We start from the raw sequence: 72,089 nt of genomic DNA, 5'->3' as shown, positions 1-72,089 counted from the left end.
TCAACAAGCAAACTAACTAATCTTACAACCAAGAGCAAGAAATGAAGGAGGGTTATGGTAGGCATGAGCATAATATTTTTTTGAGAATAAAATAAGAAAACATTTAGCACAAGAATTTCAATTTTCAATGCAGAGTTTCCTGGCACATATCAGGATGGTTAGGATATTTCACAAACAATAAAAAGCAGTAAGCTTAAATTAGTCACACCCCACATTAGTCAATAACTTAAACAGTGTTGATGTCTTAGACATTCCAAACCTGACAACTAAGATACCAGAAACAGGGTTCTTCACAGAAATTTGTATTGGCGCAGACATGTTTCGGGAACAGAAGAAAATAAACAGCTCAACAAGGCTTGGCCACATTTCCATGCAGACATGTTATTCACAACTCTGTCCTGGAATCTGTCCTGACTCTATCTTAGATCCCAAACATTCTCAAGAGATGAGGAGATTAGACAAACTCCAGGAGTAAGAAGCATGTTGCATGGCGTTACAAACAATAGTGCCTATAGTTACAGAACTAGAGAAGTAACGTAATTATATATTTTTAGCATATAAAATACTAACCAATAGATTGGATATATATGAATTCATCTGTATTTCTCAGAATAACTGCACAAAAATATTTCATAATTTTGGGAATTTTCCCATTTCTTTTTTGTATCAGTGTGTCTGTATTTTTAATAATTATTCAGAAAGTTTAAAATAAAGCAGCACATATTATACACACACACACACATATATATATTTATAGTATAAAATATGTTTTATTACTACCACGCAATAAAATATTCTTCAAATATATTGCTAATATATAGAACATACACAGACATATTGCCTTTTTAAAAGTCTTATACTGATACCTGGCTCTGTTATTTAACTTTCCTTAAATATTTTCACAGGCCTCCAAAATGTGAAAGTGAAACATTTTAAGATATTTGGAATTGTATAGCACCAAAAAAACTAAGCACACAGTGAACTCTTGATAAATATTAGCTGAATGAGCAAACATGGTCAGCTGGTAGAGGAAATTCCATGCCATGCACAGGGATATGGATTTTAGTCCATAAGAAAAACCCAAGGGCATTTTGTATAGAGAAAAGCACAATGAAAACAATTTTCTAGTCATGTTTCCCTGATGTTGGAATCAGAAATAATGAGAGAGGAAGTTTTGAGATGAAAACTAATCAAGGAAATATTATAGGAATTCAATATAGGCATGTCTGCCTTGATAGTGACAGGGGCAAGCAATTGAGGAACAAATGCTGAGGGCTTTTAAAATAAAAAAAAATGCTAAATTACAAGATGTTAACCATATACTGTAAAGGAAGAAACACTCAAGGTTAAGGCGTAGACTACAATTGGGGGAAGGAATACAAGGGCACCGTTGTAGAGGGCCTTGCAAACACTTGCAAATCTCTCTGACATACCTATGTTACCATTTGGCTGCTTTTTTTTCTCTTTGTAGATAAAGAATACATTCCCATTAGTGCTTTGAATCAGATTAATTTTACTTTAAATAATCTTCACTTAATATCTGCTAAACATTATTTTGGAGGATTGGAAAAACAGGTTTCATATTAATTTATGCTACAAGCCTACAAAGCACTGTGCCTGAAACAGCTTCCTTCAAGAGAACAATTAGCATTGTCACATGTAAATATTTAATAATTAAATTAGAAGAAAAATGTGTTCAGTAAGTATATTATAAGATACAACACAGAGATTTGGTCATAAATCGACTTAAAAAGAAAATCATGCAAAGCTTTATTTCTTCCTGAAGCTTAAGATAATAATTCTGTGGTTTGACTTTATTGATACTGATAACATATAAGCTGGCATTTTCCAAATGAACTGTATTTCAATATGGTATTTTTCAAATTGTCTTTGTAAACAAGTTTCGGTATAAAATATAGTTTACCCAGTAAAGTATTTCATTGTGTTTTCTCAATTTAAATAAAATCTCATGATATATAGAACCAACTATAGTAAGTCCAAATGGCTTTTTATAATTATATGAACTTTGCAAGGTGCTCATGTGAACCCAGAGGGTTCCCATCTCCCATGACTGGTAGATGTATCAAACAAGGAATAGAGGCTGTAAATAAATCATTAGAGAACTCACACTGTCCCTAACCTGAGATTGGTCTTTTCCTTGAGTTTGTATAGAAGCTTTATTTTCCATGAGGTGTGGTAGAAATCCCTGAAGATACTTCTGAAGACTTTCTAAGTATCTAATGTCTCAGCATTTTCTACATGTTGAGGTATCTATATTTTAATAAAAAAGGTGACCATAATTGAAACTATCTGTAATCTTTTCTCTGAGGAATATAGGAAAATAGCAGCATAAACATTTGCTTAGAAGGCCTTCACTGCTCAGAGGATCACATTAAATCCCTGATCTCTGTCAAATTTGGCGCAATTCTACTGACACCATATTTATACTAAATGATTGGTGGAGTTTTCAGCGAGAAGAAAACAAAGCTTAGGTATTCCAAAAAATTTAAATGAGACCTAGTTAAAGAGGATCATTTACGAATTTATCTGTCAGCAACTCAGAGGAAAGGGTTGAACTTTGCTAACAAGCATATCTATATCAAAAGTTATAGATGTGATCACTGGTGGATAGGGCATCATGCCATTTTTCCTTACCTGTTGAACTACATTAACACACATGACCTGTATCATATCTGTGAGGGCTCCAGAAATCAACTGACTACTGTACTTAGACTTCTGAAACTCAGGAGAGGGCCTACTCTAAAAGCAGGAATTTCAGGTTTGGCACAACTATGTGTGCCCTGTGACTTATGCAGGAGTCAGTGAAATTAAAAGTGAAGTCTGTGGAGCTTGCCTACGGATGGAAATAAAGGAGAACATGTGACAAGCTAGTCCAACAGAAGAGTAGAGCATGTCACTGATGTAGGAGAGGGACATATCAGAGCAGAGACAGAATGACTGACAGAGTTTAGAGCAGCAGTTCTTAACACATATAATGCTAAAACCCTTTAACATAATTCTACAACCATAAAATTATTTCATTACTAACTTTGGAGCTGTACTTTTACTACTTTTATGAATTGTGATGCAAATATCTGTTGTTTCCAATGGTCTTAGGCAACCCCCATGAAAGGGTCATTCAATTGCAAAAGTGTCATTACACATGAGATGACATCACAGTGAGACTGCACTTTAGTAGGCAGGTGGCAAGTACAACAAATACTCAGAAAATGATTGATTAGGCATTCTGCTGAGAATGAACTTGCCTGCCTGAAGATTGTATGTAAAAACTGGTACTGGTGGTTGTCAAATGCCCCAGTCCAAGAAGGGAGAGAGGGAGGGAAGAAGAAATGAACAGGATCAAAATTTTTTGTAAAACAAAGCATCAAGAGGCTGTCATACTGGCTCAAACAGAAGACCACTGTTCCATTTGAATCAAATAGAATAAAGAACATAGGAGGATATCTTTGTGTAAATGATGAGAGGATTTTCAAAAAACAATACATGGTTGCCCAGTGTCACTGGGAAAGTTGACAGAAAATTGAATATCTATACCTGAAAAAAAATAAGTGCATAACCTGGGATACTTCTTTGTGTGTCCAGTTCACTAAGTAACCTGTAAGCAAAGTAAATGGGATTTCTTGATGGAATAAGATTTGAACTGGTGGCCCCATTAAAGGAGATTAATTTTCCTAATATTATGAATATCAGTTCACTGAAGCAGTTGAATGATACAGAAAGATGAGGAAGGGACAGATCATGCATGCCTTTTCTGTGTGGGTCAGCTAGACATGGATCTCTTCAACTGGTTTGTTGTTAAATTATAAATTTACCCTGCCATTGTGAAAATATCTCCCAATGTTTGTCCTAACCATGATTAGACCTATGAGTGTACAGGTAAGGTGCAGGCCCTGGGATTCCCTTCTGTTTGGTTGTGTCAGATTTGCTGACTAGAAGATCAGAAACTGAGTGTATACAAACCACCAGAATGAGTCTTCTATGCACGAATGCTGGTGAGCTATTGCTGTAGATTTTCCTAATTTAGTCAGTCTTCTTAGACGAGTTTTAATTATCTTGACAATATTTATGTACATTGTATTAGTTTTCTATGGCTGCTGTAACAAATTACCATAAGCTCTGTGCCTTAGAGCAATGAACATTTATTTTTCTTACGGCTTCAGAAATCTGGGGCAACCCCATTGAAGCTGAAACCGAAATGGGAGAATTGATATGTTGTCCTTTCTGCTTCCATGACTGGATCTTTGGATCCCCAGCCCTTTCTTCCATCGGCAAAGCCAGCAATGCAGTCATTCTAATCAGCATCTCTGCTAAGTTTAGATTCTTATTGTGATAGAATCTCTGTCACAGCAAGCAGCCTGTCCCTCTAGTCTCTGCAAAAATTAATGACTATGGTTGTATTGATATGCCACCATGAAAACACTTTTCTCTATCTTCCTATCTCAATATTGATAAACCACAAAGGGTGGTTTTGCCTTATAATGTTAAGATGCATAAGATTCATTGATTAGGAACTAGATGCTTTGTGTATCCATCATCAATCACTGGTCATCATCAAAAAATGACCATAGTTTATACAGGGATCATTTTATCTATCTATCTATCTATCTATCTATCTATCTATCTATCTATCTATCTATCTATCTATTTATCTACCTGTCTGTCTGTCTGTCTGTCTATCTACATATCTATCTACTCAAGTTATATATTTTTCCATCTATCTATGAATGCTAATATATTTATAGTAACCTAAATGCATTCATTGTGATTTTTTTCTCTTAAAACATGTGTACTACACAAGTGTTTTAGTTAGGTTTTAATTACTGTGAAGAGACACCACAATTACAGCAACACTTATAAAAGAAAACATTTCATTGAAGCTGGCTTTATAGTTTCAAAACTTTTCTATTATCACCATGGTCGGAAGCACAGAGGCACAAAGGCAAGCATGGTGTTGAAAAGATAATTGAGAGTTTTACTTAATTGATCTGAAGGCAGCAGAGGGAGACTGTGTGTCACACTGAATGTAGCTTTAACATAGGAGACCTCAGGGCCTACACCCACAGTGACACATTTCCTCCAACAAGACCACAGATACTCCAACAAGGCCATATTTTTTAATAGTGCCACTCTATATGCCAAGCATTCAAACACAAGAGTCTATGGGGCAATTCCTCTTCAAAGCACCACAAGAAATGAAATATTCAATGACAAACTCTTCCTTTCCCAACACTTTTTATTGCTTACTTTTGCTGAAAAGTCATACACATGCAATGAATATCTATTTTCAAGGTTTGGTTGAGCATGTGAACAGTTTGAGAGGATTGCATGCAATACCTGTCTAAGCATCTAAATATGTGCTATCCCTGCAACTTCATAATACTTTAAATCAAATTGGATTCAGAAAATAGCCATGGTAGTCTAACAACAGTTCTTGGCTTCACTTTACTGAATTGTTGGAAATCACATAATTCCTGAATTTTGCAATTCCTCTAAGAAAGCAATTAAATATACTCTTTGCTTGTTTTTATTATTTGTTTTATTTTTTTTTCTTTTCAGTTTACTGAGAATGACTGTGAAAACATATTCTAACTTCTACTCTATGAATCTTGGAGGCATACTTGATTCCTTAAAAGTATTGTCAATTTGTATCATTTTGTTAAAACAGCACTGAGAAGACCAGTCAGAGAGCACAGCAGAAAGAGGCAGAGATGACTTTTGAGTTACTCATCAAAGTAGCAGAACTACTGCTGCAGTATTTGTCTAGGTTTTCACTGCCTGCAAATACTAAGGACATTGTTTCTGCAGTCTCTTCAGAGGGTGCAGCTTCTCCACAGGCTTCCATGGATCTTTGCAGCAACACACAAGTCAATCCAGAACTCACCTGTGTCCACTAGCAGCATTTCCTTCTACAGTTTGCTCCCTGGTAGGTTTCTATGTGCTCCACTTTTATTTTATATATAATCTGCTTAAAATAACTGCTTCTTTTTTTGGAAAAAATTTATTATATATTTTCTTTATTTACATTTCAAATGGTGTCCCCTTTCCTGTTTTCCCCTCTGAAAACTCCCTATCTCATGCCCTATCCCCCTGCATCTATGAGGGTGCTCCCCCTGCTTCTATGAGGGTGCTCCATATGTACTCTTTGGTTGATGGTTTAGTTCATGGAAGCCCTGGGGGGAGGGTCTAGTTGGTTCATACTGTTGTTCCTCCTATGGGGCTGCAAACCCCTTCAGTTCCTTCAGACCCTTCTCTAACTCCTCCATTGAGGGCGCTGTGCTCAGCTCAATGGTTGTCTGTAAGCATCCACCTTTGTATTTGTCAGGATCTACCTGAGCCTCTCAGGAGAAAGTCGTATCAGGCTTCTGTCAGCAAGCACTTTCCGGCATCCACTATAGTGTCTGGTTTTGGTAGCTATATATGGCACAATCTTTGGATGACCTTTCCTTCAGTCTCTGACCCACACTTTGTCTCCATATTTTCTCCTGAGAATATTTTGTTCCCCCTTCTAAGAATTATCTGCACTTTGGTCTTCCTACTTCTTGAGCTTCGTGTGGTCTATGAATTGGATCTTTGGGTATTCCAAACTTTTAGGCTAATATCCACTTATCAGTGACTGCATACCATCTGTGTTCTTTCATGTTTAGTTTACCTTACTCAGGATGATATTTTCTACTTCCATCCATTTGTCTAAGAATTTCATGAATTCATTGTTTTAATAGCTTAGTAGTATTCCACTGTGTAAATGTTCTACATTTTCTGTGTCCATTCTTCTATTGAATGAATGACATTTGGGTTCTTTCTACCTTCTGGATATTATAAATAAGGCTGCTATGAACACAGTGGAAAATATGTCCTTGTTATATGTTAGAGCATCTTTTGGGTATATGCCCAGGAGTGTTATAGCCAGGGACTCAGGTAATACTCTGTTCAATTTTCTGAGGGACCACCAGGCTGATTTCCAGAGTGGTTGTACCAGCTTGCAATCCCACTAACAATGGAGGAGTGTTCCTCTTTCTCCACATGCTCGCCAGCATCTACTATCACATGACTTGTTGATCTTTGCCATTTTGAATGTTGGGAAGTGGAATCTCAGGGTTGTTTTGATTTTCATTTCCCTCATGACTAAGGATGTTGAACATCTCTTTAGGTGCTTGTCAGTCATTCAATATTCCTCACTTGAGAATTCTTCATTTAGCTCTGTACCCCATTTTAATATGGTTCTTTCATTCTATGGAGTTTATCTACTTGAGTTCTTTGTATATATTGGATATTAGCCCTCTTCTGGATATAGGGTTATAAAGATCTTTTCCCATGATGTTGGCTGGTATTTTGTCCCATTGACAGTGTCCTTTACCTTACAGAGTTTTGCAATTTTATGAGGTCACATTTGTCAATTCTTGATCTTAGAGTATCAGCTACTGGTGTTTTGTTCAGGAAATTTCCCCCTAGGCCCATGTGCTTAAGGCTCTACCCCACTTTATTTCTAGTAGTTTAATGTATTTGGTTTTATGTACAGGTCATGGATCCACTTGGTCTTGAACTTTGTACAAGGAAAGAAGAATGGATCAATTTGCATTCTTCTACATGCTGACTTCCAGTTGAACCAGAACCATATATTGAAAATGCTGTGACTTTTTATCCACTGGGTGGATTTATCTCCTATTGTGAAAGATCAAGTCACCATAGATTTGTAGGTTTATTTCTGGGTCTTCAATTCTGTTCCATTGATCTACCTGCCTGTCTCTGCACCCATACCATGCAGTTTTTATCACTATTTCTTTGTTTATAATCTACTTTGTGGTTGTATGCTCTTCTTTTGGTTGTATTCAGGCCTTGAAAATATTCTGTTAGCTATTTTTTCCATAATTACTTGCCTTTTACTTTCATGTTTCTAAGCTCTGTGATCATACATACACAGAAAACTAAATTATCTGGCATTTTTGAGGTGAAAAAATTAATTTAAAATATATCTTAGTAGTTCTAAAGGGTATAAAGTAAGATGGCATACTAATACAAGAATAATATTTCTATCATATCAATATGAAATATATATTTCATACTATGAATTTCCATGTGAAATGTGAAGGAGAGAAATAAATATGGTGGATGCCAAACAGAAACTGAGTCAGAAGTAATGTAATATAAAATGAGATGTTGAAGATTTCACAAACATCGGCTATGTGACACTGAGGTTTTGTTTGCTGAACCAGAAAACCATGTACTTCAATACTGCAGCTGCAAAACATTAATACTACTATATGTAATAATATTTACTTCTATATGTAATAGTTTTATATGTATATGTATACTTCTATATGTAAAAGTTGTTAGATTAAATCATATCATATAATGTCATATATAAATGTATGTAATTATTCATTCAACTTAATAGGAGCCTTTTATGACCCCTGGGTATCCGACCTGTCTGTCTCAGTGACTGTTAACAGTGACTATAGTGTAAGAAGTAAGACTACTTTTAATTCTCATTGCCTATGATATGAGACATAAACTTCTATCAATAATTTAGACATTAATCTATGGAAAGAAATTGAAAGAAAAATTTTGTGTGTATTAAATGCAGACACCATGTTTTCTATAATGAATAATTTCCTCCTCTCAACTATAACTATTTATAGCATTATCTGGCACTTTTGAAAACACCCTAATAACTGTTGCTCTGCAAATCCTATTACACACTCAATCTGTTAGGAAGCACCCATATCACATGCACCCAAGATGCTGTCTACACAAGTTCCAGCAAACACTCTAAAACCCTGTACAAATTTACATTTATCCAAGAGAGTCATTAACACATCCAGAAGGTACTCCAGGATAGTGAAATGGCCAATTCTGCCTTTCTCCTTTCCAGATGATGCTAAATAAGTTTACCCACTATTAATTCCAAATACTTACATACACAGAATAGGATTTTGAGTTATCTTCATCAATAATCTCCCTCTATTTCTACCCACAAATAAAAAACACGTGGTAAGTGACTTATATTGATCTTTGCTGCGAACAAAATGGTGACCTAAAGACATTTTTGAAAATTAGCAGAGTTGTGAAATATAGATAACTTCATATTGTGTCTTCAAAAACTTTGCAATTATTTAGATATACTCACAAATGTGCAAATCCAAATACACACATACACACTGAGAACACAAAAACACAATCTGCTTAATAGAGCTTGATATTGGGTTGAAAGGGTTTTTACGTAGATTCATATAATATGTCCATTGCATGCAATGCATTTTATCGTAGTAGTCTAATGGCTAACTCTTGTCATATCCAGTGTTTTATAAACACTTAAAGCAATTTCAATGCTGTAGTGCAATGTAGATGATAAAATGGAGTTCCATTCACATATCACATGATGATGTCATTTGTTATGCTCTTTGTTAATAGGCATAGCATAGCATATCTTAGCATAGCATCTTGCCCCATCTGTAATCCCAGCTCATGGGAAACAGAAACAGAATTGCCTGAGTAACATGGCTGCCCAGAGGTTTTAAACCAGTGAGTCCTGAGTTAGCCAGAAACAGTGCCTCAATACACTAGAAAGTGATTGAGGAAGACTGAATTTAATCTCTATGCCTCTAACACACTAGCACATATCTGAATTTGCATTTACATGCAGATATACACACACATGTGCAAATCCAACCACATACATACACACCAAGTACACAAAAACACAATCTGATCAAATATCTAACAATTGCTTTAATTCACATAGATTTAGCTAGCCATAATAACACAAAACCTACCAGAAGAGTAAGATTTAAAGAACTCAATTTCTGATCCCTCTGTCCGGTTTCAGCATTCAGATCTGTTAGTACCACTGTACAGTCCGACTAAGTAAGTGAAAATTCTGTTTGTGTGTTTAAACATGGAAAATTAAGATATTCAGCTGTTCTCATAGCATAACAATGGGAATTGTGCATTAATTTAAAACTTTGAAAGATTATTACTGTTTAAACTACAGATACAACTGGTCTCTGTGCAATGGAATTTGTGCCATGTGGAAGTAATTCTCTCTCTCTGTCTCTCTCTGTCTCTCTGTCTCTCTCTCTCTCTCTTTCTCTGTCACTCTCTCTTTCCCTCCCTCCCTCTTACATTTTATTGATTCACTGTGAGTTGCGCTTCATACATCCCAATTCTACTCACCTCCTCTTTCCTCCAGTCTCTCCATATCTGTTCTCCATCCTTGCAACCTCTGCCAAACACACACACACAAAAGAATACACACAATCAAACAAATAAACAAACAAAAAATTTCACCTAGAAGCTGCTGTGTGTTATGGTCACATAGTAACTCCTTTTGCCCAGACAGACTTTCTTGCAAATAATATTTATTGTGAGTCATTGGTTTGCTTTTGCTTCAAATCTTCTGGCTTCTTCTACAGTATCAGTACTGAGATCCTTATTTGTACCCTATCAGATATCCTGTTGTTGCTCTGTGCAACTTTAAATCTGCAGGATAAACCCTTTCAAATACACAGTATTTTATAGATGTAGTAGATGATGGGATGGGCCAAATCAAAGACCTAGATCTGTGCCTGGATGGTGTCTGAGTTGATCAGCCAGATAGCTTTCCCATGCTTACACCATTGGGGCCAGGTCATCAGCACTGCCCAGATGAGGGGTGGAATGAACTCATCTGCATTCATGCTCTCATTTATGGAATAACAGAATCTGATTTACAGTGAGTTTGGTACATGAGAATTTTAGTGCAGACACCGGATACTGAAAACATATCACATCCTATCATCATTCAGAAGTAAAAGATTGAGTAAGGAGAAAATTATCCCTTTAACACTTACCTAACTATAGCCTACAAAGAGAGTGTTCAGGAGAGTGTTCAAAGAGAGTGTACAGGAGTCTATATCCAGCCACATGGCTGTGATCATAGCAAAGACTTTCTAGGTCTGTATGATATGCTGCAATACAGAACTCTCTTAGTATACATCTTTAATTCCTCTAGCTGGACTCTTTTAGTACAGACTTTTAACATTAGATGATGTCCTTAATTGAGTAGTCAGTCAACGTGCAGAATCAAAGAAAGATTTAACAGTTGAGTTTATCTATGAGTTCCTTCTGTTGCAGCTGAAGTCAGAGAATAAGAGGGAGGCAGTAGATTACTACAAACTGTGAGAGTGGGTTTGAGCCCAAACAAGACAATTCAGTAAGAAGCAGAGAGAAGTGATATTGAATTAATCAGCTTGGAGAGAAGTTTTGAGGCAGCACAGCTGAGTTAAGCCAGGTAGCCAGAGTTCAAAGAGAACTAGGAAAGGTGAGCTTATTCTGCAGTAAGTCTATGCAATAACCACTAAATCTGTTTCTCTTCCAAGAGAGAATTGTTGATACTTGCAAGAGAAAACAGCAGTTTTAAATTCCAATTTCAAAAATTCTTCTATAATACTTTTACTCTTCAGGAAAAAAGAATGCACTTTTAAAATATTTTTTAAAGAATGAATGAAAGATCCTGTCAGATGTGGTAAAGCCTATTTTACCACTGAATTCTGAACATATTCTCAAATTTCATTAGGATATAACATATTTTCACTTTTCAGTGTTGGCCTAAATATTATACCAAGTAATACATTTACCAATTCAGATATAGATTTTATGAGCTATAAACCTCCTTTGTATGTTTTAAGAGTCTGAATCTCTTCTATTTCTACTCAGAATTATTTCCTTATCTTCCACTTCTTTTCCAGTAAAGCAGACTGTCTTTTGACTTGGGCTCTATTTTGAAATGTTCATTTGCTGTTGAATGTCTATCAGTATCTTCCATATATAGCTTCCCCATTCTTTGTGTCTTTCAACTTTCATTTTCCTCAGTGCAAAGTCTTCTACATTTTCACTTTTGTCTTATTCTTTAAGGACCTAAAGGATGACAAAACCACTTTTAAAAAGAGCTGGGTCAGAAATATAAGGTATTTTTTGTAAGATTCTCTATCATGCATAACAGAACGAAATAGGAAACAAGAGGAAGCAAACTGGAGTTGTGTGAAATTGCTCATTTATTCTTCTCAAATAGTTTTGGGTTTTCATGAAAGTGCTGAAAAGTTCACAAATTGTATTCCAATGAGATGAATATTTGTTTTCCAAGTTTTCATCAAAACTTCTGTCTTTCAGTGCATGTTTTATATGCATGAGACATCCTGTTCCCGTGTGTAACTGGTATAGTCTGTTTGTTCACAGGCATGAAAATGGAAATGAGACATGAAATGTGCTCCTGTTGCCTGACTGGATAAGGAAAAATGCAAATTGTGCTGTGTGCCAGGAATCCACACTAATGTGCAGCTGGGCAGGTGCTTTCATTCATTTTTGTAATTCCAATTGGAAATCATAGAATTTAAAGAGTTTTGTAACAGGTGATTTTTATTTTGATTTGCCTCTTCCTGGTTAACTATAACATAAGATGCTAACATAATGACAAACCCTTTTACCTTTAGTCAAAATAAGAAAATATAATAGTACAGGGACAAAAGATTTGGGCCACTCTACAATATTTTCGTTCCATATATACAGTTTTCTCTTGGTGATAATATAATAATTCATTCATTTCCTGCCTCAGATTGCAATTTTCTAAATGAGCAACTGTGAATGCAGTAGTCCCTTAATGGATCAGTAATATGACAACAAGTTTGTTATCTGCTAGCTTGAAATACCATGTAAAGGGTACAGTGAAATTGGTTTTCCTCTGTGTGCTTTAAATGATATTAAAACATTCCTTAATTTGGAGGAGGCAAATTGTTCTATCATAAAGCACTGACAGAGGCATTTGTAAGATAGTAGCTCAAAGTAAAATGCTATTTTGTCCTAGAATTGTTGGAAAGACTTCCCTTCTTCTTTCCTTTCTTCCATCCTTCCATCCTTCCTTTCTTCCTACCTTATTTCCTTTCTTCTTTCTTTGCTTCACTCATTCCTCATTTCCTTTCCTTTCCTCTTTCTATCACTTTTGCCTTTATTCCTTCCTTTCTATTTTGTTTACATGTATTTTATCACTTTTCAAGTTCTCTCTCATATCTGATTTTCATGTTCACTAGGAAGGATAAAATTTTCAGAGAGTAAATATAAGGAGATAGGAAACACATTGTCTGTGGAAGTCTACATCGAGTCAATTGACAGCATTCTCCAAATATGGAATGGGTGCTAGGGTCAGTTAATAATGGTACACCAAATCTCTGAAACTATAAATATTTTATATATCTAACAATAATTAGTGTATATTTTCAGTCATTTCATAATTTCACCTTTTGTAAAGATAAACATGATACATGACATAATCCACAGCCAGGTATATGAGCATACCATACTATTGTACTGACCTGAGCATTCTTAAAACTATTCTAAGTTGTTTTTTCATTACTCACTAAACTTTATTTTTGTTTTGTTGAAAGAAACATGTAACTTTCAGTTTTAATATTGAATTATTCCCTGAGTGTGTACACTCCCACATCCTGTCCCATCGGAATCCACCCTGTTTTTGTCTCTCACAAGAAAACAAATATATGATTCCCCACCGCCATCTTTTCTGCCTGCCGGAGCAGAAAAGCAACACCAAGTACTGAGATCTCTGGGGGCACAAACCGCCAGGGGTCTGCCTGCGCCCAGGACCTTGGCAGATCGGTGGTTCATCTGTGAGCCAAGTGGTCGTGGGTCCAATGCCCTACATGCAGATCAGCACAGGGACTGACTCCCTGCCACCATCTTTGCTCCCTGACAGAGCAGAAGGGAAGCACCAGGTGCTGAGATATCCTGAGTTTAAGATCTTTGGGAGCACAAACAGCCAGGGGTCTGCCTACACCCAGGACATGGGCAGATCAACAGTTTGTCTGTGTGCCAGCTGATCATGGGTCCTGTGCCCTATGGGGTGATCACATTTGGAGGGACTCCCTGCCACCATCTTAGCTTCATGACAGAGCAATCTGGGAGCACCAGGTTCACTGAGACAACCCAAGAATAACATTGCATGGGGCAAGATACAGCAGGGCTCTAACAGCACACAAAAGAAAGGCAGCATATCAGCAATCTGTGCCAGGTGAAAGCCGGTCATCCAGTGTCACAGAAATGGCCTTACATGCTCACAGAAGGTTGAGCACCAGTGACAACAAGACCAACCAAAACCAGTGAACTAGATAGCTAAAGGCAAATGTAGGAACATTACTAGCAGAAACCAAGGCAGCATCTGAACCAATTCTCCAAGAACAGCAAGTCCTGGATACCCCAACACACCAGAAAAACAAGATTTGGATTTAAAGCTACAGTTCATGATGCTGTTAGAGGAACACATGAAAGACATAAATAAATCTCTTAATGAAATTCAGGAGAAAAATGATCAAAAGTTATAAACCCTTACAAGGGAAACACAAAAATCATTTAAAGAAATTCAGGAGAATATGGGTCAAAAGATAGAAGCCAATATGGAGGAAACACAAAAATCACTTAAAGAAATACAGGAGAATTTGGTTAACAGGCTGAGGTCATGAAAGAGGAAACACAAAAATCTCTTAAAGAATTACAGGAAAACACAACCAAGCAAGTTAAGGAACTGAGCAAAACCATCCAGGATCTAAAAACAGAAGTAGAAACAACTAAGAAAGCACAAAGGGAGACACCTTTGGAGATAGAAAACCTTGGGAAGAAATCAGGGGCCATAGATGCAAATATCAACAACAGAATACAAGAGATAGAAGAAAGAATCTCAGATGCTGAAGATACCATAGAGACTATGGACTCAACAGTCAAAGAAAATGCAAAATGCAAAAAGCTTGTAATCCAAAACATCCATGAAATCCAGGACACAATGAGAAGACCAAACCTAAGGATTATAGGCATAGATGAGAGTGAAGATTTACAACTTAAAGGGCCAGCAAATATCTTCAACAAAATTATGGGAGAAAACGTTCCTAACCTAAAGAGAGAGATGCCCATGAATATACAAGAAGCCTAAAGAACTCCAAACAGACTGGACCAGAACAGAAATACCTCCTTTCACATACTAATCAAATCCCAAATGTACTAAACAAAGAAATACTAAAGGCAGTAAGAGAAAAAGGCCAAGTAACACATAAAGAAAGACATATCAGAATTACACCAGACTTCTCACCAGAGACCATGAAAGCTAGAAGATCCTTGGCAGATATCATGCAGATTCTAACATCAATGGACTCAATACCTCAATAAAAAGACATAGAAAAACAGACAGGATACATAAACAGGACCCTACATTTTGCTGTATACAGGAAACACATCTCAGTGTCAATGACGAAAACTACCTTAGAGTAAAAGGCTGGAAGACAATTATACAAGTAAATGGTCTCAGGAAACAAGATGGAGTTACTCTTCTAATATCAGATAAAACAGACTTTCAACTTAAAGTCATCAAAAGAGACATGGAAGGACACTTCTTGCTGGTCAAAGGAAAAATACACCAAGTAGTCTCAATCCTGAACACCTATGCTCCACCCTCAATGCAAGGGCACCCTCACTGATAACCTTTACTAAAGCTCAAAGCACACATTGCACCTAACATAATAATTGTGGGTGACTTCAACACCCCACTCTCCTCAATGGACCTATCAGGAAAACAAAAACTAAACAGGGACACAGTGAAACTAATTGAAGCTTTGGACCAATTGGATTTAACAGATATATAGAGAACATTTCATCCCAAAGCAAAAGAATATATCTTTTTCTCAGCACCTCATAGTACCTTCTCCAAAATCGATCATATAATTAGTCACAAGACAGACCTCAACAAATATAAGATTGAAATAATCCCATGACTCCTATCAGATCACTATGGAGTAAAAGTGGTCTTCAATAGCAACAAAAACAACAGAAAGCCCACATATACATGGAAACTGAAGAATATTCTATTCAATGATACCTTGTTCAAGGAAGAAACAAGAAAGAAATCAAAGACCTTTTTGAATTTAACGAAAATGAAGGCACAACATACCCAAACCTATGGGACACAATAAAAGCAGTGCTAAGAGGAAAACTCATATCCCTGAGTGCCTCCAAAAAGAAAATGGAAAGAGCATACACTAGCAGCTTAATGGCACAACTGAAAGCCCTGGGACAAAAAGAAGCTAATTGACCCAGAAGGCAGGAAATCATCAAACTCAGGGCTGAAATCAATCAAGTAGAAACAAAGAGAACCATACAAAGAATCAACAATCCAGGAGCTGGTTCTTTGAAAAAATCAGCAAGATAGATAAACCCTTAGCCAGACTAACCAAAGGGCCCAAAGACATTATCCAAATTAACAAAATTAGAAATGAAAAGGGAGATAAAACAACAGAAACTGAGGAAATTAAAAAAAATTATCAGATCCTAGTACAAAAGCCCATACTCAACACAACTGGAGAATCTGGAGGAAATGGACAATTTCTTAGACAAATACCAAATACCAAAATTAAATCAGGATCAAATAGATCATCTATATAGTTCCATAATCCCTAAAGAAATAGAAGGGGTCATAGAAAGGTGTCCAACCAAAAGAAGCACAGGACCAGATGGTTTTAGTAGAGAATTCTATTAGATCTTCAAAGAAGACTTAACACCAATACTCTTCAAACTATTCCACAAAATAGAAACAGAAGGAACACTACCCAACTCGTTCTACAAAGCCACAATTACACCTATACCAAAATCACACAAAGATCCAACAAAGAAAGAGAACTTCAGGCCAATTTCCCTTATGAATATTGATGCAAAAATACTCAATAAAATTCTTGCCAACCGAATCCAAGAATACATAAAAATGATTATCCACCATGATCAAATAGGCTTCATCACATGGATGCAGGGATGGTTCAATATACGGAAATCCATCAATGCTATCCACTACATAAACAAACTCAAAGAAAAAAAACACCATGATCATTTCATTAGATGCTGAAAAAGCATTTGACAAAATTCAGCATCCTTTCAGGCTAAAAGTCTTGAAAAGAACAGGAATTCAAGGCTCATATCTAAACATAGTAAAAGCAATATACTGCAAACTGGTCGCCAACATCAATATCGTTCTTGCAGTCCTATCTAGATCAATTAGACAACATAAGGAGGTCAAAGGGATAGAAATTGGAAAGGAAAAAGTCATACTATCACTATTTATAGAAGCTACAATAGTATACTTAAGTGACCCAAAAAACTCTACCAGAGAACTCCTACAGCTGATAAACAACTTCAGCAAAGTGGCTGGTTACAAAATCAACTCAAGCAAATCAGTAGCCTTTCTATACTCAAAGAATAAGCAGACTGAGAAAGAAATTAGGGAAATGATACCCTTCACAATAGCCACAAACAGCATAAAGTATCTTGGGGTGACTCTAACCAAACAAGTGAAAGACCTATACAACAAGAACTTAAGATCTCTGAAGAAGGAAATCGAAGAAGACATCAGAAAATGGAAAAATCTTCCATGCTCGTGGATTGGCAGGAATTATATAGTTAAAATGGCCATCTTGCCAAAAGAAATCTACAGATTCAATGCAATCCCCATCAAAATCCCAACTCAGTTCTTCATAGAGTTAGAAAGAGCAATTCTCAAATTCATCTGGAATAACAACAACAACAACAACAACAAAAACAAACAACAACAAAAAAAACAGGATAGTTAAAACTATTCTCAACAGTAAAAGAATTCCTAGGGGAAGCAGTATTCCAGACCTCAAACATTACTACAGAGCAATAGTGATAAAAACTGCATGGTATTGGTACAATGACAGGCAAGTGGATCAATGGAATAGGCTTGAAGACCCAGAAATGAACCCACACACTTATGTTTACTTGATCATCGACAAAGGTGCTGAAAACATCCAGTGGAAAAAAGATAGCCTTTTCAACAAATAGTGCTCTTTCAATTGGAGGTCAGCATGCAGAAGAATGCAAATTGATCCATTCTTATCTCCTTGTACTAAGCTCAACTCCAAGTGGATGAAAGACTGACACAAAAAACCTGACACACTGAAACTAATAGAAAAGAAACTGGGGAAGATCCTTGAGGACATGGGTTCAGGGGAAATGTTCCTGAACAGAACATCAATAGCTTATGCTCTAAATTCAAGAATTGACAAATGGGACCTAATTAAATTACAAAGTTTCTGTTTTGTCAAAAGGATAAAAAGGCAACCAACAGATTGGGAAAGGTTCTTCACCAACCCTAAATCCGACAGAGGGCTAATATCCAATATATGCAAAGAACTCAAGAAGGTAGACCCCAGAGAACCAAATAATCCTATTAAAAATGGGGTACAGAGCTAAACAAAGAATTTTCACCTGAAGAACTTCAGATGGCTGAGAAACACCTTAAGAAATGTTCAACATCATTAATCGTTAGGGAAATGCAAATCAAAACAACCCTAAGATTTCACCTCACACCAGTCAGAATGGCTAAGGTTAAAAACTCAGGAGACAGCAGGTGTTGGCGAGGATGTGGAGAAAGAGGAACACTCTTCTACTGCTGGTGGGATTGCAAGATGGTAACAACCACTTTGGAAATCAGTCTGGTGGTTCCTCAGAATACTGGACCTGACACTTCCAGAGGACCCTGCTATACCCCTCCTGGGCATATACTCAGAGGATTCCCCGGCATGCAATAAGGACACATGCTCCACTATGTTCACAGCAACCTTATTTATAATAGCCAGAAGCTGGAAAGAACCCAGACGTCCGTCAAAGGAGGAATGGATACAGAAAATGTGGTATATTTGCACAATGAAATACTACTCAGCAATTACAAACAATAAATTCATGAAATTTGTAGGCAAATGGTTGGAACTGGAAAATATCATCCTAAGTGAGGTAACCCAATTACAAAAGAATATACATGGAATGTAATCACTGATAAGTGGATATTAACTAGCTCAGAAGCTATGAATACCCAAGACACAAGTAGCATATCAAATGACTCCCATGAAGAAGTAAGGAGAGGGCCCTGATCCTGGAAAGGCCTGATCCAGCATTGAAGGGGAGTAACAGGACAGGGAAATGGGAGGGGGTTGATTGGGAAGTGGGCAGAGAGAAGAGGGCTTATGAGACCAATGAGGAGAGGGAAACGGGGAAAGGGGAAAGCATTTGAAATGTAAACAAAGAATAGAGAAAATAAAAAGAAAAGAGATTGATTTCTTTGGGATAATAGCAAACAAAGTATAATATCAAAAAATTAAATGTGATGAGATAAACGAAACACCAAAAGAATTGGACAAAGCAAATATACAGAAGGAAAAGGGCCCAAGAAACAAACAGAATGAGTGACCCATTGAGTGAGTTACCTCACTCAAAAATCCAATAAAAACACCAAACTGGAAGCAATAATATGCACACAAAGTACCTGTAAGGTAAAAAGAGAGAAGTAAAAATTAAATTTAAATAACATGAAATAAAAAGTAAAAAATAATAAGATAAAATTTAAAAAAATATTTTTATATATTCTGAGTTATCTGAGAAAATAGGCCTTTTAGTTATTTTCAGTCTTCCATATACTGCTAGATATGAAGGCTACCCTTGGGGTTTTTTTTTTTTTTTTGTTTGTTTGGTTGGTTTTTTTTTTGATTTGGTTTCTTTCCCAAGACAGGGTTTCTCTGTGTAGCCCTGGCTGTCCTGGAACTCACTCTGTAGACCAGGCTGGCTTCGAACTCAGAAATCAGTCTGCCTCTGCCTCTCAGAGAGCTGGGATTAGAGGCGTGCGCCACCATCACCTAGCTAAGGCTACCCTTAAGAGAAGTATTTTTCTCCAATGAGACTCCCTTGAAGGAAACCAAATTTTTATTTGTAAGTGGTTATCGATTGGAGATTGATTCTGGTTTATTGATGGAGACCTGTGTTCTCTTCTATTTTCAGTGCTAGGGCCTCAACTGGTGTAGAGCTGTTTCAGGACCTGTGAGTTCATATGTGCATCAAAGAGCTTGGTTTAGGGGGTCTTGTTTTCTTAGTGTCCTCTGTCTCCTCAGGCTTTTACACTCTTTATGCTTCCTCTTCTTGGGGTTTTCAGAGCCTCTAGAGATGGATTTGACAAAGCCACACCATTTAGGGCTTAAGCGTTTCAAGCTCTCTCACTTCAGCCTAATGTCTATCTGGTTGTTGATCTCTGTATTTGTTTTCACATGTTTCAGGAGGCAAGTTCTCTGAACATGGCTGAATAAGACACTGATCTATGAATAGAGGAGATCGGTCATTAGTGGTAGTTTTGCTGCTATATTTTTGTTTCATTAATATGCCTATTCTTTTCAGAACAGTATTTGGGTTTACCTTACGGCCATAGGCTTTCTAGTCTCAGGTCTTGGTTATGTAGAGTGTCCAGTATATGTTATATTTGTGGAGTGTCTTAAGTCAAGTTAGATATTGGTTGCTTACTTGCTGCCCTATGTCTGCTTCCTCCCCGGGTAGCAAGCCCACTGAATATAAGTTGGACTGGAAAGAACTTAGCAGGGCATGAGTGACTGCAATGCAAGATCTCCATTTGCAAGAGTGAACAGGCAATGAACACACCAGGAACACTTTTGGGGAACAGATTCCATTTATTTTCAGGATGATATTTATGCCACTGCAGAGGTATCCAGGGTATCTGGAATAATTGTGTACCATTATCCAGGACAGGGGTGTGGTAATTTTCCTGATCTGCATACTCAAGGGCTTATAGTGTTGGAGGAAGGGGGAAGTTATAAGGTCAAATAGGGAGTGTAGCCTGATAACTCTCAGGCTAATACATTTTTCCTAGGGTTTATTGTGAGGGATTGGAAGTGGATAGGTAACCAACTCCTGCTGACTTCACATTTGAAATGTCTGGGGTTGAAGCTCTGTAATCCTGGGCCATTAAGCACCCACAGTTGTTGGCACAGATTTTATGCCACCATTGCCCTGCTATGCCTTTCAGGCATGACACCATTTTAGATCAAAGGGCCTGTGGCTAGTTTGGTGATTATGTTTCTCCACTGATAGCATGCAGAGTATCCATCCACATTATTGGTTATATTTCCCTTTCCTAGGTAGCCTCAGGTGATCTATTTGTCTCCCCCACCCCACAATACTAGTTCCTGAAACAGACTAGCACTTAGGATTAAAGACTATGCAATCCTCAGCTTGATCTCTCCATGTTCAGTGCGCTATGTAGGTATTGTCTTCCCCAATGGTGCCTTGCTTTCAGTTGATGGAGAGCAACTATAATCTTGGCAATAGCCTTGGTTGTTTGGAGATTACAATGGAATGAATGAAATATAATGCATTCCTAGTATGGAATGTTCAATTTGGTGGCAATTAATGTCTGACTGGGGTTCTCTTTTCCCTTTTAGTTGGTGATTTTATTTAGATCTCCTTCATATGTGTATATAATTTAGAAAACTTCTATCTATTAGGTTTCCAGAGTAACCCTCAAATGGCCCCTTAATTTTACCTTTCTTTTTCTACATTCTCTCCCTAATCTCCTTTTCCCTATCCCTCTCCAATTGATCCTCAGAACTCACTACCCACATCCATCCACATTATTGGTTATATTTCCCTTTCCTAGGTAGCCTCAGGTGATCTATTTGCCTCCCCCACCCCACAATAACTTATTTAATACATAACCTCTGTAAAGGATCATAGCTTGGTTACCAGTAGGTTAATAACTAATATCTACATATAAGAAAATAAATACCATATTTGCCTAATTGTTCTTATACCCTGAATCTCTATGACTCATCTCATATTTTATTTTATTTTTATTATTTTCTGAGAATGTTCTCTCATTGCACAGACAGTCCTGCACTCACTAAGTATCCAGGGAATGCTTGAAACTCTGATCATCCTTTCTCAGTCTTCAGAGTACTAGGATTATAGGTGAACACTACAACACCTAATTTCATTTATTATTTTAAATGTTTTAGTTGTTATACTTGTGATACTTTAAGAAAGGTTAGCTAAGATCAATAAATGCTGGAAGGAACCCAGTTCCCCTGTATCACAGTAGGAAATTGGGCTCTTGGTTAGTAGCTTTTTAAAGATGGGATGGGCAAAGATAACATATAATCTTTGGTTTATAACCCTGAAAGTTGAGTTATCCTAAATTAATGGCTTATCCAGAATTAACATACAGAAAAACAGAATACATCTGCTTTATGCTCAACATAGATTGTGGGCAGAAAATTCCTAGTGCTAAAGTTATTTTGTGGGTCACCCTGACAAATTTATATGATTAGAATTTTCCACATTTACAGGAGTAGTTACTTCACAACAAATATTGAGTACCCTTAATGAGTACATTAAATGAAAAGTTTATCTTCTCAATGTAGGCAAAACTTCAGATGATACATCAGGTTGCTAAAATGTGTAGGGATTTCTTTCCTTCGTCTAGCAAGTCAGAATCTACAGTTAAGGACTCTGTTCTAAACAATGGTCTCATTTTCGCCTCTACTATGCTATCAATCACAATTGTGATTTACCAGCTATAAAGTAGTTTTTCTGTCATCCCTGCCTTAAGTTAAATTAATTTGATATAACAGCTCATAGGATATAATAAACTTTATTCATACTCATCATTTACAACAAAGTACCCAACAAAGGATAAAGTTGGAAAACCACTCAAAAGAAATTAAAAAAAGATTAAGGGAGTCATATGAGTTCAATGCCCCATCTGAGGATTCTACCTCATGTGTACTTCCATATTTCCAGCACATTGGGAGCTTGTTAGGCCCCATGTCCAACAGATTCAACATCAAGGCTTGACTAGTTACAGGCTCAGTCTTCAGTAACATTTTTATTCCTGGAATGAGAAGACTTCAACGTTACATCCATGTCAAATTCTTCTGGTAACTTCCCCCAATCTAGAAGCCAAGTGTTATGTCTTTAAAACAAATCATAGTCCTATTTCCCACAAATTATCAAGGGGTGAGCAGGATTTCTATGTCATACACTCCAACCAGGACACACAAAGATCTTAGGGGATCTGTTTCAGAACCAAAATGTGCATATTTCACTAGTTCATACCACCATTGCATTATGAAAAGGTTTATATTTTATTAATGATTAGGGAACATACCTTCCTTCCTGAGAAGTTTAAACTTTAATAGAAATGTAGATTAGGCTGCAATTAAGATAAGTGGTCTATACAAGAGATTGTAAGTGGCACCTGAGTCAGCTCAGGGAGATCAGTGCCCACTCAGGATAACAAAATAATTAACATCAGTGGGGAAATGAAGGTAAAGATGAGAGCAAATTTGTGTGTTTCCAATTAAAGAAGCCATCAGAAAGTCTCAGTAGAAAAGTATGGTGTGGCTGATGAAGACAAGCTCTGGCACTGGATTATAAGTTAAGGCTAGGAGTGATGAGAGAAGACTGGGAGAAGTACCACTTCATGTAAAGACAGGGATGATAGCGAAAGCATTCACTGCATCTTCATAGTTTTAGGTGAGGGAAAGCCTCAGTATAGGGGTGTGTGTGTGTGTGTGTGTGTGTGTGTGTGTGTGTATTTAAGTGTGTACCTCTATTAGATTTTATTATAAATAGTTAACTATCCAGGAGTTTAAAAAAAAACATTAAAAACAAAGCAAAACAAACAATCCTGAGGATTTTGAGCCTCTTTAGTAAAATCTAGTTCTTACATTTACCCTATATATGAACATTATGGTATTGAAATATGGATTCTCAGGCTGGGAAAATGGCTCATTAGGCAAAGGCTTGTTGTACAAGTATGAATATTAACTCTCAGAATCCCAAAATCCACAAAGAAACCAAGTGGGCATGGCAGTAGACCTGTACTCGGCTAACACCAGAGGTAGAGGCAGAACATGGTTGCAAGCTGGCTAGCGAAATTACCCAGACTTCAAGCTTCAAGTTCAGCAAGAGATCATGCCTCTATCTGCAAGGTACAAAAGGATGTAGTAAGGTATCCACCATCAAACTCAATGCTCTATTCATATATATAATCCCCACATATGTATTTACACATATACAGATATGCAGGCACACCACACATACACAGAAATGCAACAAAAACTATTTCCTTTAATCTATACTCATGGGACTAATTTCTAGAGGCAATAAATATAGTTTAAAAATCCCTTGATTCCTCTTAAAATGTGCTATAATCTATAGGGTTATGTAAATATTTTCCATTTTCAATTTGTTTTAAACACATTAATATCATAATTATATTGCTATAGAAAATAAAATACTCTTTTATTTTCTTTTTTATTAGATATTTTGTTTATTTACATTTCAAATGATTTCCCCTTTCCTGATTCCCCCCTACCCTCAAAGTACCATAAGCCATCTCCCCTCCCCCATTCCCCAATCAACCCCCTCCCGCTTCCCTGTCCAGATATTCCCCTACACTGCAGCATAGAGCCTTCACAGGACCAAGGACCTCTCCTCCCTTTGATGTCCAACAAGACCATCCTCTGCTGCCCATGTGTCTGGAGCCATGGGTAACACCATGTGCACTATCTGATTGATGTTTTTATCCCTGGGAGCTCTAGGAATACTGGGTGACTCATATTGTTTGTCCTACTATGGCATGCAAAGCCCTTCAGCTCCTTGAGTCCTTCTTCTAGCTCCTCCATTGGGGGGACCCTGTGCTCAATTCAATGGCTGGCTGAGAGTGTTCCCCTCTGTATCTGTCATGCACTGTTATTATAAAATTATGGGGAAATAATCCTTAAGATGAAGCTGTACCACAACATAAACTAGATAACACAGAACAGTTTCTGGTCATGATGGTTGAACCAGCTAAAAATATTATTCATTTTTGAACTTTTTGGTACTTACAACAAATAAAAAGGTTAAACTTCTATATGATCAGCTGATGCCATTGCTGGGCCACACACTGGCCATTGGAAAGAAGAGATGGGTAATATCAAAAGAAATAAGGCTCAGTAATGCATAGTTTCTTACACTGAAGATGTCAGAGAACAGTACATGGAATGTGGACTGATAGCAAATGAGCCTGCTAGAAAAATGCTCAGTGACTGGTACCTGAAGAAGAACACTTGCTCTTAATGACTCTTTGGGAGCACAGGATGCAACTATGATTTTAACCATGCTCATCAAGCTAGACAGAATATGTAAAAGGTTTCGTGTTTTATAGTTAAATTTGAGATGGAATAAGGACCACAGTCAATGAAGTTGAATAGTCCACACCATTAATTGAAAAATATACCCCAGATCTAGAGAAATGGCTCTGTGGTAAAGAGCACTTGCTGCTATAGCACAGAAACTAGTTGGGTTATAGGCACCCACATGGTAGCTCATAGCCTTCTGCAAATGTAATTTCAGAATATTCATCCTCCTCTGCTGAGCCTCTGTGGTGTTCTTATATACAGTCAAAGAAAATATTCAAAAACATAAAATACAAATAAATATATCAGATTTTTTTAAAAGACAAATAGAACTTACTTGCCATATTGAGAACATTTTCTGTATCCCTTAAGCTAGGAACACTTATTACATACAGATCACTGATAATTCTTAGTAGAGAAGTGAAAATCTCAGGCAATCTTTAGTGATTCCAGTATGAAATCTTGAAGGGAACTCATATGAACATTGAGCATTGTGCCAACCAGTTCTGGTTCCACTCCTCACCAATTTTTCTCTAAGGCCTCTGATAAGCTATATCTTTGTGCTCTCAACTTTTATCAAGACACCTTGAAATGATTTAGGTATCATGCAACTGTATGTGGCAAAGCATACATTACTTTTAGATGCATATGTGAAAGCATACAATACTTTCAGATGCTTCTGTGCTATGGTCTGTCAATTAAATGCATTTTTCTATTTAACAGTCTTTTCTAATTCAACTTCTTCAGCCCATCAAACAGGAATGTAAAGCTCCATTTCTTTAAAAGGCTGAAGAGATGACACTTTGAGTCAAAGTGATACCTAAACTTAACCAGACTAATGAATTGAAACCATTTCATAGGAATTTCTTTCTTACTCCATTTACTAAATGTGGTACGGAAACTGCTGTACACTTTTTGGTTTCACAAGGAAAGGAACTGTTACATATATATTTATTCACAGCTCAGCGTCATTGAGGGCTCATTAACAGCCCTTTTCAGTGTACAATGATACTTTCTGAGAAAATTTCCAATGGCTTATCAATCAACACAACTACATTTTTGAAGTGTGCTTCGCTGTGTCCATCTCATGGGGCTATGGAGACGTCCTAGACATAAATGCATGATAAATATTTAAAAGGTTAAATCAAACAAATACGTTTTTCAGTGAAACCTTACAAATCAGCACAAGTGTGAACTCCTCATGCATAAAACAATAGAATCAGGAGTCGAAAAGAAGGGTGTGGAAGGATTTGTCATCTGTTGGAATTGCTCTGGAGAGTGGCAAGTGGAGTTCATAGACTGTAAATTGTGAGAGACGCCTCTGGAAACTGGAAGCCATTATGTGACAAATTTACACAGGGTGAGTACAAAGGAGAAGAATGAAATTGTCAGCTAATAGCATACGGGGGGTGTGTGGACTTTTCAATAATCCTAAGGTCAAAAACTAGATTTTACAGGAAAGGGAACTCAGTTTTTTAAGGTGGCTAGTGCAGATTACATATTAAGCATTTATTCCAGAGAGAGAACCAATCAGGAGAAGTCCAATTTTATCTGTACTAAATTCATGGAAATTTGAAGACATCCATGCTTGAATATCACACAGACAATTATGCAAAACATCAAGCAGCTTCATAGGTCTGCAGGGACTCGAAAGAATATCTGAGTGTCATCTGCATACATATGACACTGCAGGCCACTGCATTGAATAATGTTAGTCACTAAAAATATCTAAATATAAAGCCAAATAGGATTTCAAACAAGCCTCAGGGGAATCTTAAAGTAGCTCAGTAAAGCACAAACTATTCCCTCAAGGAACAAATTGTAAGACGAAAATAGGGATGAAGAAACTATCCAAAGCTACCCATGTTAACTCCAGAAAATTCAAAACCAGTCCTGTCAAAAAAAAAAGGCACAGTAAGCAAAATTCAAACTAGACATATACACTTAAAATGAACAAGAAAATAGACATTCAGCCACCAAAATGCTCACGGACATTATGTTCTAATCTGAGACCCAGAACTCATGATGTGAATATTTAACATAAAATTCTAAAATGACAGCCTAGCAAAACTTCAATATTTATTGCCTCTCCTCTAATGATTTATAAAAATTTCAAATGTTAGTGAAGAAGTAAGTAAAACAGCCACAGAAACACAAAACACAATTAATTTTCCAACTGAAACTAATTCAATTACTATTTCCTCTGTGACCTTGGAAAATGTTTACTCTGATGCATTTTTGAATACATAGATATGCAAACATTATATATAATTATAAATGTATTTGGCATGTCTAGTAATCTATTTGATGAAATTTTGATAACTCTCGGTACAGAATTGTGAGGTCTTAAAGGGAAACAGTAATATAGCCGTTATTCTGTCATTAACATTTTCCAATACTGTAAAAATTAGGTATAATCTTTCCAAATGCCAAATCAGCCAAACATCAAACATCTTTTATAGCTTATTTATGATCTGTGTTTTTCACAATCCAAATGTTCAAAATTTTCCAGGCCAAAGACTGACAGTAGCAAATGGAGTTAACTGGCGAAGAAGAATTGATTCAAGACTACTACAATTAGAGGAAAGATTGAACTGAATAGGCACCAGAATAGCAGGCTAGGAGACTTTAAATGCTGGGCAAGATAATGGAAAAGTAGCAGAGGAAGTTAGGAGTAAGATTGGTCTACTATTAGGCCACCTGTGATTGCTGATTGACACTGATAACTTATCCATTATAAAAGTTAGGTTGCCACCCTTCCAGGCAGTAGAAGATAGCTATCTCCCTTGATCCTCACTTTCCAAAGGGGGGCACCTAGTAAGTACCCAATAAAGACTTTCCTAGATTTTTAAAATGGACATCTCTAAGGAACAGTAAAAACAGAAAATTTTCTCAAGAAAGTGATCTAAGTAGCAAAGATCAAGACACAGCCAGCTAAATTTCAGTTAAAATGTAGCCATGAAATTCATCTTTGTTAGCCAAATGCATCTCTCAGATATATCCTGAACTCTTCCAAAATATCCTCTCTTACTTTGAAAACAGATGGAAGAATCTCAGCTAGACTCTCTTTAACAACTATTATTATCAATATCTATAGCTGACTGTGTTATATCCACAGAACAATAGAAGAAATTAGTTGAAAATGTACACATGATTCTTGTAGCATGTAAACATTCAATGTGACAATGATGACCAAAATTGGGTTGAGCCTCAAGACTTCTCACAGCATCAGTGATATAAAGTGATACTGACTGAGGATATAAACCTCCCGCCAATAGTCATGGTAAAAAATTTTAGGGTTTTACTATTATTCAATATTTTGATAATTAGGTCACTGGTAAAGCAGAACAGACATACATATGTTGTAAAAGAAACCGATTTTTACCCACAATTAATTTTAAATGAAAATCACCATAGCCAGTAGGAAAATTACAAATTTCCAGATTGATTGTTTTTACCCTGGATTCTCTGTAATAAAATATTCATATCTATATGCTCTGAAAACTTTGGCAGAACACATCTCCTTTAGCTTCAATGCTTCTATTTGAAGATTACCAGGTTAGAAATTTAAATATGGTAATGGCAAAAGATCCTTCACAATCAGCAAAGGCTGTTGCTATGGGACAGCTGACTCTTTTCCTAGAAGCAGGGGTTGCCCGGAAGCTCCCAACCTGGCTGCAACCTCTCCCAGAGACAAGGGTAGATATATACCCATGGCTCTTCCTAGTAAAAATTCAATTCTGCTTTTAACAGCTTGGTGCAATTTCATCCGGAAAGAAAAACTAAAACTTCTTTGGTGCTCTTTCTAAAGTCACCGCAGGTAGTTAACAGTTTGGTTAAAAATAATTAAGCCAATTTGTTAATATGAAACTTAAACTCCCTCAGATGGAACACTGTGTTCACAGGATAAAAGAGATTGTCTAAGTGGAAGGTTTCTCCAGGGAGACTTGGAGCCAGTCTCAGCATGAGGTGTTTTATTTTCTACTATAATTCTTCACACTTCTGCAAAATTGTTGGAAGCCTGTACCTCTGTGAGTCGTTTTGCTTATTCTCTCTGCTGTCACTGGTCCCTACTGGGACTACCTCTAGTCATTCCTAAGCAGATACCCTACAGCTAGCTCAGAGCATTAACCGAATGCACAGTGAACTGAATACAGTATGACAGATGCCTCTAGTTGGGACAAAGAAGGTATAAACAGAAGACAATAACTGAGATACACTGCACTTGTCACTAACTAAGATTAAGCTGAGCCTAATTCCAAGGCACAGGCATAAGAGGGAGGCACATTCATTTATGTTAGTCCTATTTATCCTTCTGGAATATCTGAATTAAACTGTCTAGCTTTTCTTGGTGATAGATGTGGTCAGTAAATGGAAAAACATTGGATAGTCAAGTAATACCTCAGTTAGCACATGACCCAACTTCCTGCTTGATATTGCCACAAGTCTCCATCAGGTTCCAGCACTGACAAGCATGTCCATAAATATATTTAGATGCACTAGATTTATTCACTTATCTTTTCTATTCAGTGCAAAATTATCTCCCGTTTCTTCTAATACCAGACCTTCTAATACCCATTTAGGTCAGAAACCCAATTCTTTTTTCTGTGCATCTAAAAATGAATACAGCAAAATAATTTTATCACAGTGATTGCTAAAAGATTTTATTTTAAATTATGGCAGAAATGTTTGTTTTAAGAGATTTGATGTTTATGACTGAGGTGTTTATTGTGTATCTGTGTGTATATGTATGTGTTTTGTTTGTTTTGTTTTATTTTCTTGGCTAATCCAACCTAAAAGTTATACACAGACAAGGTATGTTTCTTAACTTAACTCACCCATGATCCGGAGGCTAGATAACAATGTTTCCAAGGAGGACCATGTAACTCTGTGTATCTGTGTGTCTCTACACACTGACATACCTGGTACCCAACCATCTTCTGATTTATGCCTACACAGAAAAACAATAAATTTTACATTACAATTTTATATCAAACAAAATAGAAGGCAAAATATAGAATCAAGAAAATGTTATAACATGAATATGTGTATAATACATACATATGTACACATGTTTATAGAGACAAGATCATATATATAAATATCATTTATATATATATATATAACATATATTTGTATGATCCTGTTTAATAGTCAAAGTATTACTACTATGTTTTCAGGAGTATTGCTAATAGGTTACAGTTATACCAAAAGACTATTTTCCCATCACAAAGTAGCATAATATAGTACAGCCACAACATCACTGTAGGAGAAAGCTTCTCTGATGATGGCTTAGCAAAGCACTGCATATAGCTGAGCATTATTAGGAATTATTTTATTCCTCTTTCCACTTTCCTTCCCAGGTCTCTCCCTCACCCATACCTCATGATTGCTTTCTTCTCCCTTCCATGTGGGACTGAGGCATGCTCACTTGTGCCCTTCAGCTTGATGACATCTTAATTTTGTGGACTACATTGTGGGTATTCTATATATTTTTTGCTAATATCCACCTATTAGTGAGTATATACTATGCATGCCCCTTTGGATCTGAGTTATCACACTCTGGACGATACTTTCTAGTTCTATCCATTTGCCTGCAAAATTCGGGATGTTCTCATACTTAATAGTTGAGTAGTAACCCATTCTGTAAATGAACCACATTTTCTGTATCCATTTTTCTGCCAGGGAACATCTGGGTTGTTTCCAATTTCTAGCTATCACAAACAAGGCCACTATAAACATAGTTGAACACGTACCCCTTTTGAATGCTGGGGCATCTTTTGGTTATATTCCCAAGAGTTTTATTGCTGGATCTTCAGGTAGATCCATTTACAATTTTCTGAGGAACCTCCAGACTGATTTCCAGAGTGGTTGTACCAGTTTGCAATCCTACCAGCAATGGAGGAATGTTCCTCTTTCTCCACATCCTCACCAACCTGTGTTGTCACTTGAGGTTGTGACTTAGCCATTCTGATTGGTGTGAGGTGAAATCTCAGGGTCATTTTTATTTGCACTTCTCTGATCGCTAAAGACTTTGAACATTTCTTTAGTTGATTCACAGTCATTTGAGATTCCTTTGTTGTGAATTCTAAGTTTAGATCTAAACCGCATTTTTTGAATTGGATTGTTTGGGTTTTGCTGGCTAGCTTCTTGAATTCTTTGTATATTTTGGATATTAGCCCTCTATCAGATGTGGGGTTAGTGAAGACATTTTTCCAATCTGTAGGTTGCCAATTTTTCATATTGACTATGTCCCTTTGCCTTACAGAAGCTTTCCAGTTTCATGAGTTCCCATTTATCAATTTTTGATCTTAGAGCATGAACCATTAGAGTTCTGTTTAGGCAATTTCCCCATGTGACAATGAGTTCAAGGGTCTTTCCCACTTTCTCTTCTATTATATTCAGTGTATCTGGTTTTATGTTGAAACCCTTGACCACTTGGACTTGAGCTTTGTACAAGGTGACAAATATGGGTCTTTTTTCATTTTTAAACAGAGAGACAGCCAGTTAGACCAGCACCATTTATTGAAGATGCTTTCTGTTTTGAATTGTATATGTTTGGTTTCTTTGTCAAAGATCAAGTGTGTGTAAAGTGTAGTTTTATTTCTGAGCTGTCAATTCTATTACATTGATCAACATGTCTGTCTCTGTACCAATAGTATGCAGTTTTTATCACTATGGTTCTGTAGTAAAGCTAGAAGTTAGGGATGGTTATTCCCCCAGCTGTTCTTTTATTGTTAAGAATTGTTTTCACTATTCTGGGTGTTTTGCCTTTCCAGAAGAATTTGAGAATTGCTCTTTTCATGTTTAGACATTTTAAAGTTTATACACATATGGTCTCATGCAGTAAAATCTATCTAGATATTCCTACATATATTTTATTCCTCAAACTTTTATCAATCATGTTCTTGAAAAGATGTAAAATTAATGAATCAGGAAAAATAAAATTAACGATGTTATTAATTTTGGTTAAAATAATCTATATTTAGGGAAATGTATTGAATTATTAACAGGGCAATGAATGAAGATAGACTGAGAATGAAATTGCCTGGATGTAATTAAAATGCTAAATATAAAGTAGAGCCAGTTCCAGTGGCTAACATGCAAAGCATTAACATAGTACTGCAGTCCAGAAGGGCTACTGGCCTCTGTATCTCTTTCCTTCTGAACTTGGTGCTTAAAAGCAGGTCATTGAACCAGTATAAAACACCATTGCATCACTCCCGCTGTCCCTTCAAACCTCAGGAACTTTCGCCTGCATTTACTTTCCCATGTCTGAGCTCATGACATGAGATAGAATAGCTCGTGCAGATTTTCTAAGTTTCTGCATTTGAAAAATGGCAGTGTGTGGGCAATGGTATATTCTCCTCTCGTTACTCAGAAGTCTCAGCACTTCAAGCACTTTTCTTTTTCAGGGCCTAAGGCTGTTGAATATATATGAATAGTTTTAGTATTTGTTAGCAAGAAATACTACCATTTCTCTATGTGAGGTATTTTCCATGTTAATATATTATATTGTAAAGTTAAATATTGGCTGACAGCTAAATATGCAGCCAAATCTATCTGAAAAATTCCACTTGTGCTTTATCACAAAGTCCATCTGTGAAACAGTAAGGGACTGATCAATTCATTTGCCTGTTTAAAAAATGTTTGTCCATGTGAGCATATATAATCAAAAATGTCGACATAGCCAAGAATGTTGACTGTATGTTCAATGTATACATATGTATGACACGAGTCACTTGCATTAGTCATACCTGCCACATTTATTAGCACAAGGAAACTATTAGTCCATTAAGAATTTTTACACCCTTCAAATTAAATTGACATGAGCAGTTAATGTTAATGTGGTCACTGGAATGTCAATGATCTACTAAACACATTGATGTCTGATTCACAACGAGAAAGGTGTCAGTCTGGGAAAATGTTAGCATTACAGGCAGTTGTTGGCTTAGGATCTACTTTCTTTAATGTATATCTTAAAGTTTACCTCACAAATAAAAGGTCAACAATATTAAAAATAAAGTACTGTTCTTGTGCCTACAAAATAACACAGACAGTAATTGATTTAAATGTTTAAATTTAATTCAGCCAAATTTGGAGTTTATGGCTTATTAAAAGAGCTTTTGAGTCAGTATCTGCTTCACATAGGTTTCTTCACAAGTCAAATAAACAAACCCAATCTGAATTTAGAGTTTCCCTTTGGCATTAAGTTGGAGTCATCAATTTATTCTGCTTTACATTTTATTCACTTGCTAGTCTTGGCTAGTGGCAAATAAATATGAGATGTTTTATTTAATGTGTTATCTTTATGATTATCTCATACAGCATACACACACACACACACATACACACACATGTACACATATTAAAGCACTGTGATTTCTCATATCTAAGAGTCTGAGGATCCAACAATTACTTAGCCCCTGAGGCTTGGTCTCAGCATAGAAGTGGGCCTAAGGTGGCTATCTTATGCTATTGCCAACAACTTGGTAATTGTTTGTACTAGGAGGCTGAGTAGTTCTGCAGTATCACTCTGATGTCTAAATCTTAGGAGTTTCTGGGAAAGCCTCTATATTTATTTAACCATGGACTCCTCGAAATTCTGGCTCTTATAGCAGGAAATGAAACAATAACATCAGCAATAGGGGACCGGGAAGACCAGACAAGCAACAGATGAATAATCTTAATTCTGCGATGACCTCCTTTTGTCATGGCTGCTAGTAGGATGGAAAGTTGGGGTGGGTCTTAACATCAATGAAGTTTACTTGTTAGGCAATTCTAATCTGTGGCAAATTGGCATTATAACCATTCTGCTACAAGGGAAACCCAGCCATCCAGTGTTGCGGAAATAGCCTTACAGCCTCACAGGAGTGTATTTGAACTCTTCTATATAAACATAATAGGGAGGAAAATATGTTAAAAACTGATAAGGTAAGTTATTTTCATTAGTAAATCTATGATGAGAGGAGTGGGAGACTATAGTGGTCTGTGTATTAAGCTTCAAGCAAGCAGTTTCCTTAGCAAATCCTGGGACTTAAGTCTTAGAAAGTTTAAGAGATTTTTTTTCTATAGGAGAGAGACCCATTATCATTGCTGAAAGGCAAAGGGTGTCTTCTATAAGAAAACAGTAGAAAGCTATGAAAGCAAAGCTCCTACCAAAAAAAAATCTTATAAAATAATTTTGAAAACAGAAATTTCAGATACAATTCAATGAGAAACTTACATGATTTTTAAGATGGTATGGACCATTTCTTTGTAGGTATTTTATACAAGAATTATATATTTCTCAGTGTTGGAAAAACCAAAAATTTGTGCTAGTAACAGGGCTCCATTAGATTACCTCAGAAGAAAGTCTAATCTTATTCAACACAGTGCAGTCAGAAGTGTTGCAAATATGATCAGTGGGCAAATCTTCAAACTCCTGGGACATTGACCTGGGTGCCCCCTTTGTGTATTATCATGACCTTTGACTCCTCTTGTATCTGTTGCTTTGTGATCAGCGTCTTAACATGTTTTCAACTTTAGAAGTAGCTTAGTATGCTATTCTTTCTCATATATCTGTATTTTATTTGCTTTACGAAAATAATAAATTTTCATTGTTATTTTTGTCCAATGATTGATTTGATTATGGTTTGTCCTATTTATCTGTTTGTTTAAGTGTGTACAAATTTTAAAGCAAACAACACAACCATTAGTGTGCATTAGTGCATTAGTACATGCAAATAGAAGTGGACACGCACTAAGGATTATCTGTCATAGTTGCCCTTAATTGCCAACCTGGCACAGACTTAAGTTACCTTGGAAGACCCTCTTCCAGTGAAGGATTATGTGGATTAAATTGGCCAATGGATATGTCCATTGCATATTGTCTTGATTCTATCAACTTATGGGAGAAGCATCATTTCCTTCGCTTTAGTCTTCAACTGTACAAGTGCAGAGAGATAACCAATCACAAATAGGCATGGGTGAACTAAATTTTCTCTGGTCTTAATTATAGATACGATGAACTCCTTCAAGTTTTTAAATTCATGCCTTGGCTTCTCTGCAGTAAAGGAAGTTCTTTAACCTGGAATTATGAGTCAAATAATTCATTTCTCCCTTAAAGTTGCACTTGTCAGATTATGTTACCACAATGACAAATATGAAACAAATACCATGATTATATTCAGTAAAATATATGAGTAATATAAAGTGAGAAATGTAGTATAAAACCAGAAGAGTTTATCACATACTAAGGGTATGTCAATATGAACTTTGCATTCTTGCCCAATGGCTGTTTCAAGGCACATATTTTTGCTGCATTTCAGGAGAGGAGAACGAATAGAGTTAGTGGAAAAAGGAATGGAGCCTCTATGTTTTGAAAATGTGATTAAATGAGCCAACCAAATTCACATATTAATATGAATCAGCTTCTACTGTGTTCAAAGGTGAGTGAGTCCTGGTGAGTTTATATTTCCTTTGCCTATATTACAGAAGGAATGTGAAATTCAAATGAGAAATGCATGTAGAAATATCATAAAATGTAAGAGATTGCATTTTCTTGCTTTCCTGTAATAAAAGAAATAAAATATAAATTCTTCTAGAGTAGCAAGAAAAGCAATTTAAGATACTAATTAAATAGACTACCACTGGTTATTTTCCATTACCATCTGGTTCCTCTCAGTCTATGAATTTTGTCACAGAAAGAGTAAGAGAGTTATCAGAAGTAGGTCTTTTGTTGATCTTCTGAAAGATTGCATCCTGATGAAAACAGTGTTCTTTTTTAAATGTCACACATAATTGTGCATATCCAGACTAAATGAGCCAGTAAATGGGCTGGCATTAATAATTACACTGACAGGCATGCAATTTCAAGTGTGGACTAATAACATGATTGATAATTTTCAGATAATTAAATTTAAAATTAAGAAAGAACTTTAAACAAACGTGACTTGTAGTTTTTAATGTTTAATTAAGTATATGCCAAATGTAAGGATGATTTATTTTATCAGGAACATTTTAAGTAGATATGTTAAGTTAAACAATTGCAATGGGAGCCTTTGTATCTTTTTACATTATAACAATATCTTCATGTGTATAAGTACTTTACCTTTACTTTACTACCTTTACTTTTATTATTATTGAATCTTTATGAATTGTATAGAACATTATTTATAGTTGATTTCTGAACTAATGTCACTATGAATTTCAAACAAATCCACAAAAAATAAATCTATAAACTTAAAGGAAAACATAAAGAAATAGAGAAGGAAAGCAGTGATTCCTGGGGGCTGAGGAATATAGCCTCTAGTACAATATCTACAGCATCTAGGTGAGACCTGCGACCTGCAAAAGGATGGCAGGACAGAAAGACCTCTAAATAAGTTACACACTTTGTTTAAAATTCAGATGAAATATTGAACTCTATATTGTGGCAAATTTGTCCTACTAATAAATTTAATCCTGTCACTAGGTAGCTGTAAAGTACACACGAATTCCATGATCTTTGCATACTTTTTTAAATATAACTGTTTTTAAGCTTAAAAAATATTAACAACATAAAAGAAAAAGATTATCAGTTTAATACATATCATTATGGTAATGACCAACAAAAACCAAGCCTGTTTTCTAGTGAGTAATGGGTACTAGATTCACATTGACTATGAGTAGCACATGCATAAATGAGATTTTTTAAATTTAATGTAAAACTCTAAACATGAAAAATCATCCAATAATAAGACATATCTGAATATACATTATGCATCATAAAAGTCATACCTCTCCATGAGGTCTAAGGATTAACCTTGGTGATACACATCCCAACAGTTTCCATCAAACTCTGGCCTTGGCTGTTTAATGGTGTAAATCTGATAAAGAAAAGTGTCATTTTCTGTCAAAAATAAAAACAAATCTATGCTTGTGAACATCTTTCAGAAAAGTGTGACTATATAACAAGAGTTAATAATGGCTAATTTTTGAAAGGTGGAACCAGGCACACCCAACTTTGCCATGAGTTGACATAAAAACTCTATCAACATGGGGTATCAGTGAAAAGTGACCCTAGATGCATGAAGGAAGAAATAAAACAATTCAAAAGTCAAGCTTGATATTTCTACAAATGAGAATTAAGGGAGAACAAAGTAACACAAAGACAACCACAATCTTCCTGTAAGAGAACTGTGCATGACAGAAACACTCTGATATTCTGCACTGGGATCAATAAGGCCCGCCTATATTACAATTTATAACCTGTCTCATCTTGGTTCAGTTAATCCATCCTTTCCAGAATGAGTAGAATTCAGTGTATATTCCTCTTCCAGCCTCATTCTTTAAGAATAAGATGTCTGCTAGATATTCCTACTGCTGCTACCCTCTAGTTAACACATTCTCAATTACTACTGATATTTGCTGTTTCTCTAATTCTTTAGGAGTCAAAGTGAGTTTTACCAATATTCCATAAAATTCTTTAAGGTAGCTTCTAAGAGTAAATGTATAATGTTTTGGAGATTCATAAATTAAATCAATACTAAACATGGCAGTGTGTTCCTGGAATGACTACATTCAGGAGACAGAATCACAGAATCTTCAAGTAGAAGGCCACCCAGACTGTAAATAGAGAACGCATTTTAAAACACCAAAATATGGACATAAAGCATATAAGTTGGCTGCTAATCTAATGTCAACAAGGGCCTAAGTTTTATCCCTAACTCCTTAAAAAATATTTTTAATTTTCAAATTAGTTATAGAACATAGAAAAATATCAAGCTGCTACCAAGTTGGAAGCTTTATCTCTGCTGGATAGTTTTCATAGTGCTAAAGGTGCTAGGCATACAAGTACTAGATCAAAGTCAACAATAGTTTTTCCTGGCTATGAATACTGCCAGCTACAACAACACCCAGCCTGTCAAAATATGCCGACAGATCCAGTAGTAGGACAACAGTTACATGAGTAACCAAAGCCTTTTTTTTGGATTTAATGCATTTTGGGCATTCTTTTTTTTTATTTGATATATTCTTTATTTACATTTTGAATGATTTCCCCTTTCCTTGATCCCCCCTCCCCGCAAGTCCCATAAGCCCTCTTCCCTCTCCCTGATCCCCCATCCACCCCTTCCCACTTCCCTGTTCTGGTATTCCCCTACACTGCTGCACTGAGCCTTTCCAGAACCAGGGGTCACTTCTTCCTTCTTCTTGGACATCATTTGATATGTGGATTGTGTCTTGGGTATTCCAAGCTTCTAGGCTAATAGCCACTTATTAGTGAGTACATACCATGAGTGTTCTTTTGAGATTGGGTTATCTCACTTAGGATGATGTTCTCCAGCTCCATTCATTTCTCTAAGAATTTCATGAATTCATTCTTTCTAATGGCTGAATAGTAAGTACTCCATTGTGTATATATACCACATTTTCTGTATCCATGCCTCCCTTGAGGGACATCTGGGTTCTTTCCAGCTTCTAACTATTATAAATAGTGCTGCTATGAACATAGTGGAGCATGTACCCTTATTACATGCTGGTGAATCCTCTGGGTATATGCCCAGGAGTGGTATAGCAGGGTCCTCTGGAATTGACGAATGAAACCTCATAAAATTACAAAGTTTTTGTAAGGCAAAGGACATCAAAAGGACAAATCAGCAACCAACAAATTTGGAAAAGATATTCACCAACCCTACATCTGACAGAGGGCTAATATCCACTATATACACTATATATAAAGAACTCAAGAAGATCCCAGAAAACCAACTAACTCTATTAAAAATGGGGTACAGAGCTAAATAGAATTTTCACCTGAAGAACTTCAGATGGCTGAGAAGCACCTTAAGAAATGTTCAACATCATTAGTCAGTAGGGAAATGCAAATCAAAACAACCCTGGGATTTTACCTCACACCAATCAGGATGACAAAGATTAAAACTCAGGAGACAGCTGCTGTTGGCAAGGATGTGGAGAAAGAAGAACACTCCTCCACTGCTGGTAGGATTGCAAGGCGGTACAACCATTTTGGGCATTCTTAATAGAGCCATGTGTCTGCTATGTAGTTCATAAGGTCTAAGACAGAACCTACTACTATTACTCTGCTCAATGTACATAGCATTTATATACCTTTGTAGTACTGCATCACTTCACCTTCATCAGAGAAGCATTATAAAGAATACTTGTTAACACAGAGACCCAGAAATGATTAAAAATTCTGGAAGAGACAGAAATGTACTCAGTTCCAAAATAAGGGGTGGAAAGTTTTTAAGAGATAAAGCAATAGATGACTCTAGTGAAAGTGTTTGCCAGATACAATGCGATGGTTGCACATATAAACTTAGATCAGTTGTGACAGCATGCACAAAGCCTTCACAAGATCAATCAGACAAATATCAACACAGAGAAAGGAGATGATCAGGAGTACCATCTCCATCTATAATACTGTTGTCATCTGGTTGCCACTAAGGGAGAGAAAGAAAAAGAGAGACAAAGAAAGATGGGGAGAAGGAGAGGGAGACGAGACGGAGAAGATGAGAGAGGGAGGAGGGCGGGAAAGACAGACAGACAGACAGACAGACAGACAGACAGACACAGAGACAACAAGACAGAGAGACAGAGAGAATTAGTTTTCTTCAGGGATCCAGCTTTGGAGAAGTTACCCATGGTCTATAGCTAGCGCTATAATCATGCACATACTGGCATCATTACATGGATTTAGTGAATTTACAAAACTCAAATAACACACACACACACACACACACACACAAATGGGAGGGAATAGTGAAGAGGGCATGTGGGAGGAAGTGGATGGAAAAAAAATCAAAGGGGACTTGTCCAGACAAACTATGCATATATGAATTTCTCAAACAATAAAAAGGAAAAACCCCATTATTCATTAGGTAATAACTACTTTAGAAAAAGTTTCCTGATGGATAAAAAAAATTATTAAAAGAAAGTTTACAAAGCTGTGAGCCCACATATTCACTCCTTTTTAACATTATCATTATAAAGATGTAATAATAGTGACTGTGTTCATTTCCTGCTAAACATACCTATTCAATATTTTAAAATTCCCTGTAAGAAGAAAGAAAATAAAATTTAAATAAGTCGGCAGACATACATCTAATCACAATAAATATGAATGTACTAATATAAACAAAATGAACCAATTATGTAAACTTCAGCCATCTACTCTATTGGGGACAAATCAGAAGAGTAAAGCCACTATGGGAGTGAAAGAAAATATACTTGTGCAGCCTTAGTAGGAACTGCTTCAAATACATTCGCTCAGCTTTCCTTAGCCAACTGAACACTGATTTTTCTTCAAACGGCAATTTGTCAAACTTAAAACTACATTCTCCAGGCTCCCTTGCAGTAGGTGTAGCCAATGAAGCATAAACTGTAGCTCCAAGGAAATCTCTTTAATCGAAGTTCACTCAATTGGAAGGAAGACCCGGGCGGCACTCCCTGCCATTTTCTCCTTCTGATGCCTGGAATGTGGATGTGAGGTGAAGACAAAAATTAAACCAGCATGCTCAGAAGGATATATGGTGAGGAGATGGGAGCATTGTTCTGTGGCAAACATGGGCTGCCGCTTTAGCTCTGGATAGACTGTCTCTCGCTTGCTTTTATGTCTAAATAATTTGGTAGGTAGGAAGGAAGGTAAGAAGGTAGGTAGGTAGGTAAGTAGGTAGATAGGCAGATATATAGGTAGGTAGATGATAGATAGATAGATAGATAGATAGATAGGTAGATGATAGATTGATAGATTGATAGATTGATAGATGATAGATACATAGATACATAGATACATAGATACATAGATACATAGATACATAGACAGACAGACAGATAGTAAATTGTTAATTAAAAGGGAACCAGACAGCTCACTTAGTTTTTGGTTAACATATAGGTATTCTAAGCCTTAAGTGGTATAAAGATATAATAATCAGAGTTCTGGGATATTATTAAACAGGACAAGATTAGCTTTGCCGTCTATTTATGCCTAGTACATCTCTTCAGATGAAGACTTGAACCAATGTTATTTTTGTCATTATGTAGTTGCTGTTTATCAATAACATACAAGGTTAAAGTGTGCAGAGTCCAAGATCCATCATTTCAAAAAGAAGATAAAATTACTTGAAAAAATATTTATTCACATGCTTTGTTGAGTCCAGTCTCATCTTTGATCTTAACTGACTTGAAGAAAACCCACATACATAGATTAGTATGATCAGATGTACACAGACTACTATGATCAGTTAGGATAGTCTCTCAGCATGTGAGTCCACTGAAATGTTATTTTATTTTCTTGTTTAAAACTCCCATAGTGTTACTAACTCAATAATCACATATTTGCCAAAGTCAAGGCTGAAAATGCAGACTTTTACCTCAAAGAAAATACTCTTAAATCACACTGCAGCAATACTGTTAAGACAGGAAACACTATTGGTATCATCAAAAACAAAAACAAAAACAAAACAAAAACATATTAGCCCAGAAGCTCGGATTACCCAGGAAACAATTCACTTATCAAATGATACCCAAGAAGAAGGAAGGAGAGGCCCCTGGTTCTGAAAAGGCTCAGTACAACAGTGTAAGGGAATACCAGGACAGGGAAGTGGGAAAGGGTTGATTGGGGAGGAAAGGGAGGGAAGAGGGCTTATGGGACTTTCAGGGATAGGGTATCCTGGAGAGGGGAAATCATTTGAAATGTAAATAAAGAATATATCAAATAAAAAAAAGAGAAAGATATTACAATTATTTTAGAATATTTAAATGTATGAATATTATACTACCTTTAAACTTATATCATTATTTAAAATAAATATGTAATCCAAAACTTTATTCATGCAATGGCTTATGTTCTTACAATTAGAAATACCTCTTAATAAAACAGCATGATTCAGTCACAGTCATCATTAGTTCTGTCTTCTGATAGCTTGCTTCAAAACTCAGTAAAACTGCACATGAGAAAGCAGGTGGTTTTGGATCTATTGTTAGTTCAACATTTTCAAACTAAGGCATTTTTTCAACTAATTTTCCTTCAACACAAACACATGTAACATCTTTGTAGTAACTATCCACATATGAATTTATTACACAACTTATGTCCTAGGAATAAGATGTATAATAAACTTTTATGTGACTATAAATACACTTTGTCTTGAGAACATGATTTTGTTTTCTTGAAATGACAAAAATGAATGGGTTGTGATTTCTTCTATGTGCATGACATTTTTCTCTCACCTAAAAGGCATTGATTGTAATTGGTTCCAAAAATAGCAATTAATGGAAAGATGAAATTGAATGAAGAATACACGGTACTAGTTATTTTTGCATACTAGCCATGGTGAGAATAAGAACTGGTGCCTTAGAACCAGCTAGAGTCTATTAGCTACACAGGTTGAAGCTGAAGTGTAACTGACAGAGTTGACATAACCAGGTCAGAGTGTTCTGGCAGACTCTTCCAAGCAATGACAAAGAATTCGTGTGATCAGGGCCATGAGTCCTACTTGAGTAGGGCTGAGTTCTTGGTATCATGGCAAGTAGGATGAGAACTCTATCTATATAATTATGATGAATTGAAAACTGTGAGACATAGCTAATGATATATTATTTATTCATATTAATATATTAAAATATAGGCCAAGTTGCCAAGCTAATATATCTTGAATATTAGTACTATAACATATTAAAAATTCCCATTGTTTCAAGGCCACATTCAAACACCCAGCCAGAGCTTTGAAAGACATCTTCACATATCAACTTAAGATTTTCTATAGTAGAGAAATCTGTTTATAGTTGTAAACCAGCATTCAAAAATTACCATGCAAATATAGTCTTCTTTAAAATAATTATTAATATACCATTGTAATATGTATAACTCAACTTAAGGAGTATTTAGATTGTAGCTAGTGTTGCATAGAAGACTCAAAGCAGAGAGAAGTCTGTGTAAGTCAAATTGGAGAAATTGATTTCTTCTGACTCTCTCACTCTCAGGGGCATTAAGGAAATGAAAGGAACTAAGCGTTATCGAGAGAAAAACTTTCAATTTTCTGGGGATTTTTAAACTTTATGAAAGTGGGTAGGGAAGTATATGTACACAGCACTAGTGCTTTAGACACTTGTTGAAATTATTGGATGTCATACATATATAAACAATATATATATGCATATACATGCATGCATATAAAATTTATGCTTTACCTGTTTTACCTTGTATATAAATGCTTAATGAGAATGAAGTAGCCTCAACCTCATGACATCTTTATTTATTTTATAATAAATGAATTTTTAAAAGAGAATGTTTTTTTTAGAAACTATAGTTTAAGAGAACACAAATGCCAGCTGAGACTACTATACCCAGTGAAACTCGCAATTACTATACATGGAGAAAACAAGATATTCCATGACAAAACCAAATTTACACAATATCTTTCCATAAACCAAGCCTTACAAAGGATAATAAGGGGAAAACACCATTACAACGAGGGAAACTATACCCTGGAAAAAGCAGGATATTAAACTTCTTCCATCAAACCCAAAGGAAGATAACCACACAAGTATAAAATTAAAATCAAAAATGTTAGGAAGCAATAACCACCACTCCTTAATATCTCTGAACATCAATGGACTGAATTCCCCAATAAAAAGACATAGACTAACAGACTGGTTACGTAAACAGGACCCTACATTTTGCGGCATACAGGAAACACACCTCACTGTCAAAGAAAAACACTACCTTAGAGTAAAAGGCTGGAAGACAATTCTACAAGCAAATGGTCCCAGGAAACAAGCTGGAGTTGCCATTCTAATATCAGATAAAATTGACTTTCAGCCTAATGTCATCAAAAGAGACACTGAGGGACACTTCTTGCTGGTCAAAGGAAAAATCCAATAAGAAGAACTCTCAGTTCTGAACATCTATGCTCCAAATACAAGGATGCCCTCATTCATAAAAGAAACTTTACTAAAGCTCAAAGTACACATTGCACCTAACACAATAATTGTGGGTGACTTCAACACTCCACTCTCACCAATGGACTGATCAGGAAAACAGAAACTAACCAGGGAGACAGTAAAATTAATTGAAGCTTTGGACCAATTGGATTTAACAGATATATATAGAACGTTTCATCCCAAAGCAAAAGAATAAACCTTTTTCTCATCACCTCATGGTATCTTCTCCAAAATCAATCATATAGTTGGTCACAAGACAGACCTCAACAAATATAAGAACATTGAAATAATCCCATGCCTCCTATCAGATCACTATGGAGTAACAGTGGTCTTTAATAACAATAAAAACAACAGAAAGCCCATATACACGTGGAAACTGAACAATACTCTACTCAATGATATCTTGGTCAAGGAAGAAATAAAGAAAGAAATCAAAGATTTTTTAGAATTTAATGAAAATGAAGGCACAACATACACGAATCTATGGGACACAATGAAAGCAGTACTAAGAGGAAAACTTATAGCTTTGAGTGCCTCCAAAAAGAAATTTGAGAGAGCATTCACTAGAGGGTTAACAGAACAACTGAAAGCCCTGGAACAAAAAGAAGCTAATTCATCCAGGAGGAGAAGAAGACAGGAAATCATCAAACTCAGGGCTGAAATCAATCAAGTAGAAACCAAGAGAACCATACAAAGAATCACCAAAACCAAAAGCTGGTTCTTTGAAAAAAATCAACAAGATAGATAAACCCTTAGCGAGACTAACCAAAGGGCACAGAGAAAGTATCCAAATTAACAAAATTAGAAAAGAAAAGGGAGATATTACAACCGAAACCGAGGAAATTCAAAAAATCATCAGATCCTACTACAAAAGTCTATACGCAACACAACTGGAGAATCTGGAGGAAATGGACATTTTCTTAGACAGACACCAAACACCAAAATTAAACAAGGATCAAATAGACCATCTAAACAGACCCATAACCCCTAAAGAAATAGAAGGGGTCATAGATAGGCTTCCAACCAAAAAAAACACAGGACCAGAGGGTTTCAGTGCAGAATTCTATCAGGCCCACTAAACAAATCCCATGGGGAGCTTCCACAGTATTCACTGGAGTGAACAGAAGGAACTGTCGATGTGCTCTCTAGCACTATTTGGTTGATGATGTGAAGTCATGGAGGGAGAATCCAAGGATTATCCAGAAAGTTTTGTAGCTTTCTAATAATGCACAAAGGAAGAAACAATGGAAAATTGAACGGATTTTACTAAAGAAATAATCGAGAAGCTTCTTCTCTCTGACTAGATGCACTCTAACAGAAAACCAGCCCAGGAGGAAAATGAAGGAGCTAGGACAGTTTTGAATAAGGAAATTGCCATGCCCTCACTGCCAGAGAGGTCCGTGAATTCATAAATGAAAACACTCTACTTGATAGAAAAACATGAGGACAGAATAGACAAATTTAAAGGCATAAGATGTACAAGGGGCTAAAATAAACACTCCAAGATCTCTAAGTTATATGTTCATTGCACTGATGTTCCAGAAGTAAGCATATACTGGAATTTAGGTCAGTTTCATGAATATATACAGGAGTATGATAATGACTGTAAGTGTGAGAAGATATAGCCAGGAAAGGGTTATAAGAATAATTCTTATAATCACCAAGATAAGTGTGGACAAGCAGACCAACCACTGTGATCACAAATGTTTGTACTTGCTTATGAAATGGCATCTCTCTGATGTTTATTTGTGTTCATGGTATGTTGCCAGCTTTCTAAGAGGGCTCCATGTGGGATAATAGCAGCTCTAAGTAGCAGTTCCCTGTGGCTAGGCGTAAGGTCATGGTGTGCTTGCTTGTGGCTCCTAAACAGCTATTCAAGAAAGTTTAGATTACGAACTCATTGAGGATATTCAGGGTTCAATTCCAAAATTAAAATCATCCCATTTTTCTTCTACTTTCTCTGTCTTCTCTTTAATTCGTCAACAGAAGAACATATTAGATTTTTTCCATTTTATTTAGTATTTTAGAAATTTGCACATAGATTTTATCATATCCACTACCACTACCCAACTCTCTATTTTTTCCCCACAAATCGGAGCTGCATCTCACTCCCAACTTCATTACTGCTCTTTTTTCAAAGTCCACTGAGTCTTCTTCATGTTGCCTATATGTACAAAGAGGTAAAGCCACCCACAGGAGCAGGAACAACTTTCTTCAAGAAAAACAACTCTTCATCATAGGATTTACTCACTTAAACTAGCTCAAAGATTTCCCAGACACTGACCCAAAGTTTGACTTACATCAGAACAACCATTGGAAAAACTAAATCTAGTTATTTCTAACAAACTTACACCACAATTTTAAGAGACTAGTGTACTCATCTTAATAATATATTTCTGAAAAAAACTCAATATACTTAATAACAGCTCTTATTCAGATAGATCTTTCATCTCTGGCCCACAGTTATTTTTCAAGTCATGTGATGGCATTACTTGAATTTCCTTGAGCTGTAGACAATAGTTTATTTGATTTCACTAGACAGATTCTGAATCTTTCACCAAGTAGAGATTTTAGAAGTTCGACATTCTCGTTGTGTTGCTAAGATATTCCTGATGATTCAGTTATTTAAAAAAATGTGGGCCTTTACTTCCACACTCAGCATCCCATTGACTGACCTATATCTTTTTCATCCACGAGATTTTGTGTCTATGAAAATATAAGTGGTGATTGCTATCAGCTTTGTGACTTCAGCGTTTATCATAGTTCTAGGAATGGGTGCTGTTTTCTTGATGCTGGTGCATGTGAAATCAAAAGATCTTGTGTATAAGTGGGAACAAAGCACAGTCAAAATGTAACCAGTAAGCATGTTCTGGAAACATTTGAAAATCTCCATCAGCAATTGAAAGGAATTCCAAACTTCACTTTGAATGAGGGGTTAAAGATAAGACATCACAAGAGCTGTGAAAGGAATAAATCAGTGTTTGAAAATTCTGAAGCTCAATTTAAAAATGTTCATATAAGAGTAGAGAAATGTGTCAATCAAGTCTGAGTGTCTATTTAAGGGTACAGAAATGATAAGAGTGAAGTATTGAAGACACAGCAACACCTGCTAATGTTAGCTCTGACACCATCAGATTAAACTGACACTAGCCCTAGGGCCCTTATAACTTCCTTACCTTCTCAGTGGATCTTGAAGATGAAAACTTCTACTACTTGCCTTGTCCTCTGCAGGCATTGACAGAATCATGAGACCTCTGATAGGTGATGATAAACTCTGAACAGCAGAAAATGTGTATGAGCTCTGGTCCTTTTTCTCTTATTCGCAGGTGGGAATAAGAGGGGATTCCTTAACTGAGTAATATTTTTTAAGACCTGGTTTCAGTAAACTTAAGAGAACAACTCTGGTTTTACTACCAAGATTTTATAAAAGTCATTAACAAAATGCAAAATTGCAAAATGATTCACAATGTAAAGTATTCATATATTTGTTTTATGCACACTAAGAATGTACATATTGTAATCTTTTGTCAGCTTTCCTAGAATCATACCTTAGAATGTAAGCAGGGTTCATGACATTGAGTAATAGAACAGTTACATAGCTAGTGTCAAGTCCTTGAGTCCAATGTCTTGCACTACAAAAGAGAAACAAACTTACTGACACAGGTGGTGGATTGCTCTTGTAATTCCAGTACTCAGAAGGGAGGGGCAGAAGAATTGATGAAGTCAGCATAAGCTTGAAATCAGTTTACGTAGTAAAGGTCAGTTCTCAGCAAGCCTAGGCTATAGGATGAGAACCCATCACAAGAAACAAACAGAAAAATGTACTATAATTTGGAAGTGACTATTAAAATTACTCAGACTATGTCATTTAAATATTTATTAAAATAATTATATTCAACATGTGATCTCAAAGGTAAGAATGGAATGCATTTTCTTTGGTAATAGAATTCATAACAAACAAATTGGAATCTGCAAAATGCCTAAATGGTATTCTTTGACATGTGAGTATGCAATGTTATTTTGCTTTAGTCACATTTCTTTTCTTGAGTTTCTGCCTTAAGAGAAAGCAGTGCTTTATATTTAGCACTTATAGACCCAAAATTCAGGCCACAAACTTTCCGCATCATGCTGATGAGAGAACAATAATCATCTTTGACAGAATTGCATACCTTACCTATGAGCAATCTATTATGATTGAAAGTATTAAGATGACATGATAGTCTACTTAAGTGACCCGAAAACCTCCACCAGAGAACTCCTACAGCTGATAAACAACTTCAGCAAAGTGGCAGGGTATAAAATCAACTCAAGCAAATCAGTTGCCTTCCTATACTCAAAAGATAAGCAGTCTGAGAAAGAAGTTAGAGAAACGACACCCTTCAAAATAGCCACAAACAATATAAAGTATCTTGGTGTGACTCTAACCAAACAAGTGAAAGATCTATATGACAAGAACTTCAGGTCTCTGAAGAAGGAAATCAAAGAAGACCTCAGAAAATGGAAAAATCTGCCATGCTCGTGGATTGGCAGGATTAATATAGTTAAAATGGCCATCTTGCCAAAAGCAATCTACAGATTCAATGCAATCCCCATCAAAATCCCAACTCAGTTCTTCACAGAGTTAGAAAAAGCAATTCTCAAATTCATCTGGAATAACAAGAAACCCAGGATAGCTAAAACTATTCTCAACAACAAAAGAAATTCTAGGGGAATCAGTATCCCTGACTTCAAGCAATACTACAGAGCAATAGTGTTAAAAACTGCATGGTATTGGCACAGTGACAGAAAAGTAGACCAATGGAATAGAATTGAAGATCCAGAAATGAATCCACACACCTATGGTCACTTGATCTTCAAATATCTTCAATAAAATTATGGAAGAAAACTTCCCTAACCTAAAGAGAGAGATGCCCATGAATATACAAGAAGCCTACAGAACTCCAAACAGACTGGACCAGAACAGAAATACTTCCTGTCACATAATAATCAAAACACCAAATGTACTAAACAAAGAAAGAATATTAAAGGCAGTAAGAGAAAAAGGCCAAGTAACATATAAAGGAAGACCTATCAGAATCACAGCAGACTTTTCACCTGAGACTATGAAGGCTAGAAGGTCCTGGGATGATCTCATGCATAATCTAGGAGAACACAAATGCCAGCCAAAATTACTATATCCAGCAAAACTCTCAATCACCGTAGATGGAGAAACTAAGATATTCCATGACAAAACCAAGTTTACCCAATATCTATCCACAAACCCAGCCCTACAAAGGATAATAGGAGGAAAACACCAATACAGGGAGGGAAACTTCACCCTGGAAAAAGCAAGATAGTAATCTTTCATCAAACCCAAAAGAAGTTAACCAATCAAATTTAAAAAATAACGTCAAAAATGAGAGGAAGTAACAATCACTATTCCTTAATATCTCTTAACATCAATGGACTCAATGCCCCAGTAAAAAGACATAGACTAACTGACTGGATACGTAAACAGGACCCTACATTTTGCTGCTTACAGGAAACACACCTAAGGGTCAAAGACAAACACTACCTTAGAGTAAAAGGCTGGAAGACAATTTTACAAGCAAATGGTCTCAGGAAACAAGCTGGAGTAGCCATTTTAATATCAGATAAAATTGACTTTCAACCCAAAGTCATCAAAAGAGACCCTGAGGGACACTTCTTGCTGGTCCTTTGCTGGTCAAAGGAAAAATACAACAAGAAGAACTCTCAATCCTGAACATCTATGCTCCAAATGCAAGGGCACCCTCATTCTTAAAAGAAACTTTATTAAAGCTCAAAGCACACATTGCACCTAACACAATAATTGTGGGTGACTTCAACACTGCACTTTCCTCAATGGACCGATCAGGAAAACAGAAACTAAACAGGGACATAATGAAATTAATTGAAGCTTTGGACCAATTAGATTTAACAGATATATATAGAACATTCTATCCTAAAGCAAAAGAATATACCTTTTTCTCAGCACCTCATGGTACCTTCTCCAAAATCGACCATATAATTGGTCACAAGACAGACCTCAACAAATATAAGAAGATCGAACTAATCCCATGCCTCCTATCAGATCACTATGGAGTAAAAGTGGTCTTCAATAGCAACAAAAACAGAAAACCCACATACACGTGAAAATTGAACAATATTCTACTCAATGATACCTTGGTCAAGGAAGAAATAAAGAAAGAAATTAAAGACTTTTTAGAACACAATGAAAATGAAGACACAACATACCCAAATCTATGGGACACAATGAAAGCAGTGCTAAGAGGAAAACTCATAGCCCTGAGTGCCTCCAAAAAGAAAATGGAGAGAGCATACATTACCAGCTTAATGACACACCTGAAAGCCCTGGAACAAAAAGAAGCTATTTCACCCAGGAGGAGTAGAAGGCAGGAAATCATCAAACTCAGGGCTGAAATCAATCAAGTAGAAACAAAGAGAACCATACAAAGAATCAACAAAACCAGGAGCTGGTTCTTTGAGAAAATCAACAAGATAGATAAACCCTTAGCCAGACTGACCAAAGGGCACAGAGAAAGTATCCAAATTAACAAACTTAGAAATGAAAAGGGAGATATAACAACAGAAACTGAGGAAATCCAAAAAATCATCAGATCCTACTACAAGAGCCTGTACTCAAAAAAACTGGAGAACCTGGAGGAAATGGACAATTTCCTTGACAGATACCAAATACCAAAATTAAATCAGGACCAAATAGATCATCTAAACAGTCCCATAATGCCTAAAGAAATTGAAGGAGTCATAGAAAGTCTTCCAACCAAAAAAAGCACAGGACCAGATGGTTTCAGTGCAGAATTCTATCAGACCTTCAAAGAAGAGTTAACACCAATACTCTTCAAACTATTCCACAAAATAGAAACAGAAGGAACACTACCCAATTCCTTCTATGAAGCCACAATTACGCTGGTACCAAAACCACACAAAGATCCAACAAAGAAAGAGAACTTCAGACCAATTTCCCTTATGAACATCGATGCAAAAATACTCAATAAAATTCTTGCCAACCAAATCCAAGAACACATCAAAACGATCATCCACCATGATCAAGTAGGCTTTATCCCGGGAATGCAGGGTTGGTTCAATATATGGAAATCCATCAATGCAATCCACTACATAAACAAACTCAAAGAAAAAAACCACATGGTCATTTCATTGGATGCTGAAAAAGCATTTGACAAAATTCAGCATCCTTTCATGCTTAAAGTCTTGGAAAGGACAGGAATTCAAGGCCCATACCTAAACATAGCAAAAGCAATATACAGCAAACCGGTAGCCAGCATCAAACTAAATGGAGAGAAACTTGAAGCAATCCCACTAAAATCAGGGACTAGACAGGGCTGCCCCCTTTCTCCTTATCTTTTCAATATTGTACTTGAGGTACTAGATCAGGCAATTTGAAAACATAAGGAACTCAAAGGGATACAAATTGGAAAGGAAGAAGTCAAACTATCATTATTTGCAGATGACATGATAGTCTATTAAGTGACCCAAAAAACTCCACTAGAGAACTCCTACAGCTGATAAACAACTTCAGCAAAGTGGCAGGTTATAAAATCAACTCAAGCAAATCAGTGGCCTTCCTATACTCAAAGGATAAGCAGGCTGAGAAAGAAATTAGGGAAATGACTCCCTTCACAATAGCCACTAATAGTATAAAGTATCTTGGGGTGACTCTTACCAAACATGTGAAAGATCTGTATGACAAGAACTTCAAGACTCTGAAGAAGGAAATGGAAGAAGACCTCAAAAAATGGGAAAACCTCCCATGCTCATGGATCGGTAGAATCAATATAGTTAAAATGGCCAAAAGTAATCTACAGATTCAATGCAATACCCATCAAAATCCAAACTCAATTCTTCACAGAGTTAGAAAGAGCAATTATCAAATTCATCTGGAATAACAAAAACCCAGGATAGCTAAAACTATTCTCAGCAACAAAAGAAAATCTGGGGGAATCAGTATCCCTGACCTCAAGCAATAATACAGAGCAATAGTGTTAAAAACTGCATGGTATTGGTACAGTGACAGGCAGGAGGATCAAAGGAACAGGATTGAAGATCCAGAAATGAACCCACACACCTATGGCCACTTGATCCTCAACAAAGAGGCTGAAAACATCCAATGGAAAAAAGATAGCCTTTTCAACAAATGGTGCTGGTTCAACTGGAGGTCAGCATGCAGAAAAATGCGAATTGATCCATCCTTGTCTCCTTGTACTAAGCTCAAATCCAAATGGATCAAGGACCTCCACATAAAGCCAGACACTCTGAAGTTAATAGAAAAGAAACTGGGGAAGACCCTTGAGGACATCGGTACAGGGAGAAAGTTTCTGAACAGAACACCAATAGTGTATGCTCTAAGAGCAAGAATTGACAAATGGGACTTCATAAAATTACAAAGTTTCTGTAAGGCAAAGGACACCATCAAGAGGACAAATCGGCAACCAACAAAATGGGAAAAGATCTTCACCAATCCTACATCAGATAGAGGGCTAATATCCAATATATATAAAGAACTCAAGAAGTTAGACTCCAGAAAACCAAACAACCCCATTAAAAATGGGGTACAGAGTTAAACAAAGAATTTTCACCTGAAGAACATCGGATGGCGGAGAAGCATCTTAAAAAATGCTCAACTTCATTGGTCATTAGGGAAATGCAAATATAAACAACCCTGAGGTTTCACCTTACACCAGTCAGAATGGCTAAGATTAAAAATTCTGGAGATAGCTGGTGTTGGAGAGGGTGCGGAGAAAGAGGAACACTCCTCCACTGCTGGTGGGGTTGCAAATTGGTACAACCACTCTGGAAATCAGTCTGGCGGTTCCTCCGAAAACTGGGCACCTCACTTCCAGAAGATCCTGCTATACCACTCCTGGGCATATACCCAGAGGATTCCCCACCATGTAATAAGGATACATGCTCTACTATGTTCATAGCAGCCCTATTTATAATTGCCAGATGCTGGAAAGAACCCAGGTATCCCTCAACAGAACAGTGGATGCAAAAAATGTGGTATATCTACACAATGGAGTACTATTCAGCCATTAGAAACAATGAATTCATGAAATTCTTAGGCAAATGGATGGACCTAGAGAACATCATAGTAAGTGAGGTAACCCAGACTCAAAAGATGAATCATGGTATGCACTCACTCGTAAGTAGATATTAACCTAGAAACCTGGATTACCCAAAACATAATCTACACATCAAATGAGGTACAAGAAGAAAGGAAGAGTGGCCCCTTGTTCTGGAAGGACTCAATGAAGCAGTATTCAGCAAAACCAGAATGGGGAAGTGGGAAGGGGTGGGTGGGAGGACAGGGGGAGAGAAGGGGGCTTACGGGACTTTTTGGGAGTGGGGGGCTAGGAAAGGGGAAATCATTTGAAATGTAAATAAAAAATATACCGAATTAAAAAAATTTTTAAAAAAATATGGGGTACAGATCTTAACAAAGAATTTTCACCTGAAGAAATTCGGATGGCCGAGAGGCACCTGGGCATATACCCAAAAGATTCCCCAGCATGTAATAAGGATACATGTTCCACTATGTTCATAGCAGCACTATTTATAATTGCCAGAAGTTGGAAAGAACCCAGGTATCCCTCAACAGAAGAGTGGATGCAAAAAATGTGGTATATATACACAATGGAGTACTATTCAGCCATTAGAAACAATGAATTCATGAAATTCTTAGGCAAATGGATGGAGCTGGAGAACATCATACTAAATGAGGTAACCCAGGCTCAAAAGATGAATCATGGTATGTACTCACTAATAAGTGGATATTAACCTAGAAAACTGGAATACCCAAAACATAATCCACACATCAAATGAGGTACAAGAAGAAGGGAGGAGTGGCCGCTTGTTCTGAAAAGACTCAGTGAAGCAGTATAGAGCAAAATCAGAACAGGGAAGTGGGAAGGGTTGGGTGGGAAAACAAGGAGAGGGAAGGGGACTGATGGGATTTTCGGGGAGTGGGTGTCCAGAAAGGGGGAAATCATTTGAAATGTAAATAAATATATCAATAATTTAAAAAAAAAGAAGTGCTCAACATCATTAGTCATTAGGGAAATGCAGATCAAAACAACCCTGAGATTTCACCTTACACCAGTCAGAATAGCTAAGGCCAAAAACTCAGGAGACAGCAGGTGTTGGTGAGGATGTGGAGAAAGAGGAACACTCCTCCACTGATGGTGTGGCTGTAATATGGTACAACCACTATGGAAATCAGTCTGGAGGTTCCTCAGAAAACTGGACATGAGACTTCCAGAGGACCCTGCTATACCTCTCCTGGGCATATACCCAAAGGATTCCCTGGCATGCAATAAAGACACATGCTCCATTATGATCATATCAGCCTTATTTATAATAGCCAGAAGCTGGAAAGAACCCAGATGCCCCTCAAAGGAGGAATGGATACAGAAAATGTGGTATATTTACACAATGGAATACTACTTCTCAGCAATTAGAAACAATGAATTCACAAAATTTTTAGGCAAATGGTTTGATCTGGAAAATATCATCCTAAGTGAGGTAACCCAATCACAAAAGAATACACATGGAATGCAATCTATGATAAGTGGATATTAATTAGCCCAGAAGCTCTGAATACCCAAGGCACAAACTGCATAACAAATGACTCCCATGAAGAAGTATAGAGAGGGTCCTGATCCTGGAAAGGATTGATCTAGCATGGGAAGGGAATATAAGGACAGAAAAAAAGGAGGGAGGTGATTGGAGAAGGGATGGAGAGAAGAAGGCTTATGGGACATATGGGGAGGGGGAATCTGGGAAAGGGGAAATCATTTGCAATGCAAACAAAGAATATAGAAAATAAAAATATTAAAAAAAGAAAGTATTAAGCTTTTACTCCTATGGATTATTTTTAAACCTTGGTGACTATCAGCTAATGTGCTCAACATGAATCAAAGTGCAGCAGCAAAGAAGAGAATATCTGGATTGTCAGGAAGCACAACCATTATTAAGAAAGAGAGTGAAGCTTAGCATACAAGTATGATAAAGTGGGATGAACTTGTTTAGTAACATACAAAACAGGGGAAACTACACATATGCAGTTCCTGACACTTGAAATTTGCAAGTAAATCAAACCATACTTTTAAATGAGGCAAAATTCAAAGGCATAATGTAACTTTTGCCTGTGTGGTATCTCATGTCATATTCCCCGATTTTTCAAAGACAATCTTTTCCTTTACCACTGATTCATCTGTTCAAAATTAGGCCCATCCGGAGCTTTCTTAAAGGAATATCATTGTGCTTAATTTGAATTAATGTAGTAAAAAGAAATATGGTGTCACAGGAAGGAGTAAAGTCAAAATAAAATAAGAGAGAATCTTAGTTTCAAAGAAAGCCTCATTATATTACCATTTTATTTATCTGGCATAAATAATAAATTGTATTTTGCAAGATGAAGGAGGGTGCAATCATCACTTCTTTGTGTTCTCTAAATAATGGATGAGACATTTATAAAATTGGACTCCAACAACGAAGTGTTTATGCGGTCTAATATCTAACGTACGCTCCCACTGACAGTTGACTCTCTGCAATTCAAGGGAAGTGTGCGTCAGAGCTGTGTGGCTCTGATAGATTGACAGCTGTGCCCTGCAGAGCAGGTTAAGTCTTACCGCGCAGGAGTCCACATCTGAGCCAAAGCTCAACCTTGAAAGACAAGCTTGACAGCTTACGAGCATGCCGGAGAGCTCATTTGTAAGTGGGGTGGGGAGTAGAATGATTCACTCCTGTAAGGCAGCATGGCATTAGGAGCATTCGATAATTTTTGTGGACTTTGTTTCCTGCCATGAAAAGTAGTATTTATTAGGAGGAAGGTTAGTTTCTCAGTAGTATTTTGACTACTGAAACAGAAATGTTTATCAAGAACTGGTTTGCCTTTGCTTCTTTCATATCCATGATCTGAAAGTGTCCCTTCCATTCAGCACTAGGAGTGCCACCCAAGGATACCTTTTGTGATAGTAAAATCAAATTTTATAGAAAGGAGAACATATCTGACACTCGGTTGACTACTAATGACTAGGTTTCACAGGCATACCTTAAATAATGTGGGAAAGATGCCAAAACTATATTCATAAGTGTAAAAAAAGTATTAGTGAAGGAAAAGTTAAGGTAGATAATTAAAGTATAATTTATTTTTAAATGTGAAATCCATCAAAGCACTATTCTTCATTTAGTAATGAAAACGAGACAAAAAAGATCTTTGCCTCACTTCAGCACTTAATAGAAATGACAACAAACCCTTGTCACCAAATGCAAATAAAAGGATTCAAAGATAAAGTACTAGAGCAGCACCAAGCCAACTAATATTCCCATCTGAGAGCAGTATCTGAATAAATATGACTAAATGTGAAATGACCCTTTGAAATAAGGGCAATATCTTGCCCAAATAATTACTGTATTAAAACCAATGTCATTTCTTGTGGAGGACAGACAGATGAAAAATTTAGCAAAGACAGTCTTATTACATTTCTTTTGCAGTAGCATAGATCTCCCTTTGTTCTGTGCCGTGATAAAGCTGAAAAGCCAGATGTTAAACAAGCTTCAAAGATCAGTTTCCAGCTTGCATGATGTATTTGACTAAATAACAACATATTAGCAGTGCCCCTGCTTCATCAGTATATGTCATTATGTTGCTCAAAAGTACTACATAATACACATTTCTAGGATGTTAGAGGTCCTTTACAATTTTATATCTACTTTTATTATGTCCTCTAATTTTCTTCTTATTGAAAATCTTAAAGGAATCTTTAATACAATTATATTATCAACAAATTCAAATTACACAGATATTTGTTACATGATGTTAGGACACGAGGCAAAATGGCTGAGCAGTGTTATGATTGGGGCTGCTGCTAGAAAATCATAATTGGTAACTTAGACATATCATAGTTAATGCTATATAGGAAAAATTGCAAAATACATTATATTGAATTTCTCCCTGACTTGGGAAAAACTATAATCGTTTCTAATTTTCTTTCATGTGATATATGGCCCTTTGAAATCAAGCAAACAGAAATTTCTAAATGTCAAAGTATAAAGTATTTAATAAACAAAAGACACAGCCAAAAAGTCTGCTGTATTCTGGAAATGTTCCCTACACAATAAAGTTGACAAGGCAGAGAGTCATTGTAGCATTAATTGCAGGCTTCAGAATGCAAGCATATTTCTCTGTAATTAAGACTCTGAATCTGAAGTATGATCTACACAAGATTCTTTTTTTTATGGTAAATTGTTCCATAAGAGACTCAAGTGGTGTACGTGATGGCTACTGGACAATCTCTGCTTTACAAAAAGCAAGTTTCCATTACAGTTGTTACTCTGCATATCTCTTCTTTCTCTCCTGACTCTTCTGCAGAAGAACTTATTTTTTTTTTTTTTTTTTTGGTATGAAAGGCAAGACTTGCATAGCTTGAATTCTGGATATTGGGAGGGGGCCTTATACAGAGCACCTAAAAAGAAAAATATCAGGCAAAGTCCCATCATCTGTAAAAGTAGTTCTGAGTAGGAATGACACTCTCCTTCTGAGAACCATAACCACATATGAAGCCAAAAGTTTCCAACCCCATTTAAAGACATAGTAGAGCAAAGACTGTCTGAAACCATAAAGTAAAGGATTCAGGATAACCTTATGTGTCGCAGTTGCAGCAATATATGCAATAGCCAGTACATTAATATACTACAAAATCAAACAAACCAACCAATAAAAATCCCCACTCTCACTCTCACTCTCACCTAATAAATACAGCCAGAGTAGGAATGAACCATAATCCACATTCGTTTGTGGGTGAATGGTGTGTAGATCTTAGAGAAGGTAAACTGAATAAAAAACAGAGGTGGACATTGTGTTTGGCTCCAAAAGGCAACAAGGAAGGTATTAGCCAGGAATTTCAAGAGGTATGCTGAGCTTTCTCCAGCTTCAGTTGGCAAGATCTCAAGATGTATCAAGGAAACAAATGAAACTTTGCCTGACTTCCTTTGAAAGAATCACCAACAATGCTCCTTTGATCACCCACTGCTATTATTTTGGAGATAATGAAAATTTTCATCAAACATAGTTTGCCATAGCCCAGCATGGTTACTATGTTCCTATTCACATCCATTCAAAATATATTGCCGCCCAATTTTCTAGATCAAATGTTACACTGTCCAGGATCTGCATTAGCAAAGTCTTTAATCTCAGAATTAACCATCATTTCTTAGCACCATATATTGATAAAAACATTCTGAGGTGATAAGCATGATCTTCGATTGCAAAAATTTATTCTAGTATGCAAGCATCACTAAAATCTGCCTACTGGTCACAGGAAAGCAGACAACAGCTGTCAGTTACTCCACAAGTCACTAGCTCTGTAGCACTCCACACAGTCTCTTTTTACATTGATTAGGGTTGCTAGTCAGAATCAAATAGGGCCTGTTTTGAACATGTAATCACTTTTTTTAGGCAAACAGATATCACATCATTGTTTCTGTGTGAGAGCTCCAACTAAGAGTGAACTCCAAGAGTCAACACAGCTCTCTCGCTGTCATAAAGGTTTCATAGAGGACCAGCAATGGCAGAAAGTCCTGGTGAATTAATGCAGTCAATAAAAAGTGGAAGCTAGATTCTCAGGAGAGACTGGATCAGTGGCAGCAGTGGCAGCAGCAGCTCATCCAGTGGAAGGTCCACCACCAGTGGAACCAAGGCCACAGGGTCCAGGCAGGCCCTGTGCCAGCCACCACTGACCATCACTGGCCAGCCGAGCTGCAACCTGCAGCAGAATTACAGCGCTTTTCACCGCACTGAAGCCACATTAGAACTCTGCCTCCTGCCAGTCAGTTACAAGAGGCTCTCCACTGTCTTGTCTCTCAGATGCCAGAGAGATTTGACAGCTTCAGGTATGCAGACATAACCCGAGGCCAACATCGTGGAGGTCTAAGCCCGACAAGTTGGACTGCACCCAGGCCCTGGGCTGTCCAGTGAGCCATCTGTGGACCAACCCACCAGGAGATTGTTATCCCAGCAGACTGTCCCGGCACTTACAGGGGTACTCACACTGCTATGTTGGCTACCAGACAGAACCACATAGCAGACATAGCCCAAGGTGAACTTTGTTCAGGCCTAAGCCTGTCAGGCTTTTGCCTGGACTCAGGGCCTGAGCAACTAGGCTAGCCATGTGTACACCAACCCTGTTGTGGGATCAGCTGCCTGGCAGAGTGATCAGCACCCAGAACAGGTCCCTGCAGCATACACCATCAGCACTCCCTGAAAGAACAAATGGGCATCATCTGGTTCACAGAGACAATCTAGGGTAAGGCACACTAGGACTCTAAGGGCACCCAAGAGGAAGGCAGTACATCAGCATTCTGCTACAAGGGAAACCCAGCCATCCAGTGTTGTGGAAATAGCCTCACAGCCTCACAGGAGGCTCAAACATCAGCCAGAGACAAGACCAACTAATGCCACAGATAACAAGATGGCAAAAGGCAAACGTAGAAACGCTACTAACAGAAATCAAGGCAATATGGCAGCATCTGAACCAAACTCTCCAACAAAAACAAGTCCTGGATACCCCAACACACCAGAAAAACAAGATTAGGATTTAAAATCACTGGTCATGATGCTGATAGAGGAACACAAAAAGGACATAAATGAATCTCTTAAAGAAATACAGAGGAACATGAACAAGCTAGAAACCCTTATAATGGAAACACAAAAATCACTTAAAGAAATTCAGGAGAATAAGGCTCATGAGATAGAAGCCAATAAAGAAGAAACACACACACACACACACACACAAAACTTAAAGAAATGCAGGAGAAAGTGAGACAAATGGAAGAAGTCATGAAAGAGGAAACACAAACATCTCTTAAAGAATTAAAGGAAAACACAAATAAACAAATGAAGGAATTGAGCAAAACCATCCTGAATCTAAAAACAGAAATAGAAACAACTAATAAATCACAAAGGGAGACAACTTTAGAGATAGAAAACCTTGGGAAGAAATCAGGGGCCATAGATGTAAATATCAACAGCAGAATACAAGAGATGGAAAAATTTAAATGCCGAAGATACCATAGAAACCATTGACTCCTCAGTCAAAGAAAATGCAAAATGCAAAAGTCTGTATCCCAGAACATCCAGGAAATCCAGGAAACAATGAGAACACCAAACCTAAGGATTATAGGTATTGATGAGAGTGAAGATTTACAACTGAAAGGGCCATCAAATATCTTCAGCAAAATTATGGAAGTAAACTTCCCTAACCTAAAGAGAGAGATGCCCATGAATATACAAGAAGCCTGCAGAACTCCAAACAGACTGGATGTGAGCAGAAATAGCTCCCATCACATAATAATCAAAACCCCAAATGTACTAAACAAAGAAAGAATATTAAAGGCAGTAAGAGAAAAAGGCCAAGTAACATATAAAGGAGACCTATCATAATCACATCAGACTTCTTACTAGAGACCATGAAAGCTAGAAGATCCTGGGTGGATCTCATGCAGACTCTAAAAGAATACAAATGTCAACCAAGACTACTATACCCAGCAAAACTCTGAATCACCATAGATGGAGAAACGGAGATAGTCCATGACAAAACCAAATTTACACAGTATCTTTCCACAAACCCAGCCCTACAGAAAACAATAGGAGGAAAACTCCAATACAAGGAGGGAAATGACACCGTGGTAAAAGCAAGATAGTAATGTTCTTACATCTAACAGAAAGAAGACAACCACTCAAATATAAAAACAACATCAAAAATGACAGGAAGTAATAATCACTACTCCTTAATATCTCTTAACATCAATGGACTCAATTCCCCAACAAAAAGACATAGACTAATAGACTGGATAAGGAAACAGGACCCTACATTTTGCTGCATACAGGAAACACACCTCAGTGTCAAAGACAAACACTACCTTAGAGTAAAAGGCTGGAAGACAATTTTACAAGCCATTGGTCTCAGGAAACGAGATGGAGTAGTCATTCTAATATCAGATAAAATTGACTTTCAACCTAATGTCATCAAAAGAGACACGGAAGGACAATTCTTGCTGGTCAAAGGAAAAACCCACCAAGAAGAACTCTCAATTCTGAACATCTATGCACCAAATGCAAGGGCACCCTCATTAATAAAAGAAACTTTACTAAAGCTCAAAGCACACATTGCACCTAACACAATAATTGTGGGTGACTTCAATACCCCACTCTCCTCAATGGACTGATCAGGAAAGCAGAAACTAAACAGGGACACAATAAAACTAATTGAAGCTTTGGACCAATTGGATTTAACTGATATTTATAGAAAACTTCACCCTAAAGCAAAAGAATATACCTTTTTCTTAGCACCTCATGGTACCTTTTCCAAAATCGACCATATAATTGGTCACAAGACAGAACTCAACAAATATAAGAAGATCAAACTAATCTCATGCCTCCTTTCAGATCACAATGGAGTAAGAGTGGTCTTCAATAGCAACAAAAACAACAGAAAGCCCACATACACATGGAGGCTGAACAATACTCTACTCAATGATACCTTGGCCAAAGAAGAAATAAAGAAAGAAATCAGAAACTTTTTAGAATTTAATGAAAATGAAGGCACAACATACCCAAATCTTTGGGACACAATGAAGGCAGTGCTAAGGGGAAAACTCATAGCCCTGAGTGCCTCCAAAAAGAAAATGGAGAGAGCATACACTAGCAGCTTAATGGCACATGTGAAATCTCTGGATCAAAAAGAAGCTAATTCACCCAGGAGGAGAAGAATACAGGAAATCATCAAACTCAGGGCTGAAATCAATCAAGTGGAAACAAAGAGAACCATACAAAGAATCAACGAGTCCAGGAGCTGATTCTTTAGAAAATCAACAAGATAGATAAACCCTTAGCCAGACTGACCAAAGTGCAGAGAGAAAGTATCCAAATTAACAAAATTAGAAATGAAAAGGGGGATATAACAAAAGAAACTGAGGAAATGCAAAAAAAAAAAAAAAAACACATCAGATCCTACTACAAAAGCCTATACTCAACACAACTGGACAATCTGAGGAAATGGACAATTTCCTAGACAGATACCAAATACCAAAATTAAATCAGGACAAAATAGATCATTTAACAGTACCATAACCCCTAAAGAAGTAGAAGGGGGTCATAGAAAGTCTTCCAACCAAAAAAAGCACGGGACCAGATGGTATCAGTGCAGAATTCTATCAGAACTTCAAAGAAGACCTAACACCAATACTCTTCAAACTATTCCACAAAATAGAAACAGAAGGAACACTACCCAACTCCTTCTACGAAGCCACAATTAAGCTGATACCATAACCACACAAAGGTCCAACACAGAAAGAGAACTTCAGACCAATTTCCCTTATGAACATCGATGCAAAAATACTCAATAAAATTCTTGCCCACCGAATCCAAGAACAAATAAAAACGACCATCCACCATGATCAAGTAGGCTTTATCCTAGGGATGCATGGATGGTTCAATATACGGAAATCCATCAATGCAATCCCTTACATAACAACTCAAAGAAAAAAAACCACATGGTCATTTCATTGGATGCTGAAATAGCATTTGAGAAAATTCAACATCCTTTCATGCTTAAAGTCTTGGAAAGAACAGGAATTCAAGGCCTATACCTAAACACAGTAAAAGCAATATACAGCAAACTAGTAGCCAACATCAAACTAAATGTAGAGAAACTTAAAGCAATCCCACTAAAATCAGTGACTAGACAAGGCTGCTCCCTCTCTCCTTATCTTTTCAATATTGTAACTGAGGTACTAGCTTGGGCAATTAGACAACATAAGGAGGTCAAAGCGATACAAATTGGAAAGGAAGAAGTCAAACTATCACTATTTGCAGATGATATGATAGTCTACCTAAGTGACCCAAAAAACTCCACTAGAGAACTTGTAGAGCTGATAAACAACTTTAGCAAGTGGCAGGTTATAAAGTCAACTCAAAGAAATCAGTAGCCTTCCTATACTCAAAGGATAAGCAGGCTGAGAAAGAAATTAGGGAAATGACATCCTTCACAATAGCCACAAACAGTATAAAGTACCTTGATGTGACTCTGACCAAACAAGTGAAAGATCTATATGACAAGAACTTCAAGACTCTGAAGAAGGAAATGGAAGAATACCTCAGAAAATGGAAAAAATCTCCCATGCTCGTGGATTGGCAGGATTAATATAGTTAAAATGGCCATTTTGCCAAAAGCAATATACAGATTCAATGCAATACCCATCAAAATCCCAACTCAGTTCTTCATAGAGTTAGGAAAAGCAATTCTCAAATTCATCTAGAATAGCAAAAAACCCAGGATAACTAAAACTATTCTCAACAACAAAATAAATTCTGGGGGAATCAGTATCCCTGACCTCAAGCAATACTACAGAGCAATAGTGATTAAAAACTGCATGGTATTGGTACAGTGACAGGAAGGCGGATCAATGCAATAGGATTGAAGATCCAGAAATGAACCCACACTCCTATGGCCACTTGATCCTCGACAAAGGAGCTGAAAACATCCAGTGGAAAAAAAAGATAGCCTTTTCAACAAATGGTGCTGGTTCAACTGGAGATCAACATGCAGAAGAATGCGAATTGATCCATCCTTATCTCCTTGTGCTAAGCTCAACTACAAAAGGATCAAGGACGCCACATAAATCCAGACAATCTGAATCTAATAGAAAAGAAACTGGGGAAGACCCTTGAGGACATCGGTACAGGAGGAAATTTCCTGAACAGAACACCAATAGCTTATGCTCTAAGATCAATAATTGACAAATGGGACCTCTTGTAATTTCAAAGGTTCGTAAGGCAAAGGAAACTATCAAAAGAACAAATCGGCAACCAACAAATTGGGAAAAGATCTTCACCAACCCTACATCAGATAGAGGGCTAATATCCAATATATACAAAGACCTCAATAAGTTGGACCCCAGAAAAACCAAATAACCCTATGGGGTACAGAGCTAAACAAAGAATTTTCATCTGAAGAACTTGGGATGGTTGAGAAGCATCTTAAAAACAACCTTGAGGTTTCGCCTTACACCAGTCAGAATGGCTAAGACAGCAAGTATTGGCGAGGATGTGGAGAAAAAGGAACACTCCTCCACTGCTGGAGGGGTTGCAAATCGGTACAACCATTCTGGAAATCAATCTGGTGGTTCCTCAGAAATCTGGGCACATTACTTTTGGCAGATCCTGCTATACTACTCCTGGCATATACCCAGAGGATTCCCCAGCAGGTATTAAGGATATGTGCTCCACTATGTTCATAGCAGTCTTATTTATGATAACCAGAAGCTGGAAAGAACCCAGGTAGCCCTCAATGGAAGAATGGATGCAAAAAATGTGGTATATATACACAATGGAATACTATTCAGCCATTAGAAACAATGAATTCAGAAATTCTTAGACAAATGGATGGAGCTGGAGAACATCATCCAAAGTGAGGTAACCCAATCTCAAAAGATCATTATGGTATGCGCTCACTAATAAGTGGATATTAGCCTAGAAAATTGGAACACCCACATATCAAATGATGTACAAGAAGAATGGAGGAGTGGCCCCTGGTTCTGGAAAGATTCAGTGTAGCAGTATAGGGTAATACCAGAACAGGGAAATGGCAAGAGGTAGATGGGAGAACAGGGGGAGGAAAGGGGGTTTATGGGACTTTCGGGGGGGGGGCAGAAAATGGGAAATCATTCGAAATGTAACTAAAATATATATCAAATAAAAAAAATAAAAACTATTCTCAGTGGTTAAAGAAAAAAGTGGAAGCTATTGTAAAGGCTGCCATTTCCCTAATTTCTTTCTCAGCCTGTTTGTCCTTTAAGTAGAGGGAGGCTACTGGTTTGAGTTAATTTTATATCCAGCCTCTCTGCTGAAGTTGTTTATCTGTTTAGGATTTCTCTAGTGGAATTTGTGGGATCACTTGGGCATCATATCATCTGAAAATAGTGATAGTTTCACTTTTTCATTTCCAATTTGTATCCCCTTGACCTCCTGTTGTTGTCTAATTTCTTTCGCTAGGATTTTGAGTACTGTAATAAACAGGTAGGGAAATAATGGGCATGCTTGGTTAGTAACTGATTTTGTTCAAGTTTCTCTCCATTTAGTTTGATGTTGGCTACTGGTTTACTGTATATTGCTTTTGCTATATTTAGGTATGGGCCTTGAATTCTTGATCTTTCCAAGTCTTTTACCATGAATGGATGCTGAATTTTGTCAAATGCTTTCTCAGCTTCTAATAAGATAATCATGTGGTTTTTTATTTGAATTTATTTATATAGTGGATTATGTTGATTGATCTCTGTATATTGAACCATCCCTGCATCCCTGGGATGAAGCCTACTTGATCATGATGAATGATCTTTTTGACGTGTTCTTGGATTCAATTTGTGAGAATTTTTTGAGTATTTTTGCACTGATATTCCTAAAGGAAATTGGTCTGAAATTCTTTCTTTGTTGGTTCTTTTTGTGGCTAGGTATAAGCATAATTGTGGCTTATTAGAATGAAGCTGGTACAACCACTGTGGAAATCATTCTAGTCATTCCTCCGAAAACTAGAGAAAGTATTACCTGAGGACCCTGCTATATCAAGTCTAGGCACATACCCAAAAGATGCTATAACATATAAAAAAGGACATATGCTCCAATATGTTCACAGAAACTTTATTTATAATATCCAAAAGCTGAAAAGAACCCATGGGTCATTCAACAGAGGAATGGATACAGAAAATGTGGTACATTTACATAATGAAGTACTACTCAGCTATTAAAAACAATGAAGTCATGAAATTCTTAGTCAAATAGATGGAACCAGAAAATATCATCTTGAGTCAGGTAACCCAGTTTTAAAAGAACACACATGGTATGCACTCACTGATAAGTGGATATTAGCTCAGAAGCTCCAAATACCCAAGATACAATTCACAGACCACAGGAAGCTTAAGAAGAAGGAAGACCAAAGAGTGGATATTTTAGTCCTTCTTAGAAGGGGGAACAAAATACTCATGGGAGCAAATACAGAGACAACTAGTGGAAGGAAAGGTCATCTATAGACTACCAAACATGGGGATACATCCCAGTCACCAAACACTATTGCTGATGTCAAGAAGTGCTTGCTGACAAAAATCTTGATATAGCTGTCTCCTAAGAAGCCCCGCCAAAGCCTGACAAATACAGAGGCAGGTGCTTACAGCCAACCATTGGATTGAGCATGGGGTTCCCAATGGAGGAGTTAGAGAAAGGATTGAAGGAGCTAAAGGGGTTTGCAACCCCATAGGAAGAGCAACAATATTAACAAATGAGGTCCTTCAGGGCTCCCAGAGACTAAACCATCACTAAAGAGTACATACATGGAGGGAACCCTGGCTCCAGCCACATATGTAGCAGAGGATGAACTTGTTGGGCATCAGTGGGAGGAAGAAGACTGTTGTCCAGTGTAGGGGAATACCAGGGAGTGGGTGGTTAGGTATGGGAACACCCTCACAGAAGCAGGGGGATGGGGGATGGAATAGGGAGTAAAGAAAATATCCAATATAAAAGAAAAGAAAAGAAAAAAGTGGAAGTCACTGGGAATGTCAGCGAACAATAGGAGAATCGTCAGCTACAGGATTAGAAAACATGAGTACAACTCTGTAAATGATCATCTGTTCTTGATTCCTGCCTCTTTTACTTCCTTCCTGCTGGAATGAACAATGTGTAGAAGGATTATATGACCAAATGAAACTTAAGTGATCGATTTTAAGTATATTATTTTCTATTTTCTGCAAAGAAAATATGAATTAAGAAGGTATATGACTTGGTAATGGCCACCAACATTATTAAGGAAGAATTATCTTATCATTCATGGGAAAGTGCTATAGAACTACCACCCTATCGAGATGAGTTTTATAGTATTCCTTTTTAGACCTATCTATATTCTTCCCTTTCTTACTCTTTGTGCTATGTTCATTTATCAAAATTTTTCATTCCATTTGGTAAGTCTATGACATCTGTTTTTATTTTTCCTAGAAATTATAGAATGTGCTGAATAAAATGAAGATAAAGGAAATGGTAATACTCACACATCATGGCAGTCACAGCAAATTGTCATAGTGACTGTTTTCTGAACTATTGAAAATAAGAAATGCTCATGTATCTAATGCTTATCCATCTGCTGTATGCCTCCCACTCTATTAATTTCTAGTAAAATTTTGAGCACATTAAATGGTCAATAAGATTTTTATCCATAAAAAGCTATCATTAAAATAAGCAATACTATGGTTCAAAGATGGATTTTTGTTTTGTTTTGTTTTGTCTGCACATCACTTACTCAAAATGTATTGCCCTGAAATTTAGTGAAGCTATCCTTAATTTCTTTACTTTCAGAAATGTAGTAACTCATATCCTGAGATTTTAAATATCTTAATTCATTTGAAAATTATCTATGCCTGGGGTAAACATGAGTAAATGGATCTGCTTATAATTGCTAAGCCATTCACAATTTAATATTAACACCTAGTCTAGAGTCTTCTTCTAGGTTTGAATCATACCTGTAGCATTTTTGGAACATTGGTCATCCTACCTTTACTAATCTTCAGGCTGTAAAATGAAAAAATAATAATAATAATATGAATACTTAACCCAGAGAGTTCTTCGGTCCTCTAGAAGTAATGTTAAGAGTAATGTATGATGCATGTTAAACACTTGAGTAGCAAGAGTTGAATATATCTTGTACTGCTCTTGGGAGGAAAAGAAAACTTTTTAAAACACTATATAGTAGAGTCAAATCGCAACTTGTTATCTTTATAAACTAAATAATTTTATAAAAGTATGTATTACTATATGTAATGAATTCTGCTATATTCTTTATCTTTTAGTTGATTTTACACTTGCTTTTATTATTTTATTTATGCAAATCCCACTAAATGAATTTCATATTGTGCTAGCCGTTGTTGGTGTGGAAAATGTATGATATCGATAATGATTGATGCTGAGGAGTAGCTGTTTCAAATGTGCAGCATTGTTAGATGCAGAGCTCCTCTGGGCGTAACCCATAGGAATCACAGAACAGTTGATGCTCTTGGAGTTCAAAGTGAGGAATTCAAGCATGGTGGCTCATACTAGCTGAGCTCTCTCATTGGCTCTCTAGACTATAACATTTTAAGGAAAGAGTTTCAGTGTCTGGAAAGCATGTGCTGCAAGGGTATAATTTTATTTTCTGAGTTATTAATATTCACGAATTTTGAAACAAGAGTATCTCAGAAAGTAAAAAGTGGGAGGGAAGATATTTTTTCAGAAAAAATAAAAACATACAATGCACAGCTGGAACAAGACTGGGTAGAGAGAATTTGAAGTAAGAACTGTCTTAGAAATTCCGGGATGGCTGTTTTTTCAATATGATAAAAATAGCTTGATATCTAAAATGAATTCTGTATTATACTTAAAGATTCTTAGCTGACTCCTAGTACATTAACATTCTGTGCACTGCAAGTGTGCTAATACAAAGTCATGTAAATGTATAGGTCAAGGGGGTCATTTGGTTTCTCTGGGCATTAGCAAAAAGATACTTGTGCCTTTCAATACAGTCTCTAATTCATTTAAGTATTACATTTTCAGCTCTCAATTAGGTTTTCAAATCTCAGTAATCTGATGAATTTTCTCACCATCATGTCTCATGCTTAATAATTTAGTCCCTAACTGCATTCTTTGATTTTATGTGATGTTATCATGATCTACTCAGGGATTCTTAATATGCTTTTCATATTTATGTATATAGAGTCTTTCATACAGTTAGCATTTTAGCTATAGATATTGCATAAATTAGAAGTGTCCCTAAAACTTTATAACCAAATAAGTATTCATAGATTTTTATCAAAATTATGCATTTTATTTTAATTTATTTATGAATAAAATAGCCTGAAAGTTTTATCACATTCTATTCTGAATAAAGATAAAGCTTCATATCCATACTGATCATCTATTTTTAGTGAAGAATTTATATGTAAGTTTATGTCATTGATTGCAAAGTCTTCTAATGGAAAAATCATTGAAGAAAATAATTCCTGATGTGAAATGTTATTACCATTTTTTATTTCTAAAAATCCTATATTTCTAAAAAAAATGGGACTATTTCTTATAAAAATTGACAGAATGTATACTGCACATGAAATGAATATTGAGCATTTGGATAATGTTTAGAAAAGTCATGAACTAAATAAACCCTTCCCTTCTATGTTTTTTATAGAATAAAAATGTATTTTGCTTCAATTTCTTATATTACTAAAAGAGTAGACTGGAAACAATAAATGAATCCTGGAAAATAGAAACTTCTTCCTAGAATTAGAAAATTAATCATGATTTTGTAGATAAAATTATATTAATGAAAAAGAAAAACAATTTCTTATTCCCCTGAAAATAAAAAATATCTCAAGGTATAATATACTGAAAATAAGCATTTATATTTACTTTGACTTCTATTCCCCTTCTTCATGTATGTATATATATATATATATATATATATATATATATATATATATATTTGTTTGTTTGTTTTACAGACAAGATGTTACTCATCTGGAAATCACTACTTAGATCTGGCTGGTTTTGAACTCAGGGATATCCTCTTCCTTCTAGCTCTCTGGGGTCAAAGGTATGCACCATCTGCCACAATTAAATTGCAGAGACTTCATGTTCAAGGGTGGGGCAATACCCAGGTGCTTCATTCTCTCAGAGGAAAAGGGATGAGGACATGGGGAATGGACTGTATGAGTGTCCTGGAGATGGGGCAGTAGTGGGATATAAAGTGAATTTTACAGACAGGAGCCTACCATGGCTGCACTCCAAGAGGCCCAACAAGCATCTGAAAGAGTCAGATATTTGCACCCAACCAATGGAACGAAACCTGGGACCCATGTGGTTGGATTACGGAAAACTGGAAGAATCTGAGGAGGAGGGTGACTCTATAGAAAGACCAGCAGTCTCAACTAACCTTACACCCTAGATCTCTCTGACACTGAGCCAACATCCAGGCAGCATATACCAACAAAGGACTGCCAAGTCTGGCCTCAGTGAAAGAAGACACTCATAAACCTTGAGAGAATTGTGGTAGCAGGGAGTGGGAAGGCCTGGTGGGGTGGGGATGGGGTTGGGAGTTGGACATCCTCTTGGAGATGGGGGTTGAGGTGCAGGATGTAAGGAATGAGGAACAGTCATCAGGAGGCAGACCGAGAATGGGATAATGACTGGACTGGAAAAAAAAAGATTAAGGAATAATAATAACGTACTAAATAAAAAAGAAAGAAAAAGAAAACTATCAATACCATAGATATATAAAAGGGAGATTCAATTTCAGTCTGCATTAAAAGCAATATAAGTGTCTCTCTCACCTTACAAATACCTTTGTATTAAGTGCTGATTGTTAAAATAAATGCTTAATATATTGAGGTTACAGTAGCAAAAATATTTTAACTATTTTTTGGGTTTTTTTTATAACTTTTATTTTTCTACAATTCAGATGTTGCCCTCCTTCTGGCCATCCCACAGTTTCTCATCCCATTCTTCCTCCTCCCATTCTTTAAGAGGGTGTCTCTCCTACCCCTGCCAGGCCTCCCTACTCCCTGAGGCCTCAAGTCTCTAGAGGGTTAGGTGCATCTTCTCCCACTGAGGCCTCCCATGTTTACAGTGTACAAAAATATTTTTACGACATCAAAGAGGAAAAATCAAGAAACAGTCAAAAATGCCAAATAAAATTCCTTGCGTATGAGATGCTGACAAAATCCAAGAAGAAAAAAAAATGCCATGGGTTAAAAGCAGGATCTGCTCTGGGGTGGGGGGGGGGGGGAGGCAGCATTCAGAATTTTAGACATGAATGGTTTCGCCAAAAGGGTTTCATCTGACTAATTACTTATAGAAATGTAAAATGTCAGGTTTAGAGATAGCAAAGAAATGTCCTAAAGATAGAGTTAAGAAAAAGTATAGTAAAAGAATATACAGGAAACACAAAAAACAGAAAGCAATTATCTGAGTATGACATGGACTCTCATAAGAATTTTGCTAATTGTGATTAGCAAATTAGTAATGTGTTTAAGTTATAGAATCATTTCGCACGTTAAAAAGAAATCACACCAGATCCTAGGATGAGAATAAAAAAGACAGAAGGAAAATGGGGACATCTCAAATATGAAGCCAGGATAATAATCTGTTGTTTTAAAGAGTCTTATGGTAGCTAAGAAGTAATTAAAGATAGAAGCAATTGAAGATATGGGTAGTAATGTGCAGTGTTTGAAAGTAAGGAAACAAAATTGGCCTGAAATATTTCTACCTGTATGATAAGATTATGAAGTCTCTGTTTATTGAAATGATTTATAAACAAAGGAATGGGAGACACTATTATGATTTTATGAATGGACAAGTGGTTTAAGGAACAACAATGAAGACACTAAAAAAATTGTCAAATTAAATAATCAAAACAAGTTAGGAGAAATGGCTTATAGATCAAAGAATAAGTTTAAAAATCAAGAAGTGACTTAGGGTATATGTTACTGGGACATACAAAGCTGGGACTACAAATTGACTGCCAGATTTAGCAGGGTGATGGTGATTTTGATGTGAGATAGTAGATATAAACAGTTGATTATGGAAGTTTCAAAGAGGAATCAATAAAGAGGAAGCAGAAATGAATCTAAATAGAATGCTATGGAAAATATAAGGAATAAAGATGACATGAAGTCAATTTAACCTAACTCCTTGTCTTTAATGAACATCATTTTATTGTCATAACAATATATACTACACATCTATATATCTATATACTACACATGAGAAAACTGGGCTATATTAAGGCAAATGAACTTATCCCAAGACTTAGAAACCTGCTTTTTAAATATCTATGTTATACGAACTATTGAGAAAGAGAGCTGTGTGATTTAGCTATTGGGAGAGGTATTTTTTTTTTTGGCTTAATACAAAAATTTTCACTAATAAATATTATTCTAAAGAAAATATGCTGTTGTTTAGTTACTGGT

The sequence above is a fragment of the Apodemus sylvaticus genome, chromosome 8 (genome assembly GCF_947179515.1).
Source record: "Apodemus sylvaticus chromosome 8, mApoSyl1.1, whole genome shotgun sequence".
Taxonomy (NCBI): domain Eukaryota; kingdom Metazoa; phylum Chordata; class Mammalia; order Rodentia; family Muridae; genus Apodemus; species Apodemus sylvaticus.
Note: the sequence above shows the minus strand (reverse complement) of the source record.